A 72089-nucleotide genomic window follows, 5' to 3' on the forward strand; every position below is an offset into this window, starting at 1 on the left:
CTCGACGAGTTGGGTCAGCTTTGACTGTTGACTTCCTTTGACTTTAGGATTTTAGTCAAGCTGTGGATTTTGGAGGCTATGGAGGGGTGGAGTCTAGACCATCAGTTCGAGTGTGGGATATATTGCTTTACTCTGTGACCTGAGTCTTCTCACTATACTTACCTGAGTGGTAATATTGTGTGACCGGGGGTCTTATTTGAGTTATCGAACGGAGGTTCCTATGTGTTTATATTGAGTTATGTGATATTATGCATTTTGTCTTTGTGATATATGCTATATTATTCTGTGCCTTACTGAGTTAGGACCGGAGGGTCCAAACCGAGTTGTGATACCGGAGGGTCTTCACTGAGACACATGACCGGAGGGTCCACACCGAGCTGTGAGACTGGTGGGTCCTCACTGAGACACATGACTGGAGGGTCCATGTCAAGTTATATCCATGATAGGCTTATTATTTGTGTATGTGGTATTTTGGGGAACTCACTAACATTCTTGCTTACCGTGTTGTGTGATATGTGTTTCAGGTACCTCTCAGAATTGCGGGAAGGCATCGACTTGATTGTACACACCAATTAGAGGTTATGTTTTTGAGGATTTTGGGATCCTATAAAATAATTGTTGACTTATGTTTTGACAACTTATGTGATATTGGGTATTATGTGATTTTAAAAATGAAAATTTGTTTGAAAATTTAAAGCGTTACATTTGTAGGTTGAGATGGAACTTCGGGATCTTTCGTAGTGGTGTGTTCCTGTTCCATTTCTTTCGTAGCGTCGTTAATGATTTTTTTCAATTCGTCTTCCTTGTTGTCTGCTGCTTTGGACTCTGAGGAGATTGATTTTTCTGGTTCGTCAAATAAATTCAAGAACTCCTCGTAGAGATTGGAGAGTGGGATGGTAGCATGATTCGTTTTAAGAAAGATTTCCTTTGATGGACCGTCATTCTTCTGAAACTTCTTTAAGTAATTGTCATCAAAAGTGACATAGTACGTTTCTTCTATCCTTTTGGATCTTTTGTTGAGAACCCTATATACTTTAGAAGTTAAAGAATACCCCAGGAAGATACCTTCGTCAGCCTTCACATCAAATTTTTTCGTTGCTCCTTTGAGTTGAAGATAAAGCACCCGAAACCAAAAACATGGAAAAACTTCACATTAGGTTTTCTTTTATTTATGATTTCATATGGAGTGACAGAGAATCGCTTATTGAGGATGGATCGGTTTTGAGTAAAGCAAGCAGTTCCTATCGCATCTGGCCAGAAGTAAAGTGGCAGATCAGCGAATGAAAGCATGGTTCTTGCAGCTTCGCACAATGAACGGTTTTTTCTTTTGACTACACCGTTATGTAGAGGAGTTAAGGAGCCAAAGAATTGTGAGTTACTCCTTTCGCAATCAAGAATTCTTCTAACGTTTGGTTTTTGAATTCAAGATCGTTGTCACTACGAACGTTACGAACCAGCTTTCGCAGTTGAAGCTCTATCTACTTTATGAAGTCCTTAAGCTTAGGAGTTGCTTCTGATTTCTATTTAAGAAAATATACCCAAGTAAATCTGGAAAAATCATCTACAATAATGAGAATGTATCTGTTACCACCAATTCTTTCTATTGCAGAAGGACCACAAAGGTCTATATGCAAGAGTTCAAGTGGTTTAATGACTTTTGTGTTTACAATCATTGGAGGACTCTTTCTGCTCTATTTTCCCATTTCGCAAGTTGCACAAAGATGTTCTTTGTCAAATTTTAGGAGTGGTAACCCTCGCACATGATCTCCAAGAACGAGCTTGTTGATATCTTTGAAATTGAGATGTGAGAGTCTCCTGTTCCACAGCCAGCTATCATCAGTGGAAGCTTACACTAGTAAACAAATTTTTGGCTTCCCTTTGATGGGATTCAGATTCAACGGATACATTTCACCTTTGCGTTCTGATTTCAAGAGCACAATCTTGGACTTCTTTTCAATTATTTCTAATCCTTCTTCGTCAAATGAAACTTTCAGTCCAATTCCCACCACCAACTACGAAACACTAATGAGATTGTGTTGTAGTCCTTCTACGTACGCGACCTTGCGAATTGAAAACTCTCTGTTGGTTATCATCCCATAACCTTTGATTTCTCCAAGGGAATTGTTGTCGTATTTCACTCTTCCTCCATCCTTTAATGCTTTGAACTCTCGCAATTCTCCCTTCCTACATCTCATGTGATGCGAGCAGCCACTGTCGATGTACCATTCAGAGTCAAACTGCTCGTCACGAATCACCTGCGAAAGTTAAGAAAATTTAGGAACCTAAAGTTGTTTGGGTCCTTATGAGTTTTTCACAAGAAAATTAATAGCAGGATCAACCAAATAAGTTCGTTTTATTAAAGTTATTTTATCTTGCTTTGTGATTTGAAAAAAAGTAATAGCAGGATCAACCACCTTTTTCTCAACTATCTTAGGATTAGTTTCAGATCTTTTGAAAGGAACTTTAGGCTGCGAAACTATCTTTCCTTTGCCTTTAACATCTTGCGATGTCTTGGCTGAATGCGAAACATTCTTGTTAAAGTTAGAGTTGGATTTCTGCACAGATTTCGCATGATTTGGAAAGTATGGTTTTGACAAACTTTTTGATTCTAGACCTGTGGAGACTTATTATGATGAAAACTATTAGGGGGTGTTTGGTAAAGGGAAATAAAAGCAGAGAAAAGGAATCAATTCCTATTCTCTTGTTTGGTTAATAAAAAAATCAGGGAATTGAGAAATATACCAATTCCTTTTTCCATTAAAACAATTCCCTCTTAAAAATATAGAAAATGAGAGAAAAGACAATACGACCTGGGTCGAGAATTAGAAAAGAAAAAGCGGAGAAATCAAATCTCATCCTATTCGATCCTCCTTACTTACATCTGATTAGATTTTTTTTCAACGATTTCATCCTAGCATAATGGATTTCATGCATTCGGCCCACGTTCTTGCCCTACTATTTTCCCTTCCACGTATTGCATTTCACACAACTAACGACTTCACTGGGTTGCTCCTTCTTGTCGATTTTGTCGCCACAACCTTTCAGTTCAAGGTATGCTTGCACGATTCTTGTTAATCGTACTATGGAATATGTTTTGTGAAATTTATTTTTTAGTTCTTGTTCAAGAATTCCTTTTCTGAATTTTGTATGTATAACATTTTTGTATATGTTTGAATCTTGTTATGTTGAATCTAAACTTGGTGTTTGAATCTATTAATTTAGTGTTGATTGATGATCGATGGTCATTTGTTACTGGTTTCTGATTTAGTTTTATCATTGTATGTACAGGGGCTGTTAGGGATGTTGTCTAATCTTTCAGCATTGTTTTGTTTTTCTCTAACTTTGAACCATCAAACAATACTCATATGAGCTCAGAATGAGGCTAATTTTTTATTTCAAATTGTACTACTCTTTATTGTCTATATTCGAGAATAAAAAAATAGCTTATTTGGTTAAGTTTTGGCAGTGTTATTCATCCATAAACAGGGGTTGTTAAGAATGTTGTCTAATCTTTCAGCATTGTTAGTTTTTTTCTCTAACTTTGAACCATCAAACAATACTCATATGAGCTCAGAATGAGACGATTTTTTTTTCAAATTGTACTACTCTTTGTTGTCTACATTAAAGAATAAAAAAATAGCTTATTTGGTTAAGTTTTGGTTGTGTTATTCAGCCATAAACAGGGGTTGTTAGGGATGTTGTCTAATCTTTCAGCATTGTTTAGTTTTTTTCTCTAACTTTGAACCATCAAACAATACTCGTATGAGCTAAGAATGAGACAAATTTTTTTTCAAATTGTATTACTCTTTATTGTCTACATTTTAGAATATAAAAATAGCTTGTTTGGTTAAGTTTTGGTTGTTTTATTCAGCCATAAACAGGGGCTGTTAGGGATGCAATCTAATCTTTCAACATTGTTTAGTTTTTTTCTATAACTGTTAACCATCAAGCAATACTCATATGAGCTCAAAATGAGGCAATTTTTTTTTCAAATTGTACTACTATTTGTTTTCTACATTTTAGAATATAAAAGTAGCTTATTTTCGTAAGTTTTGGTTGTGTTATTCAGCTATAAACAGGGGTTGTTATGGATGTCTAATCTTTCAGCATTGTTTAGTTTTTTTCTCTAAATTTGAACCATCAAACAATACTCATACGAGCTCGGAATGATGCAATTTTTTTTCAAACTGTACTCCTCTGTCTTGTCTACATTTTAGAATAAAAAAACAACTTAATTGGTTAAATTTTAGTTGAGTTATACACCCACAAACATGGGTTGTTATGACTGTTGTATGATATTTCAGCACTTTTTTTAAATTTTGTCCAACTTTGAACCATCATAAAAGCTTCATACAAGCTCAGAATGATGCGATTTTTTTTCAAACTATACTCCTCTATGTTTTCTACATTTTAGAATCAAAAAACAACTTAATTGGTTAAGTTTTGGTTGAGTTATACAGCCCCAAACTTAACCAATTAAGTTGAATTACTATTTCAAACATCTATTATGTAAATTTTTTTGTAGACATGGCAGGGAGAAACAAACACACATGGACTACTGAAGAGGATTCAAAGTTAATTGAAGCATTGTTGGAGTTAGATGTATCCGAAAAATATGGTGGTGCCGACAATGGATTCAAACCCGGTTATTTGAAGGTAGTGCAACAATTACTAGATGTAAGTCTTCCTAACTCGGGTTTGAAAGCAGAGCCTCATATTAAATCGAGGATGAAGACATGGAAAAAACATTTCAACATCGTGCACGAGATGTTATATGGAACAAACACGAGTGGATTCGGCTGGGATACGGATAAATGGTGTGTTACTGTCGATGCTGAAGTTTGGGATGAGTACATAAAGGTACTATAATGATTATGTGTCACAACTAGCATTGTAGCTAGGAAATTTTATTCCCGTGTAATCATTCAACTATTGTAAAACATATACTCTAAGAAAATATCACCACATGCTTATTTAAATTCACCTTTTATGTTCAACAAAAGATCTGAAAACCCTAAGGATCCTGATTTGAGTCCATATTGGACTAGGATTTTCTTATTGGGCCTAATGGACCAATGAGCATCCAATTCAATTATTTTGGACATGGAAACCATATATGGATTCTAAATGGACCCAATTCACAAATATATATATATATATATATATATATATATATATATAGAGAGAGAGAGAGAGAAAGAGAGAGAGAGAGAGAATTTTGGACCATTTAGGCCTAGAATGGTTCATTCTAACCCTAATGGGCCTTATTGGGCCATAGCTAATCCAATTAACCTTAGTGAGCCATAAACCCATCCTTTTATTCTATTGGGCCGTAAAAGTTTCCAAGGGCCTTATGGGCCAAAAATTTTATGTTTAGGCTCCAAAGATCCTAACTAAAGTTAATGGTCTCAACTATTCCATTCCTACCCTCTTGGCCAAAAAATCTTGGCCCAACATCAATTAAAAAAAGGGAAATGTGATGATAGTTGACTTAGGATGTGCCACCTCCATATTGTTCAACATGTAACAATGTTAGATCCCCCATACTTCCATGCAAGTCACCTCACCAACTCTCTCCCTCTCCTCTTGACATTTTGGTCGAGAACCAAAAACACACATACACACACTCTTTCAAACACTTCCTCAATCACTCTCAAGCATCATTCTCCTCCTTCCTCCAAGATCTCGAAATTTTGCTAGAGTTATAAGGATCTTCATCAAGTCATTCCAATCTTTGGTAAGTTATTGTCAAACACAAGTATCTTCTTTCATCTTAACATGAACAACTCCTTCTTACATGGTTTTATTCCATGATCACACCTTAGAAGCTTCATAAACTCAAGATCCATAACCAAGGGTGTGCTAAGACCAAAAATCTCTTCCACTTCTTCTTCAAAAACCAAAACATCTAGCAAAGGTGAGTTCATACCCCCTTGTTTTTGGTTTTCATATGATTTTTAGGGGAGAATGCAAGTAAAATGTGTAGATCTATGTGTTATATGCATGTCTTGTGTGATTTTTTAGTTTATTTGGTAAAAATGTGTTAGATCTTAGCAAATCTCGAAATTTTAAGTAATATTGAGCAAATATCTATGAACTATGACATTATATACATCACATTATCAATCCAAAAGTCATTACATGTTTAAGATACAAAAGATTTCAACAAAAACCTTGTTAAAGGTCAAAAATTGTCAAGAAAACAAAAGATAAGGACTAAAAGGGGCAATTATGTTTTTATTGGGACCAAACAGGTCCTACTTGTATAAAAAAGGGATTTTTATGATAAACATATTTTCCAAAGGGCCAAAAATGTAAATTTTAGCTTAATGGGCCTAATTTTTGGGCCTCACGGTTTTGGGCCCAAGATTGCGAAAAAAATGAGGTTTTTGGGGATTAAAAATGTAAATTGGAAAAAGTTTGAATCATAAATGTAAATAAACCAAATTTTGGGGTAAAAATAACATTTATTCCCATATTGGACAAAAAATGTAACTTTTATCAAAAATTGGGCCGAAAGTGACAACTTTTACAAACAAGAGGCTGAAAATGAAATTTTCTGCAAAACTAGGCCATAAATGTCAATATATAAAATTTTCGATTAAATTTGTGAATTTCTAAACATTTGGGACAAAATTGCAAATTTTTATAAATTATGGACTAAAGTGTCATTTTTACAAGACTTTGGGCCTTAATTAAAAATTGGAGGATTATTGGCCAAAAATGTCATTTTTACAAAAAGAAGGCTTTTATCATCAATCTAGTAAACCTCGAGCTAAAACAAACGACGGAACAAAACAAATGAACGAAATACGTCAATAACTATTTATTTGGCCTAATATTCACGTTACTTGGCCATTGGGCCTTATGGGCTCATTTAAGTGTATATTGAGCCCAATGTTTTCTGTGACGTGTTTATTGGGCCTTGCAACCCATTTACATGTTAATTTGGGCTTGAGTATGGGTTACATGTTTGTGGGCCTTTGTGGCCCTTTTACATGCCTATTGGGCCCAAATTACCCTCTTACATGTTATTGGGCCCTTGTGGTCTATTTACATGTTAATTGGGCTTGGAATAGAAATTCACATGCTAGTAGATCGTAACTATACCTTTGCGTAATCATTAAACTTCGTATACTTATATATGTACCTTTCGAATACGAAAACATACCACATATATGTAAACATTAAACATAGTACAAAAGGGGTTGAGAATCTAGTGAGACATGTCGGTTGGCACCTCTGAGTGTACAATCGTAGCTTGTAGTTATAATCAGAGTTTCCTGGAGGGAAAGCGGGAGTTTGTGTATAGATCTATACGGGGTGACCCCCCCCCCCCCACCTTTGTTGTTCGCTACAGCTAGACTAGGCCAGTCTAGGGCGACAAAATCTTGAGCAATACCGACATTTGAAAAATGCCAAGACGGGCAACCTAGTCCTTATCATGCATGGTTATAACGGCTCATATAGGGATTCAATACCAAATTTAACCTTTCGAAGATAAACTCTTCGACCAAGTCAATGCAAAACGACTTATTTAACGATACAAGAATCTAGACGTTGTTATGAAACAGAAAATATCAGATTTTCTCGGGAAATTATTCATATACATTTATCACTTATTCATAATACAATGAATCTAAACTACACTCAAACAACTTATAACTATGAAATTCACACATGCATTTATACTTGATTTTCACATCATTTTCAGACAATTTACAGAAAATATCAGATTTTCTGGGTTTTTACGAAAGATACAAAGACTTTTATGCAACCATACTTATGAACTCACCAACATTATATATGTTGACCGTTTTCAAAAATAACTTGTATTCTCAGGAAATCATTAAGCAGGAAGGATTTGCAAGAATGTATGGATTTATTTTGTGTAACCTCACTTATCGCACTTTGATAAACTTGAAACTATGTAACTTATAACAATGTACTTGATGTGAATAATTCTAGTTGTTATATGTAATGTTGGTGATGAATGTGTTATGTTTCATGTATATTCATTGTGATGATAATTCAATTGTTAGTCACATGAGCTCCCGGACGTTTTCGCCGTCTGGTTCGAGGGTGTGACATTATGTTTGCAGTATTTTTAGCATCACTAAAACATATTGTAAATGAATAGTAACCAATTAATTTTGTGCCAGTCTTGTAGAGTCATAAAGGTGTTGCATGTTTTCGCGATAAACCATTTCCCCAATTTGATAACCTACGTAAAATCTTTGGGAAGGATAGAGCTACTGGTCATGGAGCTACTGATCTTGGTGAAGATGTGACTAAAGAGACACAAAGAAACTGACCTGTTGATGTGGAAGGGTTGGAAGAGATTGTTAAAGAGATGCAACAAACTGCTCGTGTCAATAGTAAATGCAAAAGGACTCCAACAGATGACACAGAAAGCTCTTATAAGGAAGCAACGAAAGAAATGAAAGAGACTTTCAAGGAGGTTGGTGAAAAACTTAATGAAACAATATACAATATAGGAAGACAAGAAAATAAGGAAGCATGTGATACGATAGATAAAGTTATCGAAGATATACATCGCATGTCAAATATCAATGTCAAACATCAAATTAAGGCGATTGACATGTTTAGTAAAGATCAATTTCGTGCTTGAGCGTTTTTTAAGATGACTGAAGAAGAAAAGATTTGTTACATGGAAATGATTGGGGATGACTCAATATCATGATTAGGTTATTTTAAGTTTTTTTTTAGTTTTTACGAATATTGAAGTTGAATCTTTGCACATTTTGTATTAGACATAGTTATGTTTTTTTTAGTTTTTAGGAATATTGAAATATACTTTTTGCATATATCCTACATTGGACATAGTTTTTGAATAGTATGATTTGCATAGTTCTTTAAAAAGATATTTGTAAGTTATTCTTTTATATTAGAAATATGTTTTCCAATACAAGATGTATAAAAAATAATATTAACTAATTAGAAAATAAATTATTTAGTAACAATTAATATTAAAATAAAAATAATAAAAACATAAAAGATGCGTATTTTGACTAACCAAGATGTACACCATAATGCATTTTTATAAAAAAAAATGTTGTTTGAAAATGAATAAACAAGGTAAAAAACTCATTTTCATTTCATTGATTAATACAACCAAACATGAGAAATGATTCTAAAACACATTTTCTAGTGGATTCTCGATTCTACCAAACTAGAGAGTCAATTCTCTTTCTTTGCATTTCCATTATGTGCAGCAATTCCATTTCTCTCTACCAAACGCGCCCTTAGGGTTCGCATGTGAAGAGACTTTCTAATTTGGATTAGACTTTTCTTTATGAACAAAGTTGGGATTCTTAGACTGCCATAACTGCTTTCTTTCCTTGAGATTCTTTTTTAATCTGGCATTCCTTTGGCGTTTTTGAGCTACGAATTGCTCAAATGATTTGTGAGAACTAACCCTAGGTCTTGACTTTCTGATTTGAGATTCGGTCCGAACAGATGATGTTTCACTTGGAACGTTCTTAGTCCCACTAGGACTACCCTTTTTCGTAGCTTGAATTGACTTTGTTTACGGGTTCTGCTACATATCGGCTCTTCGTTTTCCACGAGGTCATTTCAGATAGACCTTTGGTTTCGTCTACATTGTCGTTTAGAGCAGACTAGAAGAACTCATCACATCCATCTTTGTTATCATCTTCAACCATGGAAGTTAAGTCAACTGTTTCATTTTTGTTCAGTCTTTTAGTTGTAAAAACTTGGTTAGGAACAATTTGGGCTTTAGGGAAAATAGTTGCTTTCGCTTTTGAAACTTTAGATTTGTTTATGGAAACAGGTGTGAACTCAACTGAATTTTCAGAAAGTACTATATTAGGTGAAGGTTCATTTTTAATAAACTCAGAGCAGTCAACCTCATCCTCCACAAAGATTTCACTCATATCACTTTCATCGTCGAATTCAGAAACATTTTCAACATAGAGTTTATTTTCTGAATTTAACTTGGTGCTTAATGAGTCAAACTTCTGTACAGTTTCAGATTGAATTTGCTCTTTATCTTTTTCATCCAAAAGTTGTTTAAGCATGTTTTTGTGGACTTTGGACTTTATGAAAGATTCAATTTTGTCCAGTCCTACCCTTTAAGCATCTGAAGTTTCGTCTGATGAGATGATGGATTCGCACCTGTAACATTCAGCGTCTATTTCATCCTCTTTCGGCTCAAGAAAGGGCATAATCATCTTATGAATTTTCTTTCCAATCTCACAATTCAAATGAAACTAAGTAATGTGAAATTAAAGTCTTTTTGCAATCAAACAGAAAATGTTATGCTGTTTTAAAAGACCCAAATTATCCCTCTACAAATAAATAGACTCATCCCTAGACTTAGATAAATTATACTCCAATTTTTCTATCCACATGCGTCTCTCTTCACTCTTTGACGAAACCCTACCGATTTGATCGGTTAAATTAGAATTTGTTAAGCGAGTTTGTTTTAAACTTTCACTGAAACTTGAAAATGTGTATTTTAGATCGTTTAATTTAGTTTCATATCTAGATAGAGGTATATTCAACGATTCGAGAATGGAGTTTACCTTATTGATCACCTGCTCACCTTCGCTTATCTACTCAGCAACCGGTTACGCAGCGAAACAGCTATCGGGCCGCGTCCACTATCCGTTGCATAGCCTCTCGTCTCCGACACCTCGCTTGTAACCATCAAACATCTACCACTAAACTATGAACCTTCATCCTTCGCCACGAAACTCCTTCCATGAGAAGGTCTGCGAACCTCTTCGTCTTCAGAGTCAGTCGACCAGACCTCGACTTTGCCAAACTCAACTTCAACTTCATTTTCCAACACAATCACAGCAGGCATGGTGTTATCAGCATTCGTCTTCTTTTTTACTACCTTTAACTTTCAAAGACAATAAGCTTCATCATCTTCTCCTTCCTTCTTCTCGTTCAACCTTCTTAGCATGCACTCCTTAGCCAGATGGTTTTTCCCATGACAGTAGTCACAATTATAGCCATAGTCCTACATGAGCTTCTTATCCTTCTTCGCTTCTTCTTTCTGAGAGTTATTCGCACTCTCCTCTTTACCTTTTCAGAGCTATAACAGCCCTGCCAGTTTCTATTCTTGTTTCGACTGAAGTTCTTCTTTGCGAATCTCTTTGGATTAGATACCATAAAAGCGAACTCCTCCTTAGAAAGTTCATAATTTGAGAGATCAGACCCCAAACCATCATCATCTACAGACTTTTTTCCCTTCGCAACAAGGGCCAGTAATCCCATTCCAGAAATTAACTTCCCTCTTTCGTCACATCAGCTTCATGTGACTTCAGTATTCCAACCAGCTTTGCCAATGAGTAGTTCTTGAACTGTTCATGTGCTTTTATAGTTGAAACAACAACCTTCCATTTAGATCTCAGCTAGTTCATGAATGTGACTTTTTGCTCGATAAGTTCACGTCCAATCTTGTGCTTCGTCGTCCTACTGAGAAGATGATTCTAGCAATTGAAAGTTTGATCCAGGATTTCTTCTGACTTCTGTACAAAAGCTCCAACCTCTGAAAGTAGTAGAGTCTGAGTGGAATGCTCTAGATCAGCATCATTTGAGTACAGTTCTTTAAGCCTATCCCAAATGGCTTTTGTTGTGTCATATGAACTAACCAAACAAAAATTGTCTGGTGGCAAGGTAAACCTAATGATCCTCATTGCTTTAATGTTGCTTATCAGCCTATCCTTCTCATCGTGTGACACATCTTTTATGTCAAGAAGAGTTGGTTGTAGTCTCACAGAGTTTTGATTTCTCTTCTCGTTCCTGTATGAGTAAACGTCTGGACAGTAATTGGTTCCCATATCAAATAACCATGGTCTTCAAGCCCAAGTACGTAGTCTTCAAAATGCAACACCCACACTTCATAATCGTTGGGAAAAAGGATGGGAATTATAGTTGTAGATCCAATGTTGCTTGAAAGATTTATTGAGTTAACATGAGAATCGTCCGTCATGTTTAGAGATTGACAAAACCTGTATGAATCAGATGTGTAAACTAAATGGTTTTTGGGTAATATAAAGATCAAAGATCAGCGTCGATAACAACTATGACGGCTGAACCAGATCCAATAATAACGGAAACCCTAAAAACTATGTCAATAGAAGAGATGCGTATAGATTACACAGTCTCCTGCTCTTATACCAATTGAAGAGATATGAACTCTAAAGATCGATTAGATTCAAACAAGTATATGCAATCAAAGACAAAATATAGATCAAGAATATGTCGAATGATTATAAATCACAGCCTCAGAAGAGGTCGATAAAAAACAGATACTATAGAGGTGTGTAGGGTTTATAATGACACGATTTACAAATACACGATGCATGCATGCACCTTAAATAGTAAAACCCTAATTAATAAACACGGGTGAACAGGCCCAACCCAGATATACAAAAGACTAAATACAAAGGCCCAAAAGACGCAACACTTAATACTTAACAAGGGTTTTATGGATTATGGAACTCGACAAGTTGATGGAGCAACTCGGCGAGTTGAGCCAACCAGGATGTTGACTTTGACTTTGACCATTGACCAAAGTTGACCCTTAAAAGGGTTATTAGTATGAAAAGGTAATTAAAGGATATAATTATGTGTGGGAGTTTGTGTGACAACCCGAAATTTCTATCTTGTACAAACCATTCACTTCAATCTAAGTCAGACTCGTGTTGCTATCTTTTAGCACTGTTTGGGGTCTATTTTGAGTATTCTAAGAATAGTGCATCAAAGGAATCAGTATTTGGATGTGTCAGATTAAGTTCTAAACTATCTAGCAAACCGGAAACCTCCTCAAAAGGAGTTTAGGGTCAGGACCTTGAGTTTACGGTCAAGGTGGCCGAAAAACTCCATGCTATATATTCAAACCTTAGTCATTTTCAATCACTTTTACCATTTCAAGCCAAAGAACTCATTCTCTCTCAAGTATCGTCCGACTTTTCTCTCAAATCTTCAAGATTGTAAGTATTTCTTCCCTTGATTGGTGGATATCCTTCTATATCTAGTGATTATACATGATTTCATCCATGAAATCTCTTCATTTTGATAGATCTTCAAGTGTTCTTCATTTCACCAAGAACACATACTAGTGTTCTTGGATCCTAATCCCCCTTACAAGCTTCTAATAAGTAAGTACACTACCCTTAGCTTGTTATATGCTTGAATCACTTGTTAAACACCTAGAAAACATCAAGAAACTCAAGAACAAAATGTTTTTACGGTCTAGTGAATCTTCATATACCGTAAACCCTTTTGAAGGGTGTTCTTATAGCTTTTACCCTTCCTAAGGCTAAGCATGGTCCTTAGAATCTGATGCCTTTGAATTAAGCCCTTGAAAACCATCATTTGTGAAAGATTTGGTGAGTTTGCGTTTGGATCTCCTTAGGCCATGAACTCCATGACCGTAAGGTCATTAGACCATGAACCCAATAACCGTAAACTCCAAGGACCGTGAACACTTGGACCGTGAACTCCCTAGGTCATGCCATTTGGACCGTAAACTCTATAGGGTGGCCATATACCCTAGTTATGCAATCATATGTGATTGTATCCCTTCAATATAAGAGTTTTCTAGTCTATTAGGGTGTTATCCCTTATAATTAGTTGTTTATACACTAATCAAATACACATACATGTCATTATATGTTTGTTAGGATCTTTTTGTGCTCAAGGTTTCACCTGACACTCTACATCCTATTTCCAAACATACTTTCATATCACTCACTACAGGTGAGTTCATACCCCTTAATCTATCTTTTAAATGATTTTAAATGCTTTTATGGGGGGAATACAAGTTGAAACATTTTAGTTATTATATCAATCACATGTGATTAATAACTATCAAACAAATGGATTTGCTATACGTTTAGCTGTTTTATCAATAAACTACTTCAAAATGTTTATCAAACTCTTTTATGTGTTAAAAATCTTTATCAAACTTGTTCTTACATGACAAACCTTTTCCTTTAAACTCTTTTAAACTTATATATTGTCAAAATCGTGTCTAATGCATATATAGTATATAAGTAAGGTTGGAAGGACTTAGGACTGATAACACACTTTATTTCCTTTTCCTTGTTTGGTTGTGGACTTAGAGTACCCTGTTGTTTTTCCGAGTGTTGTTTAATCCTTAGTTATATATTATGTATATATGTATAGACATAAAAGGTTTTATCTCAGTTCAATACACTCCGTTATACAAACAACTCTACTAGTAAACTATAATAGGTATAGTTTAGGAAGTCACTAATCATTACTTATAGTACAATGAAACATACAAAGAGTCAGTTCATACATGAGTCAATACATACTATTACGAGAAACTAAGAGAACATACTATTATGAGAAACTAAGAGAACATACTATTATGAGAAACAATACATACTATACACTATACAAGAGAACATACTATGATGAGAAACAAAGAGAACATATTACATACTAGACAGAGAGAACATACATTACACTAGTACATACAATACATATACAAGAATACTATAACATAAATGTGAGCCACGGTTTCGGGGCATGGCATCACCTGTCATGGCTCATTTTGTATCCAGAGTCTCCTAGAAGGAGAGCGTGAATTTGTGTATAGATCTATAATGGATTGACTATCCTACACCTTGTTGTTCGCTATAGTGGGACTTGCAAGTCTACGGGTGCCAAATGTCATTTTGAAAGGTCAAGCCTTGAAATATGATAATGTTTAAAACAGACTCAGCGTCAGCGTGTGTCTCAGCGTCAGCGAATCAGCAGTTCAGTTTATAATAGTTTAGTGTATTCAATACGTTGTAATAAATCTTGTATTTATCCTGTTTCCTTAGTTATCTTGATTTATTAGCTGGCGTATCCCTGATTTGTAGGGATCGTCTAGAATAGCAGTATATATTATTCTGTATAGGTTTGTGAATTATGACGCTTTCACAAACCCTAATTGTCGCTTTGTGCACACGATAATTTCTTTGTGAGATTATCTTTCTTAGTGAAAGTTTTTCTTTGTGAATTTCTCTTGTTCTTATTTATAGTCATTGTTTGATATTTCGATTGATCTAAAGACCTTTTCAATTGGTATCAGAGCAGGTTTCTTTTATCAAACAAATGGCTTCATCTTCTTCTTCATCAAACTCGTCAAATCATCCTTCTGCTAAAATCCCTCCTTTCGATGAAACTAACTTTGCTATGTGGAAAATAAAGGCCCTATATGCCTTGGAATCTGTTGATGAAGACATGCTGGACATCGTTGAAAAAGGTCCTTATGTTCCGATGTATCAGCCTCTTAAAAACAATGTTCCTGATGACACTATGAAGAAAACTCCAAAAGGAAACTGGACGGCAGACGACAAGAGAAAACATGGTTTGGATGTTCATGCTCGTGCCGCTATTAGCTACTCATTGCCATACAACATCTTTGGGCTGGTTCAAAATTGCATCTCAGCAAAAGAGATGATGGATACGCTGACTGTATCTTTTGAAGGAACTGAAGAAGTCAAGGCTACTCAAATAAATGATCTTAACCGAAGGTATGAACATTTTTTTGCTAAGAAAGGTGAAACCTTGACTCAAACCTTTAATAGATTCAATACTCTTGTTAACGATCTTCGGAGACTAGATCAGTTGAAGCATAGAACTGTTCTAGTGCAAAAGTTTTTGGATTCTCTAGGTGCAGGTTGGGAGAATCATGTTGATGTGCTGAAAAACAGCGAGAAGATCAACTCTATGGACTTACAAAGTCTCTATGGAAATCTTCGATACTATGAAGAATCCAAGCTTCAAAGGAAGGAACTAATGAAGGATTCTCAGCGTGAATCTTCTGTAGCTTTGTTCTCCAACAAAAAGCTTGTGGCAGACTCAGACACTGAAAGTGATTCAGACACTGATTCATCTAAATCTGACACTGATGATATTGAAAAGGTTGTAGCTAGTGCAGCCTTGATTGTGAAGACCTTTGAAAAATCAGGTCGAAACTTCTCAAAGTTTCAAAAGAAGATTGGTGGAAAGTTCTCAAAAGGGTCAGGAGCTGATAAAAGGCATGGTGCTGATAAGAAAGAGAAGGCTCAGTGCTTTAACTGTGGGAGCACTGATCATTTTGCAAAGGATTGTAAACAAAAGAAACAAGGCACAGATGAATACTGGAAGCAGAAGTACAACAAGCTGATTGAGAAGCTGAAAGCTGAAAATTTGGAACATAAAGTGCTTGTAGCTGAAGAAGAAAAATGGAAAACTGATGAAGAGTCATCAGATGATGAAGTCAAGTGTCTCATGGTTAAAATAGAGGACCCGGATATTCCCGATAAAGACAAAAGTACTTTTGACACTGATATGTTTGATGCTGAAAATTCCAGGAAGCACAACATTGACTCTTCTTCAATGTACCAGGTTAAAAACTTTGTTTCCTATTCAATGAATGAAAAAATCAAAATGTTTGAGTATTTGGGTGTCATTAATTCTAAGAAGAATCAAACCATAAGAAATTTGCAAAATCCAATTGATCTTCTTGAAACTGATATATCCATAAAAAATAGCATTATTGAGTCCACTCAGGAAAATCTTAGAATTACCAGTTTGTCAAATTCATCCTTGTCTGCTGAAATTGACAATGTTAAAAATCTTTTGATTAAAGAACAAACTGTGCTCCACACTTGGGCAAAATCTCATAAGAATGCCAATTATATTATCTCAGCTCAAATTCCTCATTCTTGTGAAAAAAATTCTTGGGGGTAATTTTGCAGAAGCTGAAAAGGTTTTTAAATCACAAGAAAAGGAATCTGAGGTCTATTCCATGAAAGAGATGAAAAATAATTTCAAAAATAAGTTTGTCAGTAACTCTTTTATTAATCAAAGTTTAATTGATGAATATTGTACTATTAATTCTGATGGTATCACTGAATGTAATGTTGAAATTACTGGAATTGATCCTACCTCTTATCCTACACATCTTGTTAGACCATCCCCTCTGACTGAGAATATTATTGCTTTCCCTATCTCTAATGGAGTGTTTCATGTTGTTCATGAACAACTCAAGCACCTCCCTGATTGCAATCCATCTGTGAATGAGTCAAAATCAGATACTGATATTTCATCCTCTAACACTGATCAAATTCATTCTGACACTGAACTCAGTCGTGACTCAGTGATAAACAAAAGGACTCAAAGCTCTATTGGTGAAGCTTACATATCAAAATGTATTAAATCAAAAAATTTGCTCACCAAGAAGAACTTTGGAACTAGAGTTTGTTACAGATGTGGTGACTCCTCTCACAAGATCAGTGAATGTTCTTTTGATAAATCATCCTCAAGAGCTGAAAATATTAAAGTTAGGAATGAAAAATGGACTCTTAAGTCAAACTCTTTAAATTGTCTTCCTAAGGAATGTTATAATTTATTATCAAATAACTTTGTGAATGACTCATCTTCGAATGGGTCAGTGTGTTCTAACTAGTTTCTCAGCACTGCAGGGTCAAGAGCATCTCTGGTACTTAGACAATGGTTGCTCAAGGCATATGACAGGATCAAAGTCTCTCCTGGAAGATTATGTTAAGAAAACTGGTCCTGCAGTCACTTATGGAGACAATGGAAAGGGGTTCACTAAGGGATATGGAAACATCAAATGCAATAACGTGATTTTCCAAAATGTTTCATATGTTAAGGGTCTCAAACACAACCTTATTTCTATCAGTCAATTGTGTGATGCTGACTATGAAGTTCACTTTTCAAAGAAAGAAGACAGAGTTGTAAACACTGACAAGAACATCGTACTCTCAGCAAGTAGAAAAGATGATATATATGTTCTTGACATGTTCTCAAGTGACAAGGCACTGATGCACTGTTTCTTTACAAAATCTCAGACGAATCTTAGCTGGATTTGGCACAAAAGGTTTTCTCATCTGAACTTCAAGAATCTATCTAAGATTTCCAATCAAGAACTAGTTAGAGGGCTCCCAAAATTCAGCGTTGTGAAAGACAAGATGTGTTCAGCGTGTGAACAAGGAAAACAAACCAAGTCCTCTTTCAAACCAAAGTCATGTTCCAGATATCAGTCCCTCTTCATCTACTCCACATGGACCTGTTTGGACCTATTCCTGTTCGTTCTCTAGGTGGAAATAAGTATACTCTAGTGGTTGTTGATGAGTTCACTCGATTTACATGGGTAATTTTCTTGAAGAAGAAAAGTCAGGCTGCACAGGAAATCATCTCGCTGATTCGTAAAAATGAGACACTCACAGGTCTTAAAGTTAAGCAACTAAGAAGTGATCATGGCACTGAGTTCCGAAACTCAACTCTTGAAGAATTTTGTGATCATAAAGGAATTGGACAAAACTTCTCAGCTCCTCGCACTCCTCAGCAAAATGGTGTTGCTAAACGAAGAAATAGAACACTGATTGAGGCAGGAAGGACCTTGATGATCCATGCTGGTCTTCCTATGTCGTTTTGGGCTGAAGCTGTCAATACAGCATGTTTTACTCAGAATCGATCTCTAATTCACAGGATTCACAAGAAGACTCCATATGAAATGCTTAAAGATCGAAAACCATATGTATCCTTTTTTCATGTGTTCGGATGTCTTTGCTATATTCTAAATCAGCGTGACCCAAGATCCAAGTTTGAACCTAAGGCTGATAAAGGTATTTTTGTTGGGTACTCATCTATTTCAAAGGCTTTTCATATTTTTCATGTGAACAGGCAATGTGTTGAAGAATCCATTCATGTGAAGTTTGATGAGGAATCATACACTGATGAAAAAGTCACTCATTCTCCTTCTATCTTTCAAGAGCTTCTCTCTTGTCCATTCGATGAATCACCTTGTGCTGAGGAGAAGTCTGATTCTTCTGATCCTATCATTTCAGTTCCATGTCCCTTGAGTCAGGATACTACAGCCACATCAGCAGATAACTCATTAGATGCTGATGAAACCCTTGAAGCTGAAGACTCTCCTGAAACTGATTATGTGTCAGTGTCTATCTCTCCGGAATCAGCATCAGTCATTGAACATCGAGATCATCCTGTTAATCGAATTATAGGGAATATTCATGATGGCGTCCGAACCAGATCTAGTGTACTTAATAACTTTTGCATGTATGTTAACTTTGTTTCAATGATCTTACCTGATAAAGTACACACAGCTCTTCAAGATGCTGATTGGATCAAAGCCATGCAAGAAGAACTGAATGAGTTTAAAAGGCACAATGTTTGGACTCTTGTCCCAAGACCATCTGGGAAGTCTATCACTGGAACTCGCTGGGTCTATCGTAACAAGGTTGATAAAGATGGAATCATCACTCGCAACAAGGCAAGGCTTGTAGCTCAAGGGTTTACTCAGATTGAATCTATTGACTACGGGGAAACTTTTGCCCCAGTTGCTCGCATTGAAGCTATCAGGCTGTTTCTCGCATACACATCCTACATGAACTTCATTGTCTATCAGATGGATGTGAAAACAGCATTCCTTCATGGTGTGTTAGAAGAAGAAGTGTTCCTAAATCAGCCCCCAGGATTTGTGGACAAAGATCATCCTGATTATGTGTACCGGTTAGATAAAGTTGTTTATGGACTGAAGCAAGCTCCCAGGGCTTGGTATGAGACGCTGACATCGTATCTGCTTGAAAATGGATACAGACGAGGAGCAATCGACAACACTCTCTTCATCAAAAACAAAGGCTCAGATATGGTTCTTGTTCAAATTTACGTCGATGACATTATTTTTGGCTCTCCAAATGAGACACTGAGCAAGGAATTTGCGGAAATCATGTCTCAAAGGTTCGAAATGAGCATGATGGGAAAGATGACCTTTTTCTTAGGTCTTGAGGTTCAACAACAAAAGACAGGTATTTCCATTTGTCAAAGTAAATATATTTCTGACCTGCTTGTTAAGTATTCTCTCAGTGACTGCAAACCAGCCTCTACCCCAGTATCTAAGACTGATAAGCTACACGCTGATCCAACTGGAACATATGTCAATCACTCTCTGTATCGAGGAATGATTGGATCCCTCTTATATCTCACAGCAAGTCATCCTGATATCATATTTAGAACCATTCTCTGTGCTCGATTCCAAGCTAATCCCAAAGAATCTCATCTCATGGCTGTCAAACGTATTTTTCGATACTTAAAGGGAACTCAAAACCTTGCACTGTGGTATCCTCGCGACTCAGCATTTGAACTTTATGGATACACTAACTCAGATTATGCAGGATGCAATTTAGACAAAAAGAGTACATCTGGTGGATGTCACTTCCTTGGCAACCGTCTCATCAGCTGGTCTAGCAAGAAGCAAACATCAGTTGCCATCTCAACTGTAGAAGCTGAGTATGTTGCCGCTGGGAGATGCTGTGCTCAGCTCTTATGGATTCAAAATCAGCTTCTCGACTATGGGTTCAAGTTCTCAAAGACTCCCATCTATTGTGACAACACCAGTGCCATTCAGATCACACAAAATCCTGTTCAGCACTCAAAGACAAAGCATATCGAGATCGGACATCACTTCATCAGAGATAATGTTGAAAAAGGAAAAGTTGTTCTTGAACATGTCAAGACTTCGGAGCAACTTGCTGATATCTTCACAAAGGCACTGGATTCTCAATCAACTGCTTACATTATTGGAGAGCTGGGAATGATTTCCTTGTAATTAATTTTGATGTTTAATTGTACTAATGTTTGATTTTGTCTTACAAGCTGATGTACATACTGATGATATTTGCTACTGAGCACTTTGGTTTGATTTCTTATCCCTATCTCTTCCTCAAATCTTCTAAATAAAAGTTGAATGATTCACTGTATTAAACCATACACTGATAACGACTTGAAACTCTTTGCCGATGGTTAGATCAAAACACCAAGATCTATCACACGCAACTACCCCTTCTTACCAATCTTACACTGACTTTGTGATTCAGTGTGCCAAAACACACACTGATGAGAATCTAAAATCTTTGCCGATGGTTAGATCAAAACACCAAGATCTATCACACGCAACTACCCCTTCTTACCAATCTTACATTGATTCTGTGATTCAGTGTGCAAAAACACACGCTGATGAGATTCTAAAAATCTTTGCCGATGGTTAGACCAAAACACCAAGGTTTATCACACGCAACAATCCTCTCTTTACCCTCCTCTTATTCAGTGTCTAATGATTCAGTAAGATACACCACTCACTGATGAAGTCACAAAAACTCCATGCCGATGGTTAGATAATGTAACTAGTATCTATCACACGCACCACTCTCCTTGCTAGCCCTGAATAAGCAAGTTGTACCTTGAATTGACGGAGAAATATCTTCAGCATGTAACTTTTGTGTCACTGAGCTCAGCGCTTCCGCAAACACTGATTGACGTTTCATATTCAGTCAACGGCTCTTTTATCCAACGGCTATATTCTACTCTGACAGGTTGTTACGATGCGCCGTTATCCTTAATGACGATAATCTAGCAGATCAGAAGATGATCATTACCTTTTACAAAACCCCTTTTATTCCATATTTAAACCTCTTTTTCCCTTGGTTTAATTTTTCCTTCCCAAAAACCTTGAACTTCTCTCAAAAACCCTAGAATTCTCAAATACTCTCCAATGGCGGCATCTCTGTTCACATACTCCTCAACTTCTCGAAGGGTCATTCCTGCCCCAAACTCTCCTCCTCTTCCCATTCACATCAAGGCCACCAATGTAGTCTTCAACCCCGACATTCCAGAAGTTCATCGAGGTCTTGGACTCGATGATTTCGTAAATTTCTTGGCTTCTTGTCGCCTTCGATATGCAATCAGCGATGTACCATCCGAGTTCTTCCCAGAACAAGTATGTGAGTTCTACTACACTGCAACCGTTAATGAAGAAAACAATGCCATCACCGGAACCATTGGCCATGGAAGACACTCTGTCTTCATCACCGCAGAACTTCTCAGTGCTGCTTTAAGGTTACCAATCTTCGAACCCTTCTCTGAACCTCCATCTATTGAAAGATGTAAACGCATGTTTGATCAACTGGGCTATGATCACTCAAAGGCTGGTACTCGATCAGCTCTTATTTTGCGTCAGTGCATGACCCCAGGCTGGAAGTTTTTCACTGGATCTCTATGCAAGTGTGTGGGTCACAAATCTCGTAGTGGTGACCAACTGAGCAATTATGAGCAACAAGTTGTCTGCTCCCTTCTTCTCAACAAAAGACTGGATTATGGGGCACTTTTCTTTGATCAGCTTGTTCAGCTTCTACGTGCAAATGTACGTGCTGATCATGTTCCCTTTCCACGCTGGATTGCCCTGGTATTCGACAAGTTCTTCGCTGCTGACTACTTTTCTCACTCTGGAAATCCAATCCAATGTCCTCGAATGTCAGTTCGTATGTATCAGGATGATCCTTTAGATACCGACATTGGAATCTCCGATCGGATGAGAGAATGGATTGCTAACCCATACACTGTGCCTTCTCTCACCGCTGACACTGATGAAGGAGGTGCTGATGGTCATCATATGGATCATGTTGATCAAGAGGTGGAGCATCCTGATGGCGATCATTTCTCCCCTCAACTGTCTCATCACATCATCTCGGACTCTGGTAAAGCCTCCTCAGCACCACAGGATTCGATGCCTCAGGGGGAGCATCCATCTCAGGGGGAGCATCAGTCTCAGGGGGAGCATCCATCACCAACAGCTCACCATTTCTCTCCTAGGATGCCTCCTATCTCTCCAATTGTCCCAGGTACCTCAATGGTTCAAATTCCCGCTTCAGCATTTTCTGAACTGCTGTCACTGACTCGGGACATGAGTCAGCGTCTGCTTCGCATTGAGGCTGATGTTCAACAAATCAAGGAGGTTCTCCTACTTACTCCTCCCGCTGGTCCCAACCTTGATGATGCTCAAAAAGGGGGAGATACTGATGAAGATGCTGATGCTGATGGTGAACCTCATGCTGATGGTGATCCAAATGAGAATGACACTGAACCTGCTGCTGACAACACTATCTTTCAGCATGAATCTCCCAATCCGGTTCCCGTTCGTGAATCTGATTCTGTGGGGCATAATAGTCCAGCAGCTACTGAAATGTTGTTTGAAGATAGTGAGCATGATGAAGAGCATGATGAACCTGATGACGAATGTCAAATTCTTGACATGAACTTCATTGATCCTCTCATTCCAGTTCAGCAAGAAAGCTCAGATGACCTTGAAGAATCTCATCCGATACTAGCTGATGATATTGCTGATCCCATCATTCCGGTCCAAGGAGAGGATTCGGACGTTGCCAGTGAAGAATCTCATCCGTTGTCTCGAAAGCGGAAGGCAGTAGATACTGACTTGGATCATTCTCAAACTGATAATTCTTCGTCTATGAAGAAACCTAAGTCCATTGTCAGTATTTCAAACCTTGCCACTGAATGGAACATGTCCCCTGATCAAGTCAAGCAAATTCTTGATGAAGCCAATCGAGCTCAGCTTCTAAAGAACATTGCTCAAGCTGATGAATCCCTTATTCAGCACAAACTTCAGGCCAAGGGATCGTTTGAAGCTCAGATGCAGAAGTTCCTGGAATTTCAGTCCAAAGCTCAGTCTTCTCAACCTCCTACTGGCTCTAGTAAGCCTAAGGCTGACAGTATTCTTGACCGGATTGATCGAAAGAGATTTGAAGATGTTTTCAATCGGCGAATGTGTGGTGACAAGATCATCAAGGTCAAAGCTTCCAAACCTCGAAACGAAAAAATCCTTTCGTTGTTGATTACTCGTCAAGGTCCTCAGCATTCATATACTGAGGTTGTCAAAAGAGATGAGCTGATCAGATATGGGTTTTCGGAATGGATGGAACTGCTTGATCTAGCATCCAAGCAAACCTCATCTCACTCTTCCGAACTGACTTGTGCTCTTCATCTACTGATCAAGAAGGTTCAGCGTTTGGATCTTGTTCCCAAAGAACGACCTCAGCATCAAGGACAAAGGTCGTCAGTTCCTAGATCTCAAAGAACCAAGTTTCATGTTGATGGTGAAGAAGTACTGGTTTTAGACTTCGGTGTTGATGTGATTAATAATTCTCTTCCTCTCGGTGTTGATCCGGTTCAGCATCAATTCATCTCAGCTCCTGAACACGGAATGTTCTACCTTGATAAAAACAGGAGAATGTGTTTTCAGCGCACTACTGAGATTCCAAAAGCTCCAACCACTCACCTTGTTGGCTTAAAGCAAATGTGCATGAGTCATCAAGATCTATCAGGAGAATTTCACATTCTTATCGCAATGGAGCTGCTGAACAGAAGACAGGAGTTGCTGGACAGTCCTTACTGGCCAGTTAAAATTGAAGCTGAAGCTGAGTATGAAGAATTCCTTTCCAGAGGTGTCTTAATTTAGTTTGTTTTGAACATCATCATATTGGGGGAGATTGAAAGGTCAAGCCTTGAAATATGATAATGTTTAAAACAGACTCAGCGTCAGCGTATGTCTCAGCGTCAGCGAATCAGCAGTTCAGTTTATAATAGTTTAGTGTATTCAGTACGTTGTAACAAATCTTGTATTTATCATGTTTCCTTAGTTATCTTGATTTATTAGCTGGCGTATCCCTGATTTGTAGGGATCGTCTAGAATAGCAGTATATATTATTCTGTATAGGTTTGTGAATTATGACGCTTTCACAAACCCTAATTGTCGCTTTGTGCACACGATAATTTCTTTGTGAGATTATCTTTCTTAGTGAAAGTTTTTCTTTGTGAATTTCTCTTGTTCTTATTTATAGTCATGTTTGATATTTCGATTGATCTAAAGACCTTTTCACATTTCTTTCGACGTCTTTCATTGTCGTGTTATTAGTCGATAGTATGGTGTAAACATATCACATTTTACCTTAAATAACAATTGGTTTAAGGTAGTTGGTACAACAATAGTTACTATAATACAACACTACAGTACTTTATTATTTCTCCATTGCATTCACAATGTGATCTTATCACATAAACGGTAATGTAAAACTATATTTTTGGTTAATGATAGTCACACTTAGGAAAACACACACTCTTACAAGAAACAAACATACATAATATTTGATGCCTTGGTAGAAGGCTACGTTTAGTAGAAAATATAGGATTTTCTAGGAGATACAAACATTTACTACAAACACCTACAAACTTATACATCAAACACTTACAAACATTTTCATACAAACAAATGACACTAAAATGCTTATGAACTCACCAGCTTTAAAGCTGATAAACTCTTTCAAAATAACTTGTATTCTCAGGTCATCAGTAGACAGGTACCGATGCCAGGTTTTAAGAAGATGGAGCTCGTTCAAGACTCATCTCTTATTTTGATTTACATTTTTGGTGTCTTATAAACTTCACAGAACACACTCGTATTAAATTATATTATTAATGCAATGGATGATGTTGCTGCTTGTTTACTACTATGATTTGTTGTGATACTATACATGACGTCCTCTGCCCCAGAACGTTTCCGTCGTTCCGGTTTTAGGGTGTGACAGTTTGAGAGGAGTTGATCCAGGAGTCGAGGACATTTCAGCTACTTCACGACATTGAGGTGAGTTACCTTCCAGCAGGAGTGGGTCGAAGGCACCAATGTCGGCCCATTAGTATTAATTATAGTTGAGATGATTGTCTTTGTGATAATTATCTGTTATGCCACTATCTGTTATGTTTTATGTGCTAGTATGTTATGTTATTATATGGTAGTGGTAGGGGTGAAATAGTCCCTAGTTACCGGTTGAAAGATACCGAAGGGGAGGCCAGCACCCATATATGCTAGGCATCTACCGGTTGAAAGATATCGAAGGGGAAGCCATCACCCATATATGCTAGGCAGTTACCGATTGAAAGATATTGAAGGGGAGGCCAACACCCATATATGATAGGCAGTTACCGGTTGAAAGATACCGAAGGGGAGGCCAGCACCCAGATATGCTAGGCATTATGTGTTTATATGGTATGAGGCATGATAGGGGAACTCACTAAGCTTTGTGCTTACAGTTTTCAGTTTTTGTTTCAGGTCCTTCTTCTTCGAAGGGAAAGGAGTCGGCACTATAACAGTGCATCACACACATACACACACATTTTCTGCATATAAGATCCATGTGATTTGTACTCTGACATTATTACTATTTTATGACATGTTTTTAGATGTGTGATCTATGGTTTTTATGAAATAAGATAACTTGATGATGTTTACTATAAATTGTTTATGAATGATTAAATCAAAAATGAATCTTTGGTATTAAATTTTGAGATGTTACAAATAAACTCCATGATTGAATGATAATGGTATATAAGTTTGTGGGGATACCGTGAGAGCATTATATAACTCTTTTCAAATTTATTTATACATAGAAAGAAATTTAGTACAAAAGTTTAGAAACAATTATGCATAACTTCTTCTATAAAGCGAAGTGACTTGATGATTTTACTCGTGAGTTGTTAAGCCGAAAATGGTGTACAACCCACTACAACCAATTCAAAATGTGATTACAAACCTTGTCTCTGGGCTTGCTAGTAATATTGATCCGACTTTAAGTTCAAAAAACTATATTTCTTAAAAACCAATTTTTTATTGGTTTAATCTCTTTGGTTCAATTGAATTTTTCACTAAAATTGATGTTTTTTCCGTTTAACTGCAGCCGCCATTTTAAAATTCGTAAATTGGTAACCTCATTGGTTTCTCGTTGGTCAGGATTTTCAAGGTATATGACCCAACCCGCAGCAAGTATTGCAAAATTTTCATTTTTATCGATTTACTTTTGGTTAGGAAAATAAGTAATTTTTTTTATTCTAGATTTGTCACTATGTATAATACGACACTATTAACACATGCAAGTCAAACAAGAAAACGTGTTTCCCATGACAAATCACAAATGGGTGAATAACACATAAAACATGTTCCCATGTCTTTAATCAAATTTAATTTCGTTAACTAAAAATGTATGGAGGCCTGGAGGGACATATTAAATCATATAGCAAGTGATGGTCTAAATGGTAAAAAGCATTCCACTGCTAGGGGCCCTCCTTGAGCCAACTATGTTTTTCATAACGCCGTAAATGTTCGAATTTTATGAGCGATATTTGTTGTAAATAGTGTTTAAAGAATTTATAAAAAAATAACACATGTTAAAAAAATGCAAATGTATTTTTAAAAGAAGTTGTAAACTTAATAAAATTGTAATGGGAAAGGTTGTAAAAAGCATTTGTATCAAATTTGTAAAACAAAGAGAAAATTGGATTAAAATTATAATAAATGAAAGTTGGGAGAAATTATAAAAAGAAAATTGTACCAAATTTGTGAAAGTATTTCAATTATGGGAAAAAAGTGTAAAAAACAAAAGCTGAAAGGGGAGAGGGGTATGCCCCAAAAAAAAAAAGAATTTATGAGATTGAAGAGGAATTAGAACCCGAGGCTCTGGCTAAGAGAGAGCTAACCAGCAGGAGACAATTTTTGGAGTATATTTTAGTACAAATATTTTTTAAAAATTGCCCACAACTATATATATATATATATATATATATATATATATATATATATATATATATATATATATATATATATATATATATATATATATAGCAAGTATTAGATGCAAAGGTTTCACGCTATAACGATTGGACTCAAACAAGAATGTGAAATAAAGTTAAATCTAACCTTCTAAAATTATCTAATATGTGTAGCATGTAACCTAGCATATTCATTTAATAGTTAACTTATATTAATGAAGGTTTCTAAAAGCATGAAACAAGCAACATTCAAACATCAAGTTAGCTAATCTAGTGCCTTGCCTAATTTGGCAATCCTATCCTTCCAATTCTGCAACCCATACTAGCATGCAATTCTAAAGGCTCATGCGATAGGCATACAAATGCATCTTTCATAGCATTCTACAATGCATTTCTGAGCAGATCATTAGCCTTAATTTAGCATGCTATATAAATATACGCATACTAAAGCACATAAACATGCATGGGTAATTCGGGACATATTTACTTAAGTTTGGCTAATTGCATGCATCGCACCCCATTTTCTTTTTTAAACCCTCTTTTTGAAAATTTATCATTTCCTCAGTTTGAGTCCATACACACTCGAGAGGGGTCCAAATCCCATGATCGGCTCAACAAATTTGGGGCTCTAAGTGAACCAAAAATCGGGGGCCCTTTGAATAAAAAATTAGATAACCGAACAAACAAGAAACTGAAATCTGAAAAGTTTATAAGCTATTTTTTGGTTTGTCAAAAAATAGACAACTAATTTAATATTTAATTTATAAAAGCAAATATATCTTAAAAAAATAAGATATATAAAACGAAAACCCTCATAACGTGAGGCGCGTCATGGCGTGACGCGTGGTTTCGCCGTTACGAAAACTCTCATAACGTTGGTGTTAGGCGTGGCGTGTGGCAAGGCGCGGTATGGTGCGCCACGGCGTGTTATGGCGCGTGTTTTTTCGTTTGAGACACAGTTTTTTGCTATTTGTTATGTCTTTTCTAATCGGAGATACAAGTATTGTGGTTTTTGTTAACTTTTTGTTATTAGTTATTGATCTAATATTTCTAAAAAGTAGTTAGATTTAATATAAATTTATATTTATGTGGTAATATAATTTTAAATTAATATAAAATCGCCGCCTTACATCACGCCTTGAAAAACGCCATGGCTCGTTAAGCTTGAGGTTTGGCCTTGCCGCCACGCCACGCCTCACGCCATTTAGAACCTTGATCATCACCCACCGTTGTGTTGGTTCAAAAGTTGTCATGCACTACATATTGTTGGCTACAAACTACAAAGTTATCAATATGAGGTCGGTTGCAAAGATACAATATATCCAAGTTTTGTTAATTCAAGGGAAATCTACCTGAAAATACTGATGGAACATGGAACTTGGAAGAAATAGTTTATTACCGTTTATGGAGTTTGGGGAATGCATGCTCCAATGGAGACGGAAGAAACCTGAAACCATATGCAGTGGAGAAGGAAGAAACTGTAAGTGTATGTAGTTGTGCGGCACAACTTATGTTGTGAATCAGAACTCAGAACTCAGAAGTCAGAAGTCAGAAGAAGAAGATTGAGCAGATCAGCAGAGCAGGCGATGAGGGATTGAGGGCGCAAACACAGAAATCGTATGCAGCGGAACTATGGAAGAAGAAACGTCGTTTTTTTAGCCTTTTAGAGCCTTAGCCGATTATGGATATAATACATGGACTCCTTGGTTTGTGGGGCCCTCTTGATGTGGGGGCCCTAAGCCCTAACTTTGATTTACTATGCATTAAGCCAGCCCTGCCAAATCCTCAAACCAAAGCTCTGATACCAACTTGTAACGTCCCAAATTTCTAAGTAAAATTTTTTGAAGGTTTGTATTGATCGAATACACTCAAGTCTGAATGAAAAAGAACAAATACACTAGGCAAAGATTAAACAGTACAACTAAAGAACACGAGTAATCACAAAGATGCTTTCACTAAGAAACAATGTTCTCACCAAGAAAATGAGGTCACAAAGACGGCCACCAAGACATACGTTAGGGTTTCACCCTAATGTTGATTATATACGATTACAATAACTGATATCCCACTAATTAAGGGATGTATACCTATCTAAGTAAAGGTATGATCCTAATCATTAAGATTACAGATCATATATCTGTTCTATATATATATATATACAACATACAACTGCCTAATATACATAAGTTATTTAGATTATGAAGTTCACACTGATGCCGATAAGATCCAGTGCTAGCGTTAGCACTGGTAGTCAGCGTGTAGTGTTTGACTCATCAGATCATAAGGTGTGACCTTACATTCTCCTCCTATCTGATGATGTCAAAACTAATTTTCAACAAGCTCTTTAGCATTTGCTCCCCCTAAATATGAGAACTTCCTTTCTTGAATCTGATGGCATTGTCTATTCTTCACTCTGAGAATTTTACCCAAACACATATGAAAGTATATCGAGGACAATATATGAAAGATCATATGTCGAAAATACCCCCCCCCCCCCAAGCAAATGAAGAGTAATGGTATCTTTATGACTCAAATTTGTTTTGGACCTTTTTAGTCCCCAAGAATGGATCTTTTTGACTCAAATTCGTTTATAAGCCTAGGGTTGCCACCTTTGATGCTAATGGTGTCCCTATATCAATAAAGTTTCGATCTTTGAGGTCTTAATGGGTTCATGCAAGAGTTAGGACCACATTTATGGAAGTTGATTGCTATTTCTTGAGATTTGGAATCATGGGGACATGCAAAGTCACCAAGTCCGTGACTTTATGACTCTAGAGGTCCTATATAGCTTGGATATGTGATTAGATAGCATGGCTAAGGATTAAGTGCTTAATGGCCCTTTTTGAAAGCTGGAAGCAAATGCCATGCGTAGGTCCTGGGAACGCGTTGCGTTCCCACTAGGGCTTGCGATTTGAACCAAGGAGCAACGCCCAACGTTCCACATGGGAACGCCTTGCGTTTGATGCGACTGTGGGCCTTTTTGGGCCATTTCCTTGGACTAGTTGATTATGGTCCTTAGTGGATTATTCTTTTGGGATGATAATGGAACTTATTGTATATTGGATTTAAGGGAAGGCCCATTTAGGAAGTTGGGCCCAATCCAGAAAATTGGGCCATAAGTGGGCCATTAGTGGGCTTGATGGATTTGGGCCTTCATGTTATGGATTTGGGCTAGGTCATGGGTCCATTTAGATCAGGAGTAAAATAGACATTTTACCCTAATAAGAATTGTTTGGATTTTGACTAAGTGTTATTTGGTAATGATAGCCGAGGAGTCGTGGGAGCAGTCGATAGAGATTCCTTACCGAGAGATTCAGCAGCCAGCTTTGTGAGGTGAGTTTTCCTCCAGTAGGAACGGGTCGAAGGCACCAACGTCGGCCCGTTTATATATGTTAGAATATGTCGAACGTAGGTCTGATGTCGGGGTTAGCTCGATGTAGGTTGTATGTTTCCGGACTTCAGTTCGATGTCGGGGAAATCCTGAGGAATGTTTATATGTTTGATGTCTTTGTGATTCTGGCATGTGTTTGTTTATATGTTATGGGCTTCAGTCTGATGTCGAGGCAAGCCCGATGAATTTTTAGCTTATATGTTATGTGTTTATGTTATATGTATGTTTGATACTTATATGTATACCGGACATCGGTCCGATGCGAGATTTCGGTCTGATGTCGGGCGGGTCCCGATGCCGGATTCGTCCGATGTCGGGCAGGTCCCGATGCCGGATTTGTCTGATGTCGGGCGGGGTCCGATGTAGTGGGCAAGACCCAATGTATGCTATTATAGTGATTATGTGTATGGTATGTGGTAGTTTGAAGAGACTCACTAAGCTTCGTGCTTATAATTTTCCTTTTTGGTTTTAGGTACTTCCGCTAATAAGGGAAGAACTCGGGATGACTGCATAACACACACCACAACTTTTAGTCTTGGAGGATTCACCCTGATGTTTTGACATATGATTCTGATACATTGACAAATGTTATGATATTTTTGAGATGCACGATTTATGTCTTTTTGATATTTATGGTTTTATTAATGAATTAAAATGAAAATTTTGGACTGTATTTTCGAGATGTTTCAAAATCCTTTAGAAATTCTTCAGAAGTAGAGCATGACCCGTGCTTGGGCAGTGAAGTTTTTTAAACCCTCACAAAAAGTTCATAAATCCTCTGGTTAAGTTTCATAAGTGGAGCATGGCCCATGTCTGGTCTTTTTTAGCGTTTCGACTCCAGATATGTTCCGGTTATATCCAAAGGCTTTCAAACTACCACTCAATTTCAAATTACCTTAGAAATAGACACCAAAACATGAACAATACAAGAAATCTTACGAAATACATTAGTTGTCCATTATTTAAATGAATGTGAACATTTAAGCATAAAATATGATGCAAAATACGAATAAAAATTAATATAAAAGATACATAAAATGACATCTAACACTCATAGATAACTATTAAAAAAAGAATAACAATATTATACAGACATGGGTGAGACGATAGTAATTGAAAATCATATTTTTTACAAGTTCAAATTAAATAAAGGAAAAAAAAAACATCCTAGAAAAACACAACACATTGGTTCGTTCTTCCAACTCCACGAACGGACGCAAAGGGAAAAAATGTGGACCAATCACCGGCTCCCAAACTAAAACCGTCAACTTCCGGCAGCCTCCTCTTTGCCCTGCCTACGACAATTCCAGCCGCTGACATACGACAATCCTTAAATAATAAACTACATGCTCTCGAGCCGCTCCATACCATACCGATCTAGGTCCCATTTCCATTTTTTGATTTTGTCGGCACAAAGTTTATAATTTATTGCATCTCTATGATTGCTATGAAAAATTTCACTATTACCCTTGTTGAGTTTCAGTTAGCTACCCTTAAGTATAGAAAATGTCGCATTCCATGTCCTCCAAATCAAGATATCAATATGGCTATTTGCATTACTTTAATTCCCATAAGGAGTTATTCTGATATTCTCGATGACGTGTGGTTATTAAGTTGGTTTGGTTAATGACAAAACCTTGTAAACGACAAATGTGACAAACCTAAACAAGCTATGCCATATAATAGTTTTATATCGATCCATAAAATATATAATTGTAGGATTATGACTTGGGTTGATAATTATGTAGTTCCGTATTGACATCTAATTTTCGAAACAAATATATGAAGTTCTAAAAATATATTATGAAAAAATATATAAAAACAAAGAAAAAAAATGAAGTTGTAATAATGGATTTTGAAAAAAAAAAAAAAAAAAAAAAAATGAAGTTGTAATAATGGATTTTGAAAGAAAAAAAAAAAAAAAAAACATGAAAATAAAGTAAAACAAGTTAAGTTGTAAAAATAGATTATGAAAAACAAAATGACAAAAAACGCAATAAAATCAAAGTTATAAAAGTGAATTATGAAAAATAACATGTAAAAAATTAAAGTTATAAAAATGAATTGTTGGAAAAAAAAAACATATAAAACCGAATGAACACAATTTCAAAAGTTAGTAACTGATTACGACTAAAAAAGTTGACCTAAAATAGCCAAAAAAATAATAATAATAATAATAAAAATTCAATGACTTTGGATAGAAAAAAAAAAATGGAAACTTGTTATTGTCAAAGACAAAGACCATTTTAGCAAAAAAAATTAAAAGATAAGTGACAAAAGTTAAATGACAAAATACAACATAAACCCATAAAAAAACCCCAATAAATCATGTGAACAGTTTTTTGGTTTTTTTTTTTTTTTTTCTTTTTGTAGAATATAAGAAAATCATTCAATTAGTTATCATATATCCAAAAGGACTTTCAAATTTCATTAAAGACAAAATAAATTGTTGTGTAATTAATGGTACACATGTATTTGCAATAACTCAATTAGATATTAAAAAAATCCAAAAGAGCTTAACAAAACATCCTTATGACTACAGCCTTCTTATAAAAGATAAAACTCCAAAAAATAATAATAATAATAATAATAATAAATCGTGCATAGAAACCACTAATTGGTATTTGGTTGCACCATTCTTGCATATATAACTTTTTCAAGTATGAAAATTGTTATTATTTGTTTAAATAATTTATTATATAAAAACCATTATAGTTTGTTCTTTTTTTCCTTCGAACAATCATTATATAGTTTTTTCGTTTCTTAATAAAACCATCTAAATGGGTAACATAACATTTCCACAGGTTATTTGTTTAAAGTCGAAGGTAGGTACAACAGTCGGTTGGATGTCTGGACTTCAAAAATGTATTATATGGTTGAAGAACTTCATATCATATGAAACAAAATAGCCATTTTCTTCATTGTGCCAACGTTCATATCGCGAATACTCCGGTGTGAATGTCGAAACACATTCAGATGAGGATACCCTTTATCAATACTTCTAACTATTACATAGATTCTACTAAAATTCAACAAAACACAATCTTATTTATAAAAAAAGAAAAAAAAAACCCTTCCAAAAGCATAATAGAGAAAGAACTAAATAGCAACCTAATGATATGAAAAAAAAATTAAGAACTAAATAGCGTCTGTACACAAAGAAAGGTGGATCCGTGGATTAAACTAAAGGATCAAACCTTGTACTTGTGAAGTCTTAGGTGGAGAAGGAGGCTGCTGAGTTGGCGCCACGTCATCTTTCTCCTTTGTTTGCTGTCCAACTTCGGATGCTGATTTGGCCACTTTACTAAAAGCGTCTGTCACCCATGAAGCAGCAGCTGCATACGCTGACTTAGCCTTTTCAGAAACCTGAAGCTTCTGGTCAACCTCTTTGACTTTTTCATTGACCATGGAGGTTCCTGTGGTCACCTTCTCACTGAATCCTATCTTCTGATCAAATGATTTGGCTTTGGAAACAGCATCTTTTCCCAGAATAAAACCCTTTGAAAGCATGCTGCTGATTACATCTTCAGCTTTGCTCATAACAGATTCCTCACCTTCTGTAACGCCACGTGCCTGTAAAATGGAAAATTATTTATTTCTGATTACAAATAATGCATGGAAATAATTATGTATAAAAAAAAAATGGATTTCTTACTGCTGATGTGGCGTCTGGTGGGAGATGGTAGTCTGGTGCTAGGGTTACAGTGACAGTCATGTCGACTATTGTTGCTCCCTAATGCAAAACCTTATTAGCTCAACATAATTGAAACTTTTTAATTATTTGATGAATCATGAACGTTTTTATGTTTTATGATAAATAAATGTGGCATTATGTTATATGAAGTCAAATAAAAAGACAATCTTGCTTACTGAAAGGAGAACAGCAGTATCTGCTCCTTGTGAATCTGTGAAGGTGACAAATGCGTTTTGGGAGAAATCATCATCGCTGCAAAGTAAAACATTATAATAGGTGTTAAAATCAAATAAAGGAAAAAACTGAAGGTGGAAATTACCTTGATGTCCTTGCATACCAACCTTTGCACCTCAACATATACAATATCTCCAGAAAAGGAAAAAAACTCCCTTACATCTCGTGCAGAAGCCTTCAAAGAAAGATTGCCAACTTTAACAGTTTTCACCTGCACAAATATCAACCAAAAGTTATGAAATGCATGCTTTTACATTAATGAAAAAGTGACAATTGACACTCTTGGTTGTAAATGCATACACCATCCACTCATAAACAAGAAATTCACAGAGAAAAATCAGCATTGATCACAAAGAGTACTTTTTAACAAAAACAGTTGTCTTAAGGTACTCTACTCAAACTCAAACACACAAGCTAACATCAGTTAAAATTGCGCATTGTAAAATGTAAATGTAACATATCTTTGTAATTTATTAATTGATGGAGACATCTCAACAAATCCCTCTTGGGGGATATTTTCATAATCTAAGACCAGTGTTGGGCAATGATGAAATCGAGACTTGTATACCAATAATAACTGAAAACTTCTGAAATATGCATAGTTTTATTATGTAGAAAAGAACTCAGCTAACAATATATGAATAGCGATCTAGGTTAAGAAATGATCTTTGTATAATCGTATCCAGAAAACGTTTTCTAAATCTTTTTTATAGACAAAGAACAAAATAAACACCAAAGTGAAAACTTTTTGAAAGATGCAAAGTGTTCTACTCTGCTAAATCCAAATTAGAACCGCTCAGCAATATTGACTCAATCAACTAATCTGTCGTGTTTCACATGCTTTTAGAGAAGCTTGTTTAGCTGATACAGATCCATATAAATTAAAAAAGTCACAAATCATAAAAATAAATCAGAATATCCGATAGTGAAAGCAACAAATCAACAAAGACGTTGTACTATTAACACTTACCGACATTGCGAAAGCTCAATAAGAAATCCAGATATCAAAGAGGAAAAACTCGGTAAAAACAACCGATTCGCCGGAGGAACACCGATTTACACGAAATGGTAGCCGAAAACCTAGCGATTCAGACAGCGTACGACTGTGTTAAGAAAACGTATTGAATTTTGAAATGGTAAAGGGAAAGGGAAAGGGGGCTGTGGGTTTATTTCGTCATTTCATATAAATACAAAATAAATAAATAAATAAATAAAAAATAAAGGTGCAAATAATATTGCAAGAGGTACTGATTGTTGATGCATGAGTAGATTGTACGATCGTGGAGTGCAAGTTTCGCGTTTGGACTAGGATTCTTGGATGGGCCCGATTTCACCGGCCCCTGTCGACTTGTCCATTTATGATTTATACTAGTACATTTTTTCTTGCTTCTATATGTGTGCCAATGTTGTTGGATAATATTTGTTTATTGTGGGGTTTACTTGTTTGGGTATAATATTATTTTGTATGATTTTTTTTTTGTTTGTTTTCAACGAGTCAGTTTTATTAATAGCGCTGATCATTATTAGTCGTTAGGCTATTTTGATGGTATTAAAAAAATTGAATTTTTATAAGGTTGGGTTTCTTGATTCCATATTGGTGGGGGAGAAATGGTAGGTGGGTGCTTCATTCGTCTTCAGCCTTCCAAGACTTTGGCAGAGGTTAAGGGATGGACGAAGCAACACACGCGTCTAGTAGAGCTGTGGACGTGCGATTTAGGCGCACTTTGCACTTTGCATATGGGTTGGACCGACTCGGTCAACATTGACTTCGTGGATTGATTCCATGAATATTCTAGAACTCTCTATAAATCGGATAAACACCACGAAATCATGATAGGGTTGTCGTTCGATTTTTGTGTCACTAGGGCTTTTCGAGTAAGTATAAATAATGGCTCTCAAGATCATTTGATTCGTCTACTTCTCCCCGATGATCATCATGTTGGTTTTAATTTATGTTACACATTTTATTTAGTATGAATACATGATAGTTGCTTCTACCAATTTCTTACAATCAAATCTCGCTGCAAATGATCAATTTGATTTCTAGGTGAAACTTAGCAACAATAATAACAGTGCAACTAGTCGACGTTTAATTCTTAATATTATTTGACAGCTTTTTGGTTTCTGTTATAATGAATGGATATTTGTCACAGATATTATATGTCCACTCGTTAGTTTTTGGTATTACTAAATAATTGAGTATTAATTCGTAATACTAAATACTATCATTTAATTATAAAATACAATATTGAAATTAATCAAAATCGATAATTGGTGTGTCACACGTATATTATATAATGTAAGTAATTATTGACATCTAGTAATTCAATAAAGGGAAAATGACTTATATGGGTAATTATGTTTCAAAATCGTTCAAAAAATATCATTCAAGTTTGGCGTGTCCAAAAAACACCATCCAAGTAAAGCATTTGTACAAAAAACACCAACGAAGTACATTCTTTGTTCAAATTTGACCTTTGGTAACCGGCAATTACCGGTAAAAATAAGTAAAGGAAAAAAAAACAATATGAAAATGACTCAAAGAGGTAACTATATTTCGAAATCGTTCAAAAAACACCATCCAAGATTGGTATGTTCAAAAAACACAGTCCAAGTAAACTTTTTGTACAAAAAACACCAACAAACTATATGATTTCTTCAAATATTACCCACCGGTAACTGGTTCTTACAAATTAAATGATAACTTGGCTTAACTATTATGACATGACATAATAATAATTGACAAAACAATAAATGATATATTCCTCCTTTAAAAACCGATTTAGGGTTCCTTCATGAACGAATGACTTATTCTTCTCCTATGATTGCTCGTCTTCTTCTAAGGTGATGATCTCGAACTCAAGTCCAAAACCCTAATTCTTAACTTAAGGCAAAAAGGGATCCTTTACCCCTGCCTCAATGAACCTAACCTCCCCTAAGGCCCAAATCCATAAAAAGCCCAAAAAGGCATCCAACCCCAACTACAAGGCATCTAAGGCCTAATATGGCCCAAGAACCTCCAACATGGCCTTAAGCCCAAAAAATGACCTGCTACAATCAAGTGGCCCCGAGGCCTAACTTATATAAGTCTGTGCATAGTCCCATCATATGTTAAAGCCTCTGCGATCCGGATGTCGAGCCAGTACGTCCGGCGTACTCCTAGCGTATGCCCAACGTACTCGGCTAGGGTCAAGAACCGCCAATCTTCCGAAGGTCATAACTTTTTCATTTTAAGTGTGATTTCGTTATTCTTTATATATACGAGAGCTAATTTAGGCATCAGACAACCATACCGAGGGTTATAGCCTTCAGATTGCAATTCTTAGTGTTACCTTATTGTTAAATTAGATTTTGTCATTACAAGGTCCAACCGAGGGTAGGGACCAAGTGTTCGGTTTGTGTTTGAGCCCAAGGGCATATCATTAAGTATTAGTTCGAGCCTTTATGAAGTTTGGGTTTATGTTAGAAAAGTTTTATGGCAAGGGATAGTTGATAGTATTGTAGAGCTTATCATAAAGAGCGAAATTGGACTTAGAATGAAGAAGTTATGGCCTTCAGAAGATTGGCAGTTCTTGAGCCTAGCCGAGTACGATGGGCGTACGTAGGAGTACGATGGGCGTACTTGCATTAAATCCAGATTGCAGAGGCTTCAGCATATGTTGGGCGTAAGAATGGACTTGTTTAAGTTAGGCATCGGGCCGACCTGATTGTAGCAGATCATTTTTTGGGCTTAAGACCATGTTGGGGGTTCTTGGTCCATATTAGGCCTTAGATGCCTTGTAGTTGGGCTTGGATGCCTTTTTGGGCCTTTATGGATTTGGGCCTTAGAGGGAGGAGACCCATTGAGGCAGGGGTAAAGGAGCCCTTTTTGCCTTAAGTTAAGAGTTAGAGTTTTGGACCTGAGTTCGAGATCATCACTTTAGAAGAAGAAGAGCAGTCATAGGAGAAGAAGAAGTCATTCGTTCATGAAGAAACCCTAAATTGATTTTTAAAGAGGAATATATTATTTATTGTTTTGTCAATCATTATTATGTCATGTCATAATAGTTAAGCCAAGTTATCATTTAACCTGTAAGAACCAATTACCGGTGGGTAATATTTGAACAAAACGTATAGTTTGTTGGTGTTTTTGGTAAAAAAAAAAAGTTTACTTGGATGGTGTTTTTTAAACATACCAAACTTGGATGGTGTTTTTTGAACGATTTTGTAACATAGTTACTTTTTTGAGTCATTTCCTATTGTTTTTTTTTCCTTTACTTATTTTTACCGGTAATTACCGGTTACCAAATGTCAAATTTGAACAAAGAATGTAATTCGTTGGTGTTTTTTGGACACACCAAACTTGAATGGTATTTTTTGAACGATTTTGAAACATAGTTACCCATATAAGTCATTTTCCCAACTTTTTAAAACTCTCAAAACCTCACCTGTTCATGTATAATCTATTTATTGAAGGGAAAATTATTTATTGAAGGGAAAATGACTTATATGGGTAACTATGTTTTAAAATCGTTCAAAAAATACCATTCAAGTTTGGTGTGTTCAAAAAACACCATCCAAGTAAAACATTTGTACAAAAAAACACCAACGAAGTACATTCTTTGTTCAAATTTGACATTTGATAATCGGCAATTACCGGTAAAAAATAAGTAAAGGAAAAAAACAACAAGAAAATGACTCAAAGAGGTAACTATGTTTCAAAATCGTTCAAAAAACACCATCCAAGTTTGGTATGTTCAAAAAACATCATCCAAGTAAACTTTTTGTACAAAAAAAACACCAACAAACTATATGTTTTGTTCAAATATTACCCACCGGTAATTGGTTCTTACAGATTAAATAATAACTTGGCTTAACTATTATGACATGATATAATAATGATCGACAAAACAATAAATGATATATTCCTCCTTTAAAAACCAATTTAGGGTTTCTTCATGAACGAATGACTTATTCTTCTCCCATGCATGATTGCTCGTCTTCTTCTTAAGTGATGATCTCGAACTCAAGTCCAAAACCCTAACTCTTAACTTAAGGCAAAAAGGGCTCATTTACCCCTTCCTCAATGGACCTCCCTCACCTAAGGCCCAAATCCATAAAAGCCCAAAAAGGCATCCAACCCCAACTACAAGGCATCTAAGGCCTAATACGGCCCAAGAACACCCCAATATTGCCTTAAGCCCAAAAAATGACATGCTACAATAAGGTGGGCCCGAGGCCTAACTTAAACAAGTTTGTGCATAGTCTCATCATATGTTGAAGCCTCTGCGATCCGAATGTCGAGCCAGTACGCCCGACGTACTCAAGGCGTACGCCCAACATACTCAGCTATGGTCAAGAACCGCCAATATTCTGAAGGCCCTACCTTATTCATTCTAAGTGTGATTTCGTCATTGTTTATATCTACGGGAGCTAATTTAGGCATCAGACAACCATACCGAGGGTTATGGCCTTCAGACTGCACTTCTTAGTGTTACCTTAATGTTAAATTAGATTTCGTCATTCCAAGGTACAACCAAGGGTAGGGACCGAGTGTTCGGTTTATGTTTGAGCCCAAGAGCATATTAATAAGTATCAGTTCGAGCCTTTATGAAGTTTGGTTTTATGTTAGAAAAGTTTTATGGCATGGGAGAGTTGATAGTATTGTAGAGCTTCTCATTTCCTTCACGTGGATATAAAGAACGAAATTGGACTTCGAATGAAAAAGTTATGGCCTTCGGAAGATTGGCGGTTCTTGAGCCTAGCCGAGTACGATGGGCGTATGTAGGAGTATGTCGGGCGTACTTGCATAAAATCCAGATCGCAGAGGCTTCAACATCTGTTGGGCGTATGAATGGACTTGTTTAAGTTAGGCATCGGTCCCACCTGATTGTAGCAGGTCATTTTTTGGGCTTAAGGCAATATTGGGGTGTTCTTGGGCCATATTAGGCCTTAGATGCCTTGTAGTTGGGGTTGGATGCCTTTTTGGGCTTTTATGGATTTGGGCCTTAGGTGAGGGAGGTCCATTGAGGAAGGGGTAAATGAGCCCTTTTTGCCTTAAGTTAAGAGTTAGGGTTTTGGACTTGAGTTCGAGATCATCACTTAAGAAGAAGACGAACAATCATGCATGGGAGAAGAATAAGTCATTCGTTCATGAAGAAACCCTAAATTGGTTTTTAAAGGAGGAATATATCATTTATTGTTTTGTCGATCATTATTATGTCATGTCATAATAGTTAAGCCAAGTTATTATTTAATTTGTAAGAACCAATTACCGGTGGGTAATATTTGAACAAAACATATAGTTTGTTGGTGTTTTTTTGTACAAAAAGTTTACTTGGATGATGTTTTTTGAACATACCAAACTTGGATGGTGTTTTTTAAACGATTTTGAAACATAGTTATCTCTTTGAGTCATTATTTATTGTTTTTTTTCCTTTACTTATTTTTTACTAGTAATTGTCGGTTACCAAAGGTCAAATTTGAACAAAGAATGTACTTTGTTGGTGTTTTTTGTACAAATGTTTTACTTGGATGGTGTTTTTTGGACACACCAAACTTAAATGGTATTTTTTGAACGATTTTGAAACATAGTTACCCATATAAGTCATTTTCCCTAAAAAGTTTTATCTTTTTTTTTTTTTTAAATTTAGAATTATAAAATAGACTTTGTTTAGGAATACAAGCTTAAAACTTTTATTTTAACAAAAATCTTAAAATTAAAGGTTATTTTAAATAGTTTTTGAAATTTTTTAGAGCATTTCCAATGAGAGTAGTATAGAGGTTATATGAGGACCAGGTGAACTGGAGGGATATATGATTTAATGTATATGGCCATTGAACGATCAGATGGATCCTTATTATTTTTTCTTTCTTATGCAATAAATATATAAAGAATTTGATAAAATAATGTCATGAGGTGGAATGGTATGACGGTTGTATTCACTAGAGAGGGTTAAAGAAAAAGTTGCATAAAAGTAGAATGATGGGTGAAGTGACATGATGGTTGTATGTAGGCCTGTCGAAAAAACCCGAAACTCGTTCTACCCACACGACCCGTTTCGAATTCGGGTAGAATGGGTAACGGGTGTGAACATTCGGGTAATAGGTTAACCCGATAACAATATAGGTCGGGTTTTAGGTATGAATATTTATTTTCGGGTATACCCGAATACCCGAATTCGTTTTTTAAATAATACCAAATATATAATGCAATCACGTACGCACACTTCAAATAAAACAAAACCCTTCATTTTCTTCTTATGAACGACGGCTCGACAGTCGACGCAAACTTGCAAAGGGAATACGACGTTGAAACTGAAGTCCTGAACCGTCATCACAATTGTCAGTTTCTCACTATCGCACAAAACGGAATTAAAAAAGTACATAACATATTATAATGGTTTGTATTGTTATTATGTATGTACTTGTTAATTGTATGGAGTATTTTCCGACCCGATTCTTTATTAAACCAACCAACATGTAAAAAAAATTATCAATAAGTGTCATTTAAGAAATTTTCGGGTATACCCGATAATTACCCGACCCGAGCTCAAACCCGAATACCCGAAACCCGAAAACCCGAATTACAATATAGGTCGGGTATCGGGTATTATTTTCTTAAGGAAATACCCGTTCTACCCGAAACCCGAAAATTTTACCCGTTCGACACCCCTAGTTGTATGTATTTGAGATGTTTTTATGAGCTTTTAATTTTTATGTTTTATGTCATATTACATATTTCAAAAGCTTACAAATATTTTTCGTGAATACCTCCACTCAAATAAAACACAAAACTTTCAACTTCTAGCTTTTAGTAATCAATTATTATTATTATTATTATTATTATTATTATTATTATTATTATTGTTGTTGTTGTTGTTGTCGTCGAACATACCTTATGCATGTTGTGTGTCTGCTTACAAAATACCTACACGAATAGTCCATGTGGTTTGGTAATTTACACGTTTGGTCTCTAAATTTTTTTTTTAACTCGGACGGTCCCTATAATTTGGTTTTGTTGTGTCTTTGGTCCCTTCCATACATAAAAAGCCTATTTTACCCTTATTATTATTTTTTGATTTAATTTCTAACTTTTATTATTCATAATTAATATATATATATATATATATATATATATATATATATATATATATATATATATATATATATATATGAAACTTAGGAATAGTAAACTTGATATTTTTTTGGCAGAAATGGTCCCTGCACTTTGCTTCTCATTCTTTACCTATTTTGACATTTTTGGTCATTGCAATCAATATTTTTACACTTTTTAGGAACCTTTTAATATTTAAAGTTTGGCCACAAAAATTTAACGGTTTGACAACTTTGATCCCTTTTCTAAAAATTTGCTAATTCCTACCCCTTTAATTCTTTAACCATTTTGAAACTTCTGATCCTTGCAATAAAAAATTTTACATTTTTTCATAAAAACATGAAAAAAAAAAATGGTTCGGGGCAAACTCTTGGCTTTTCATCCTTGCACTTTCTACGTCTATCATATTTATCGATTCGGAAACAATATTGAAAGCTTCTGCCCCCGCGTAGCGAGGGTAACATTTCTAGTTATAAAAGATAAAAATGTATTTGACTATGAGAGATATCATTCTTAAATCTTCACACACTATCTCTTCGATTGTTCGTCACATTCTCGCCGAAGGTTACTTCACTAAAATCCATAGTCGTAGTTCATCACCAAAAGAAATGACAAGATTTCATCACTAAAACAAGTTTGCTGCCCTTCACCAAAACCTCTCACCGAAGCTCATCGATCTCGTCAGAAACTGTAGATTGTCCAGATCTTTCATCGCCTCTCATTCTTCTTGTAACGTCCCAAAATTCAAGACTAAAAATTCCTTTTAATAAAATATTACTTAAAGTAAAATCATCATTTCAAGACATAAACAGAGTATTAGTTTTCAAAACACATGTTCATTATCAGAGTAAAACATTCCCAGGCTGACTAATCTATGGTGTGTGCCATGCGATCATCCCGAGCTCCATCATCCGCTACCGGAAGTACCTGAAACCAAAACTGAAAACCGTAAGCACGAAGCTTAGTGAGTTCCCCAGATACCACATACCATACAAACCATTCATAGCCAAGTACCATACATAACCGACTTATCCATAATCAAGTAAGGTGTTATGTGCCAAACATAGTCTTGCCATTATGCCACGGGCCGCACGTGGTCTTCCTGGTCAAGCCTGGGCCGCTCCCTGGGTCTTACAGACAAGTGCCAAGGGCCACCCCTGGTCTTATAGACATGTGCCAAGGGCCACCCCCTGGTCTTTTATGCAAGTATCACAAAGACAACCGTACATACTACTCTACTTAACTAAACAACGTACAGTGTGCCAGAAGCCACCTCCTGGTCTTTCATATATAATAGCATACAATGCGCCAGGAGCCACCTCTTGGTCTTTCTTACATATTTCCTAGGGCTAACCCCCGGGTCTTCCTATCATCCATAATAACATACTGTGTGCCAGGAGCCGCCACCTGGTCTTTCATGCATATTCTAAATGGGTCGGCATTGCTGCCTTAGACCCATACAAACAGTGAGGAGACTCACCTCGCACTGCTAGACTCTGCTGATAATCCTCTGGCTGCCGACCGACAACTCTCTGAACCCCTGCTCCACTCGCTCCCCGAGCTACCAATGTCAAAGCAACACTGAGTCTAACTGACCCCCGAAAGACAACCAAGTCAACTCTGGTCAAAGTCAAAGTTCTGGTCAAAGTCAACCTTCCAGGTCAACCCTACTTGCCGAGTCACCCTATTGACTCGCCGAGTTCATATGTTCAGAGTCCTCCTCTTAGCGACTCGACTCGCCGAGTCTATCGATTACCGAGTCCTGACCTGTCCAATTCACCGAGTCTCCATTCGACTCACTATTTCGAGTCTCAACTCGAAGGGTTTGGGGTTTCGCGACCTGACTCGCCGAGTCCAAGACAATCTTCATCCAACTCGCCGAGTTCATGCCCAACTTCATCCGACTCGACGAGCTGTTCATCCCACTCGTCGAGTTCCTCCTCATCTTCAAGCTACTCGCTGAGTCCACTCAAAGGACTCGCCGAGTCCATCCGGTCCTTCATACATGCAGAGGACTTTTGAGTCATGCAGGGACTCAAATCTGTAGATCTACCCTTCCCAAGCCTATTCCTCACGTAAAGTTGCAAACTTTACGTGTAGAGAAGGAGATCTAAGCAAAATACACCATAAACTAGGGTTTAAGGCCAAGGGGCTTCCACATTGACTCAAGGGCTGATACTTTATGCTTCTCTAGTCCATAACACACTTGGATCTTAAGTAGCAACTCCATATCCGGCTTCTAACTCAAATGGGTGACAAACCATGGCTTAAAAGCCCCAAATATCACAACCATGGAAGATCTAAAGGAGAGAGATGACTTATTACCTCCAATATCTTATAAAGGCTCCACAAACTCCAGATCTGAAGCCAATCCTTGAAGCTTCACTGATTCCCCTCTTTCTTCTTCCTTCAATTAACCCAAAAATGGCTTGGAAGCTTGAATGCACAACAATGGAGGCTTAGGGTTCGCTTTTTGAATGAGGGAGGCTCTAAGGAACCTTAATGGAGAGAATAAGGAGCTTAAATAGCGCCCAAAGTCCCGGATTTAGGGTTTTCATCGCACAGACCAGACTCGCCGAGTCCACTTGGCCGGCTCGCCGAGTTGGTCACTTACACCTCGAACCGGATCCCGCTCGGACTCGCCGAGTCGCCCCTAAAAACTAGGATTTTCTTTCATTTCTTGGCCTTCAAAACTTTGGGTGTTACACTTCTCTTCTCGCCAACGACAATTTTATTTTCCAAATCTGCCATGTTTTCTCCGGCTAGCAAACTCTACCACACCTAGAGAACTTGGTTTTTCTTTTGCCATCAAACCCTAGCAAAACCGATCTTTCAAGACAAGTGTGGACTGTGCAGTTGGTGTCAATGGCAAGACTGTGCAAATGACTCAATTTGGGATTTATGCTTACCATGTATGATTTTAGATAATTTTTTTTACCGATTCATCAAGCTAAGGGTTTGATTTTGGTGTAGGTCAAATGTTTGTTTTAATTAAATGTCTTAGTAACATAAATATTTTTTGTGGTTTCCTTGTTCATCAATTGAGGTTCATCATATTTAATTTGAGGGATTGTATTTCCGAAGTTCATTTTGATTTGATTGTGTTTCTAACGATTTAATTTGAGAGATTGTATTTCTCTGTCTCAGGAGGTTCATTCTGATTTAATTTCAAGGAATGTATTTTTAGTTTCCTTGTTCATAAACCATCTTTTATAGGATTTTTGGTTTGATTGTGTTTCTATTGATTGTATTTTAAATGTATTTGGTTTGACTGTATTTGTTGCTAGAAAGATGTTGGAGTACCCTAACATGAATGGAGTTGTCGGAAAGATGTCAGAGTAAAGGAATTGTTGGAAAGGAAGAAGAAGAAGGCGAGGGGTGAGTTGGTGGAGTGGTAAAGAGATGGTGGGGCCTATTTGTAACACCCGAAATCAGAAAGGTCAAGAAAGGAAAGGAAAAACCCTAAGTTGAAGAGGGTTGACTCGTCGAGTCCAGGGAGGAACTCGGCGAGTCGGAGCGGGATCCGGGTGTAAGGCAAGTGACCGACTCGGCGAGTCGGCAAGTGGACTCGGCAAGTCAGGTCTGGGTTTGGAAACCCTAATTTCGGGACTTGGTACCCTATTTAAGCATCTTATTCTCTTCCCTAGGGCTCAGTTGCGGCCCTATAGTCTAGAACCAGAAACCCTAGGCCTCCATTGTTGCTCATTCAAGCTTTCTTGCCATTTTGGGTGATTTGAAGGAAGAAGGAAGAAGGCACACATTGGGGATTCAAGAATTGGCAGTAGATCCAGAGTTTGTGAGGTCTTCCAGAGCATTTGAAGGTAATGAGTCGTTACCTTCCCTCTTTTGCATATAGATCAACCTTTATCATGGGAATTGGGGCTTTTAGGACAAGTTCATGAACCATTTCGAGTTAGAAGCCCAGATCTGAAGTTGCTACTTCAGATCTATGTGTATCTTGGCCTAGAGAATCATAAAGCATCAATCTATGGATTGATTGTTGAGCCCCTTTGTCCCAAACCCTAGTTTATAGTGATTTGAGCCTAGATCTCGTTAGCTATACGTAAAGTTTGCCACTTTACGTAAGGAATAGGCTTTAGAAGAGTGGATCTACAGTTTGGAGCCCATGCATGACTCAAAAGTCCTCTGCATGTATGTAGATCTGAATGGACTCGGCGAGTCCTTCGAGTGGACTCGGCGAGTAGCTTGAAGATGAGGAGGAACTCGACGAGTGGGATGAACAGCTCGTCGAGTCGGATGAAGTTAGGCATGAACTCGGCGAGTTGGAAGAACAACTCGACGAGTTGGTTGAAGATTGCCTTGGACTCGGCGAGTCTATTAGTGGACTCGGCGAGTCAGGTCGCGAAACCCCAAACCCTTCGAGTTGAGACTCGAATCAGTGAGTCGGGTGGAGACTCAGCGAGTTAGGCAGGTCAGGACTCGGAAATAGTTGGACTCGGCGAGTCATGGACTGACTCGGCGAGTTGAGTCGCGGATAGAAAGACCCTGAGCATATGAACTCGGCGAGTCAGTAAGAGGACTCGGCGAGTAGGGTTAACCTGGAAGGTTGACTTTGACCAGGACTTTGACTTTGACCAGAGTTGACCTTGTTGACTTTTAAAGGACTGTCAGACTAAGTGTCATATTGATGTTGGTAGCTCGGAGAGCTAGAGGAGCAGCAGCTCAGGGGATTGACGAGTAGCAGCCAGAGGATTATCAGCACAGCTCAGCAGTTCAAGTGAGTTTCCTTCTAGTAGGAACGGGTCTAAGGCCACAATGCCGGCCCGTTTAGCTAGCAGTAGTATCCGGATTTTGATCCGATGCAGTAGTTAGCATGTTTGATGCCTTCGTGGCTCAGACAGGATTTATGTGTGTTCATGCTAGTAGATATGTTTATGCTATGTTCAGTCAGCTTCGGACTTCGGTCCGATGTAGGGGACAGAGATCCCAGTCAGCTTTGGACTTCGGTCCGATGTAGTAGTTAGTATGTTTAATGCCTTCGTGGCTCAGACAGGATTTATGTGTTTATGCTAGTTGATATGTTTATGCTATGTTCAGTCAGCTTCGGACTTCGGTCCGATGTAGGGGACGAAGGTCCCAGTCATCTTCGGACTTCGGTCCGATGTAGGGGACAGAGGTCCCAGTCAGCTTCGGACTTCGGTCCGATGTAGGGGACAGAGGTCCCAGTCAGCTTCGGAATTCGGTCCGATGTAGGGGACAAGGTCCCAGTCAGCTTCGGAATTCGGTTCGATGTAGGGGACAAGGTCCCAGTCAGCTTCAGACTTTGGTCCGATGTAGGGGGCAAGGCCCCAGTTAGTCCGGACTTCGGTCCGATGCAGTGGGCAAGGCCCAGTATGTGCTTTATATGTTATTGTGTGGTATGTGGTAGATTGGGGGAGCTCACTAAGCTTCGTGCTTACGGTTTTCAATTTTGGTTTCAGGTACTCGGTTTTCAAAAGAGGAGCTCGGGAAGATTGCAGTGCACACACCATAGTCAGCTAGCCTGGGGATGTTTGACTCTGATAATGAAATGATGTTTTGAATTAATACTCTAAAAATTATGTTATGACTTATGATACAGTTTTGTAAATTTGGTTTTAGTAATGTTTTAAAAGAAATTTTTTAGTCGTGATTTTGGGTCGTGACACTATTGGATTTAATAATTATAGAAGATGTAAGTTAAAAAAAAAAGAAATTAACAAGGGTAAAATAGTCTGTTTATGTTTGAGAGGGACCAAAGACACAATAAAGCCAAATTATAGGAACCTGTTCAAGTTAAAAAAATAAGATAGCGAGACTAAACGTGCAAATTATCACCAACCACATGGACTATTCATATAATTTACTCTTTTCTTAAATGATTCTTTATGACTAAATTAGATGCGAGGAAAACACAACTAAAGTCATATGGTATACACAACACACCACCCATGAGATGTGAATGTGGCTACCTATTCCTGAAGTGAACACCCCGCAAATGATGTTGATGTGGAGTGCCTCCCCATGGCCACCCCCACCCCCCTTTACGACAGATTTATCTCTTGTTTCTTCTTTTATTGCTTCTTCTTCACACCCATCACTCAAGTGATCACTATACCCTTTTTCTTTGGAGCTGATCGATCGGTGTGATGATGGTGATGCAGTGTATTAGATGATATTTGTCAAGTGTGAAAACCACACGAACAAAGCATTATGGTATGTGAAAGTGAAAGATTTTCTTCTCTCGTTGCAAGAAAATGACTCAATTTTAATTTTTTTAAGGTTTAAAAATTATAACCTAACACCTATAAGTAATGCGACCACAATACGTGCCTATACAAAATTTCATAGAGAAGGTATATGATTCAAAGTCACACGATTCAAAATAATACTAATATTCCATAAGTGACCACCGATGCAACTTGGGACGGATTTATATAGACGCTATACTTTGTAACTTTTATATGATTTCGTAAAGGGAAAACTGCAATAAAGTCCCTACATATTGACCTCATAATCGATTTAGTCCCTATATATATTTTTTTATTCAATTAAGTCCCAAATACCGGTAATCGTATTCAATCACTTTTGGCCCAAATTTTAAATTTTGTTACAAATTTGGTCCATACTTTACCCTTTTTACCCAAATTTTAGAATTTTATTATGAATTCATCCTAACTTTAGTTTTTTTACAACTTCTTTTCTAAAAGAATTGTTTGAAATATGTTTTATCTTTATAACATCATATTTATAAAAAAAAACTTATTTTCACATAAAAATCTTATATTTTATACATAAAAACTTTCTTCAAAAAGTTTTTTGTATATGAAATATTTAGTTATAAAAATAGGTATTTATTAAGTATATAAATATATAGAAATCCGTTTTTATAAAAAAAATGTATACAAAAACATATTTTACAAAAAAATGTATACAAACACCTATTTTATCTATATTTTTTTTTATAAAATCGTGTTTGTTTATATATTTTTTTATAAAAACGTGTTTGAATATTTTTTTATATAATACGTGTTTGTATACATTTTATAAAATGTATACAAACACGATTTTATAAAATATATACAAACACGTATTATATAAAACTTATTCAAACACGTTTTTATAAAATGTATACGAACACGTATTATATAAAAAATTATTCAAACACGTTTTTATAAAAAAATATAAACAAACACGATTTTATAAAAAAAATATAGATACACACCTATTTGTGTGCATTTTTATATATATATATATATATATATATATATATATATATATATATATATATATAAAGGTGATAGGTGTTTGTATACATTTTTTTTATAAAAACGAATTTATATATATTTATATACTAAATGAATACATATTTTTATAACTAGATATTTCATATACAAAAAACTTTTTAAGAAAAGTTTTTATATAGAAAATATAAGATTTTTATGTGAAAATACATTTTTTTTGTATAAATATGATTTTATAAAGAAAAAACATATTAGAAACAATTTTTTTGAGAAAAAAGTTGTAAAAAAAAACTAAAATTAGGATGAATTCATAATAAAATTCTAAAATTTGGGCAAAAAAGGTAAAGTTTGGACCAAATTTGTAAAAAAAATTTAAAATCTGGGCCAAAAGTGTAAAATTTGGACCAAATTTGTAATAAATTTTAAAATCTGGGCCAAAAATGTAATTTTTGAAAGTTGAATGAACTGTTGACCGGGTCAAAGGGTTAAATTGAATACGATTACCGGTATTTAAGAGTTAATTGAATAAAAAAAATATATAGTGACTAAATCGATTATAATATCAATATATATAGAGAATTTATTGTAGTTTTCCTTTGGTAAAACCAAATAGATAGCGATTAAACGCATGTAAATTTAAATGTGATGCCATTCATTTAAATGTGATGCCATTCGAAGCTTCCAATAAACAAAATAAATACTTGATAACTCTTGGCTACGCACCGCCGACGTGTCCCTTTCGGTCTGACTTTCACGCGCCGGCGTCAAATACATACAACCACGTATCCCCCCTTCGATATCAATATATCATTGCTTTTGCGGCAATTCTCCCCCAAATTGCGCTAAATAATTCTTCATCAACCCTCACGTCACGCCGATTGCCAAACCCGCTTACAATCTTCACCCTTTCGATCGAGACAGACCACCCTGCTCGATCGTTAGGGTTTTTCATCTCAATCGAATAATTCTTTGTCGTAGGATTCGCATCAAATCTCCAAGTTTAGGGTTTATTCGAGGGATACACAAGTTATTAGGTATAAGGTAAGATGAGCTTTCAAGATCTTGAAGCCGGTCGCCAATTCAATTCAAGACGAGGGGCATACGCAAATGGCGTCAGGAAACAAGATCCGACCCAAGCTATTGCTTCCGGAATTTTCCAGATCAACACCGCCGTCTCCTCGTTCCAGCGGCTAGTCAACACCCTTGGTACCCCTAAAGATACCCCCGAACTTCGAGAAAAACTGTACGTCTTATTCTATAATTTTTCTTCGATTATAGTCTTTTTAGGGTTGTCGATTGCAATTTGATCTAAAACCCTTAGTTTTTTTTGTATAATTGTTCTCAGCCACCGACAATTAGGTTTGAATTGGTACAATTTGTTCATCCACTGAATGAGTAATCAGAGAATTATAGGTGCTGTTGACATACAATTGAATTGCAAATCGAGCTTACAAATTATGCGAAACATGTTTATAGAACACAAAGAGTAGTTATTTAAATACCCTATAAAAACATGTTATTAACAGATTAACGAACCGAAGCATACAATTTCAATTTCTACTAGGATCAGTTAATAACTGAAACAATGTTCCAATCATCTTTTTGCTAAAACTATTGAAATCATTAATTGCTGTCAAAAGATTAGATAAATTACGTGATGAATATTGACAATGAGTTTACTCAAACAATAGGCACAAAACAAGACTACATATTGGGCAATTGGTGAAGGATACTTCAGAGAAACTCAAACAAGCTAGTGAAACAGATCATCGTGCTGAAGTTAGTGTAAGTAATTGATACCTTCTCAATTCTCATACACAAACACATCAAAAAAAAAATTACATTCCTTTCACGCCACGGTGATTGATTTTTATTTTTGTTTGCATGCAGACTAGCAAAAAGATTACAGATGCTAAACTTGCAAAAGATTTTCAAGCAGTTCTAAAAGAATTCCAAAAAGCTCAACGCCTCTCAGCTGAAAGAGAGACAGCTTACACTCCTTTTGTTCCTCAAGCTGTTCTTCCTTCAAGGTAAATGTCCAATTCACATAAATTGAACTACAAATTAACTTTGAGAATTAACAGATTATTATGATTTTATTTGCAGTTATGCAGCCAGTGAAATGGATATAAACTCAGACAAAAACCCTGAACAACGTGCACTTCTTGTGGAATCTAGAAGGTGAGGTGTTGTTGTTCTTCCGTTTTTACCCTTTAAGGCCACGTCATCATTAATTTTATGAGTTTTTTCTTGTGTTGTGTAGACAGGAGGTATTGTTATTGGACAATGAGATTGCTTTTAATGAGGCAATAATTGAGGAAAGAGAACAGGGGATTCAAGAAATACAGAATCAAATTGGGGAAGTAAATGAGATTTTTAAAGATCTTGCTGTTTTGGTTCATGAACAAGGAGCCATGATTGGTAAGTAGAGCATGAGTTTCTCTTTTTCTCACTTGTTTTTTGGACTAACATGCACATGGGCCCGGACAATGACATGGCATAAAAACCTGCCATGTCATTGTAATTCAAATTACAATCTCCTAATAAGGAATACCTTCAAAGTACAATGTTGTAATGAAAAAAACAACAACAAAAGTGCAATGCTATAATTAAGGAAAGTAAATTACATGATGTTTGGTTTTTTTCAGATGATATTGGGTCAAATATTGAGAATTCTCATGCTGCAACTGCACAAGCAAGAATCCAGCTTTCAAAAGCATCCAAAACTCAAAAAGCAAATTCTTCAATGGTAAATTGTTAATATATATATATATATATATATATATATATATATATATATATATATATATATATATTTTGGTTAAGTAATGTTATTTGTTATTGTGTTGATGAGGGTTTTAATTTTAAATATTTTTTTTGGTGTGTGTGTGCAGACTTGCTTGCTTTTGGTGATAGTGGGAATTGTTCTTCTGATTCTGATTACGATACTTGCATTTTGAGCCTAAAAGATTGTACAAGGATTGATTGTGTGATTACAATAAATATATAACCTACTTGAAAATTATATTTGTTTGCAGGGATTCTTTCTGTAAAATTGACAATATCATTGGTTCATCTTCCTTGTTTTTCACCATTGCAACAATTTCCATAAATTATGGTCACAAAGCTTTATCACCTTTTTTTTACCATAAAAGTTGCAACAATTAATTATACATTTCTTTATTAAAGCGTTCTTCCAAATTCCTATGATGTACAACAAAGGATTTAATAATTTAAATCCAATTTTATTCAAATGATATATAGCTTTATTAAGCATGGATTTTTGGCTTTACATGTTAAGTCAAGTTGTCCACATATGATAGCTGCTGATTGATTCAACTTCTAACATACATATTATTGTATACCCACCTCTTACCTGATCCAATAATAAACATATCAGCCCCAAAATAAAACATTGTGGATTTTTGATGTATATCTAATTAAAATAGACCAAGTAGTTGAACACGTTGTATAATATGTATACAGTTATTCATGTAGTAATGTATTGTATCTTACAAACATAATACAATTAATTATACATGGCAAGTTTTACATGAGGGCTAATATACGGCTGTTGTATTGGGCCGGCGACGAGGGCGGCGCCTCCGATGAAACTTTTGCCGGTTTTTTAGCCTCCCACTATTCTTAAACAAATCCTGTTCGGAAGAAATTAACAAGCACTCCGGAAATGGAGAAGGGTACCTTAACCGGTCATAGCAGTAACTGTAGTACATATACTTTTCCCGGAACCACTTCTTGGCTTGCCGCTGCCGGGGAGTAATGGTCGCGAACTCCGACGATTCCAGTTCATCAAGGGCGTCAAGGCAGTTGGTGGAGGTGGCGTCCGTGGGGTCCACCGGACAACCTTGGAGGACCAGATCCCGGAACTCGGCGGCAAAGGGTTCGAATCGGTAGTCCACTTTATTCCGGCCACCGTTAGTGGCCCATGAAGAGGCGTCCCATACGGTGGCGTATGATGACATCGGCTTTGATGGATAGTCGCCTCCCATATTGTCGTCTCGTAGAACTTCTCTTATTGGGATTTCGTCAACGTAAAATCTGAAGAAAAACAAAATCCTCAGAAATTCATCAAACAAATCAACAAGAGTCAACAAATTAATTAATGGAAGTACATGATCTTGTTTCGTGCCCAAAGAATGCTGTAGCGATGAAACTCTTTGCTTGGATCAAACCACAACCGGTATCTCTCTTCACGACCACGGGTTGTGCTACCATTACCGTAGATGTTTGTCTGAAACCTCCATGGCTTCCCTCTTACGTTTCCCAAAAACTCCAAATCCAACTCATCATGAGTCTTGGTGAACATATCTACATTAGATGTCTGCACCAGAATATTCGATTCTCATCTGATCATCAAATTTGAGCAATAGATTAAACTGAGTTGTTCTTCTACTAAAACTCTGTTCTAACGTTTTTTTTTTTTACCGAATTTTGCCCTAATTTTCTCAAATCAGATCACAAAATGTTGATGAGGAAAAGTAAAACGAAATCGAAATCGAAATCAGGCGATGATGAATTACATACATAAAAGGCGACGACGATTCCCGCGGTGTACCTCGTTGGCAATTTGATTTTCGCACTGAAGAATCCATAATTGTAATAATCGGTCGATATAATACCAGAACCTGCATTCATTCATCCATAAAATGTAATCAATCCATCAAATATTCATAAACAAAGGGCATTATCTCTCTTTCAATTCTGAACCTGACATACCAGATTGACGATTGAGGATGAGACGGACGCTCTGATCGTCGTCAGATCGATCGATATTGAAGTCGCTGAAGAGAGTTGCGTAGCCTTGATCGAAGGTTATGGTGTTCAGGTCAAAAGCCATTGCCATATTTATAGGATTATATCCGCTAGAAATATGGTTAACACATAAGATAAACAATAGGAGGTGGTGGAGGGAGGAGGACGACGTCAACGAGGTTGTTGTTTTTGTCTCCGATGACGGAGAAGAACATTGTCTCCGGCGACGATGGCGATTAACACGGCGATATCTATGATCCATATTTTATCTGGATTTTAGCATACAAATCTATATGCATGCATGCATGATGCATCCTCATACGGAGCGTGAAAAGGAAAAAAGAAAGACCGGGAATTCAACGAGGATGGACTTTTTTTTTTTTTTTTTTTTGATGTTGTTGGTAGTAGTAGTGGCAACGGTCTACAAAGACCAAACTGCCCTTCAAATAAATCAAAATATTTTACTTTTTTTTTTCAATATATTTTTTTTTTCCAAATTTGCTAAATAAACTAAGTTTTTAACAAAAATAACAAAGTGTTTGGGTTTTTGCAAAATCATTATTTTCTCCAAAACACGGTATTCTAGACTTTACTACAGTTCATATCCATAAGTCAGCATTTAATTTTTTTTTTCAAAATAAACTTTATAAATAGTTGTATATATTTTCTGAAAGTTGTCTCACACCACCTACCTAACAATATATGAAATTAAATTACCAAACGCATTTCTACCATTTTACTCTTCAGATACCACTTTATTATCATACAAAAACCACCTAACTATTTATGAATTCTCACATACCACTCAAATTCGTTAGAATGCCCATATATATATATATATATATATATATATATATATATATATATATATATATATATATATATATATTAACATAATTCACACCAAAAGCCATTAATAACATATTTCAAAGCAAAAATCATTAAAATCCATTTTTTGAAAATGAATTTCGATTGGTTGAAATTCATTCTCACTGTTAAGCAAGGCCGGTCCAAACATATATGAGGCCCGGGGCGAAAAGAAAAAAAGTCCCTCAAAGACAAATATAATAAAGATTAAAAAAGAATATCATTTATTCTTCACTGTAGACATCTTCAATTAGCAATAACAAACAAGCCAAATTGTTTATCTTTTGAGCTAATTTGAGTTTAAACCAACTTTAGACCTTAAAAATCATTTAGGTAATATATATATATATATATATATATATATATATATATATATATATATATATATATATATATATATATATATATATATATAGCCCATAAATTATGGGCTCCTTAGAGATGTGGGTCCTGGGCGATCGCCCGGGTTGCCCACCGTCTGGACCGGCCCTGTTGCTAAGTGTCTTTCAACCTCCAAGATAAGGTCTCAAGGCACCTCTGAATTTATTAGGAAGATAGTAGAGACCAAAGAAGCATAATGCAAATAAATGAAAGCCCAATCGAAGTGAGTTAGGCGCTAAATGCAAGATAAACTACGATCCATCAAAGACAAGATTAAGTGGATAGTGGACACAATAAATAAATGCAAAGTGCTGAGCATTGGGTAAAAAAAGTTACACGGGCTTGTATCCTTGTTTGATAACTCATCCGTGGATTTTATCAAATACACTCTTTATATATTCCAACCAAACCAAGTTGTTCATTTTAATCATAGAAACAGTCGTAACTAAAACTCATAATCGGACTCCGAAGCTGAGAAATAATCACCAAAACAGAATAGATAATACGACGAAAAAGTCCTCCCAAAGGTGAATTCGTACTCGTCGATCTCATAAAACATTTCCTCTACTTTGTGGGATTGTAATTCTTTTCATAACATATAACACATAAGCAAATGGTCACATTCCACGCTAATAGGAACATCGAGACACTTACAAAAGCACAACTGCCGGGAAAGTGGCTCGTATAACGGTTTCTGTTGTAACTTACCAGAATATCGACACCAATGCCATGCGTTTATGACATAGTAAGAGGGGTCTTGAACGAATGTTCCTGCCTAATATCGAGCTAACCCAAGTTAATTATGTTGTTTGGGACATCATTTCAAAGTATATTCCAAACAATTTTCTTCGCAATACCGAAAATGTTCTTCGCATCCCAGACTCTTCTTCGTATTCAAGAATATGGCATACCATTCCAAAATGGTCAAAGGCCGGCTAAAGTCAACGACGAGAACCCTATACTAGTTTTCTAAGTTATTAGAGGGTCACTAATGAAAAATAAATAGCTTTATAAGGTTTTGGATACGAAATAACATTCCACTATGTTTTTTAAGTTGTTAGTTCCTAAAAAACACTAGTAAATGAAACAAGGACCAAGCCATAAAGTGCAACATTGTCAAGATCGAGTACCATTTTTTATTTCACCAATAAGTATGAGATTTTACACTTAGTCCGAGATGTAGTATCTTAATAGGTCAGGCTGAACTCGAGTCTCAAATTTCCCATTCCAGGTTTGTTGGTTATTTTGCCAGTTTACAAAAAATTGCATGGTATTTTGATTAAGTGTACTTAAAATTATGGTTAGCTTAATCAATATTTCTAGATAAAATAAATGAATTAATAATGAGGTTAGTTTGAATAAAATGTTGCATGCATAAACATGGTATTTTATGGACTTAATTGTTTGCATCTAAGTAACTAAAAAACGAACCAAAACAAAAACGTTTTTCTCAGTCTGATTTGATTCTGTGTACCATATACCTACATACTTATCTGAATTAAACTGAACTACCGGAAGAATTAAATAAGAAGTTAGATTTAATATGTTATTTCCATACTAAAAATTCCATGGAAGAACCGAATAAGTTAGAAAATATAGAAATTAGGCTACTTGATGTCCATATTACTTTCATAGCATAATAGAATGAAAAGTAAGGAAATATGAAAATTGGTATCCATTTCTTAAAACTGTAATTTTATATACATACTAATATCATCAATTTTTTGTAGATGAATTTTCAATTGGATAACAATCATCTATGTAAGACGATTGTATTTCGTTAGAACTTAAACATTTCATATTCACAAAAAGGTGTACAATAGCAACATATCTAGAAAAATCTCTAAAAAAAACTCAATTTTGCATAAGTAGAAGGTTTTCAAGGTTATTTTTTTTCCTTTTCTTTTTCTAGTAAGTAATTAACCCTCTTCCCAATCAATTCCATCATCATCATCATCATCATCATCCCCTGAAGGCTCTGTTGCTTCCACATTTAAGTCAACTTTGAAAGTCTCATCTGCAAAAAAAGTCAAACAACAATGGCTTCTTAGGGGAAACTCAATTTGATCTAATGTTGTTAAGACTTTAGTAGATAAATTACAATTACAAATGTAATATGATTTTATAACTTATACCTGCAGTTGGAGTCTCTTCCCATTCCACATCACCTTCCACGTCATCATCACGTTGGCGTTTTCTTGAATTCAAGGCCTCCACGTCAGCAGAGTTATTATTATTCTTTGATAAATATTGTTCTTTTTTCATGCCTTGTTCGTGTTCTTTTTGCCTCTCAAGTAAAGCAGCATAATACGCTTTGAAATATTCATCCTACATCAACCACCACAATAATTTTAAATCCCAACACCATAAATTTTACAAACACCCCCTCAAACAAAAGGGTTCTTGTCACAAAAGCCCTTATATTTTCACCCTCTTTCTGAAAAAGCCATCCCAATGTCTTTTCTTGAAAAGTTCCTAGTTTAATTTGACTATTTATACAAATTGTAAAAAAAAAAAAAAAAAAAAAACCTGAAGATTCTTGACATCATCCTGTTGACTAGTCAACTTGTTGTCATCTTTGAAATCGATAGCAGCAGCTGCAGAAGAAGTTCCTCCTTCCATTTTTGATTCTTGTTGGTTTACACCTCCACGCTGTTCATTTGTAAGATTCATCCCTTGTTTAATCATCCATGGTGGCAACACTTTCATAGCTTCATCTTCATCCTCACATTTTATCTCCCCTTTTTCTTCCTCACCACAAAACGCCACTTCAACCTAATAATAAGTAATAAATAACAAAACTGTAATTCCAAGTATTCATCAAGGGCAAAATCGTCATAACGAAAAAAAAGAAGAAGCAGAAACCTTTGTCTCTCCAAGAAACGGCATACGTGTTCCTCCCTGTCCATGTCCATTTGTAGTAGGATCATTGGCATTAGATGCACGTGCAACAGCACGTGCTCTAGCTTTCCATGTTTCAAGAGTTCCATAATCAGGGGCTTCAAGGTCTTTTAATCTTCCAAGCTGATCTATTAATGGCGTCAATTCCATCTCCAATTTTTGAAGCAAATCTCTCAATTTCTCACGCCTTCGTCTTCTTGCATTATCATCACCATCTCCCAAATCTTGTTCGGAAGCTAATTTGTCACTTTCTGCTACTAATTCAGTGTTGCAAATTTCACAATGAAAAGAGTCGTCTTCAAAACAGATCAATTGAATGGCATCCAACGCGTTATATCTGAAAAGGGTGAGAATCTTTTTCAGTTTTGACTGGTCAAACATCGTTAAAGATAAGAAAAAAAGAAAAAAGATGGAACCTTTTTCCACATTTTGGGCATACGTATTCTTGGACTGTGTTCTTGTTGTCTAATTCATCTTTCAACTTTTTCTTCATCCTGTGCAATCTATACCTCACCACATCATGTATCTACAACAAATAATAATAATTACTATTAATGAAAATTAAAAGAAAAGGTTAAAAAGAAAATGTAAATTAATTATTAACCTGTGCATAGTCCAGACAGCAATAAGAGTGAGTGTGATATTTAACCTTTTCATCTCCTTCTCTTCCAGGGTGACTATCAGCAGCAGCAGCACTATAGGCTTTTGCACCTTTGGCAGTCTGTAATTTTTTTTTTTTAATATATACATTTAATGAAACAGATTATTGTATATACATATGTATATATATAATAATGCAAATATATTAGTATATAAAAGTATGAATCTAACCTCTTTCATGTGAACCCTGCTTACAAGTTTTTCTTCTTCAAAGAACTGTAAAGTTCGGCGAAGTTGTTTTAAATGCAACTTTAAATCTTTTGCTAAATCTTCTTCGTGTACCCATTGGCGTCTAAAGTAACACAAGATAAATGCACCATGGTAGGAGCATATATAAAAAAATATAAACCCTAGTTTTCCAGCCTACTTCATCAATTGTTTGTTCTTTTCATGGACAAACTAAGGTCCTGTTTAGGGATAACACTGAAACAGATAAATGATATCTGTTTGGAGTAGGTGCTGTATATAAGAAGCTGTTTCTTTCTTCGACTGAATATAATGTGATCATGGATACAATTTAGAAGAAATGGATGGACCAATAGAGGTAATTCATGATTTACAATTGTAACAAATTTCCCAAACAGTTAATCAAAGCAAAAGACGTGGAATATATTATAGAATACTGCATGATCGTGATATTGATATAATGGCAACGAAATTACAACCGAATTACCTCGTAAGAGCGTCAAGAACAACAACAGCAATTCCCCTATTATCGGTCCTCCCTGATTTGGGTTGATGTTGATTATCTCCTTTTGCCGTAATATCATCGTAAAATGCCCTCGCAACCAACTTCACCAATCTAAATCAATCATAATGATAAATTAATCAAACCCAAATTCATGAAAACGTAAAGAAATTGCACAACTTAACGCTCGGTTAAACTTCTTACGAAGATAAGTAAGGGTAAGGGATTTACTTGTTAAATGGCTCGATGATCATGTTTTAATAATCCAACTACAAAGTGTCTCGAATAATCGACCATGGAAATACCTGCCAAGATATTACAAGGTTTATACTTTATCCCCTTTCAAACGGACCAAATGGGCCAAAAATTGAGTTGGGTTTTTAAGTGAAAGCCTTTATCACCCACTTTTCTAAAACAAATTTTACAAATTTTATAAATTTAAAATTTTACAAATTTTATCACTGAACATCATGGACCCACTTGAGTTTTACAACAAGTAATAATAGAGTTTGAAAAAGGGGTGCGGTTTTACGGTCGAGACTCGAACTGTATCGGGTCGGGTCATGTACTGTAAAAAAACTGGACCAACCAGTTTAACCTAATAAAACCGATCAGACACAACCGATTAAATTTTTTAAAAAATTGACTGAAATATAACTGAAAAACTGTACCAATTAATGAAAAACTAATTGATTATTAGTGCAATGATACCTTATTGTTTGATAAAAACTATATATCATATTTAACCCTATATATTTGAGAGCACATAAGATGTAATGACCCCTAGTAACTTATTTTTTTTCCTTTTAAAATGTTTTTTAACACATAAAAAAACTTAAAAGTAGGTTCTTTACTTTTTTTAAGGTAGTTTCCAATTGTTGTGCTATATTGTCACACCCCAAAACCGGAACGGCGGAAACGTTCGGGGGTGGATGACGTCATGTACAGTATCACAACAAAGCATAATAGTAAACAAGCAACAACATCATCCATTGCATTAATAATATAATTTAATACAAGTGTGTTCTGTGAAGTTTATAATACACTAAAAATGTAAATCAAAATAAGAGATGAGTCTTGAACGAGCTCCATCTTCTCAAAACCTGGCGTCGGTACATTTCTACTGATGACCCGAGAATACAAGTTATTTTGAAAGAGTTGATCATCTTTAAAGCTGGTGAGTTCATAAGCATTTTAGTGACATTGTTTGTATGAAAATGTTTGTAAGTGTTTGATGTATAGGTTTGTAAATGTTTGTATCTCCTAGAAAATCCTATATTCTCTACTAAACGTAGCCTTCTACCAAGGCATCAAATGTTCTGTATGTTTGTTTCTTGTAAAAGTGTGCATTTTCCCAAGTGTAACTGTCATTAACCAAAAATATAGTCTTTACATTACCGTTTATGTGAGAAGATCACAATGTGAATGCAATGGAAAATAATAAAGTACTGTACTGTTGTATTATGGTAACTACTACTGTATTAACTACCTTAAACCGGTTGTTAATTAAGGTATAATGTGATATGATTGCACCATACTATCGACTAAAAACACAACGATGAAGGACGTCGGAAGAAATGACATTTGGCACCCGTAGACTTGCAAGTCCCACTTTAGCGAACAACAAAGTGTAGGATAGTCAATCCAATATAGATCTATACAAAAATTCACGCTCTCCCTCCAGGAGACTCTGGATACAAAACGAGCCATGACAGTGATGTCATGCCCCAAAACCGTGGCTCACATTTATGTTATAGTATTCTTGTATATGTATTGTATGTACTAGTGTAGTGTATGTTCTCTCTGTCTAGTATGTAGTATGTTCTCCTTGTTTCTCATCATAGTATGTTCTCTTGTATAGTGTATAGTATGTGTTGTTTCTCATAATATTATGTTCTCTTAGTTTCTCATAATAGTATGTTCTCTTAGTTTCTCATAATAGTATGTATTGACTCATGTATGAACTGACTCCTTGTATGTTTCATTGTACTAGAAATAGTGAATAATGACTTCCTAAACTATACCTATTATAGTTACTAGTAAAGTTGTTTGTATAACTGAGTGTATTGAACTGAGACAAAAGCTTTTATGTCTTATACATATATACATAATATATACTAAGGATCAAACGATACTCGGACAAACAATAGGGTACTCTAAGTCCACAACCAAACAAGGAACAAGAAATAAAGTGAGTTATCAGTCCTAAGTCCTTCCAACCTTACTTATATAACTATATATGCATTAGACACGGTTTTGACAATATATAAGTTTAAAAGAGTTTAAAGAAAAGGTTTGGCATGTAAGAACAAGTTTGATAAAGAGTTTAACATGCAAAAGAGTTTGATAAACATTTTGAAGTAGTTTGTTTGATAAAACAACTAAAAGTATAGCAAATCCATTTGTTTGATAGTTATTAATCACATGTGATTGATATAATAACTATAATGTTTCAACTTGTAGTCCCCCTCCCATAAAAGCATTTAAAATCATTTAAAAGGTAGATTAAGGGGTATGAACTCACCTGTAGTGAGTGACACGGAAGTATGTTTGGAAAAAGAATGTAGAGTGTCAGGTGAAACCTTGAGCACACAAAGATCCTAATAAACATATAATGACATGTATGTGTATTTGATTAGTGTATAAACAACTAATTATAAGGGATAAAACCCTAATAGGCTAGGAAACTCTTAAATTAAAGGGATACAATCACATATGATTGCACACTTAGGGTGTATGGCCACCTTAAAGAGTTTACGGTCCAAATGACATGACCAAGTGAGTTTGTGGTCTAATGGTTTACGGTCCAATGGGTTCACGGTCCCATGTGTTTACGGTCCTATGACCTTACGGTCATAAGGTTTAAGGTCTAGTGGGTTTACCACCGTAAACTCACATCCTTTTGTGCATAGGATGATTTCCAAGCATTTCGAAGGGTTCTAAGTTCCATTCTAGGCTTTAGGAGGGTTTAAGGTCTATAATGCACCTTTCATTAGGGTTTACGTTCTAAGGAGATACACTTAGACCTTAAACACCTTTGTTCTTGGATAAAGTGACGATTTCAAGTCCATAACAAGAATCCTAACTAGATACAAGTATAGGAGGAAGGTACTCACGATTTGGAGGCAAAGGAGTGTGTTTTCGGTCCAAAACACTAAGGTGTTCTTGAGAATTCTTGAAGATATAGATTAAAAGATGAAATCCATGGAAGAATCAAGAGTGAATCATAGATATAGGAAGGATTAACACCTAAAGGAAGGAATCACTTACTTGTTTGAAGATTTGGAAGCAAAAACTTTATGATTTTTGAGAGGGAAATCAGCTCCTATGCTTGAAAAGGGAAAAGAATGATCGAAATGATCATCCACCATATATATAGGGATGGGTTTACGGTCACCTTGACCGTAAACTCAAGGTATCGACCGTAAACTCCTTTTTGAGGAGGTTTATAGTTGCTAGGTAGTTTAGAACTTAAACTGAAACTTCCAAATACTGATTCCTTTGATGCACTGGAGTTAGAACACTCACAATAGATCCTAACCAGTGATAACTGGAAGCAAAATGAGTCTAACACTGATAAATTTGAATGTTTAAACAAGCTAGAAGTTTCGGGTTGTCACATCATCCCCCCGTTAGAGAGGATTTCGTCTCGAAATTAGAGTTTAAGCAACTAAGTTATTACAAACAAATAAGCGAAAAGATGAGGATATTTCAATTTCATTTGATCCTTGCGCTCCCAAGTGAATTCAGGTCCTCGCTTGGCGTTCCAACGAACCTTCACTATCGGGATACGACTTTGCTTCGTTTGCTTGTCCTCTCGGTCCATGATCTCTATAGGTTCTTCCACGAAGTTGAGGCTCTCGTTGATCTCGATTTCGTCGAGTGGGATTACAAGAGTCTCGTCAGACAGACACTTTTTCAAGTTCAAGACGTGGAAAGTAGAATGTACGTTATTAAGTTCGTGAGGTAGGTTGAGTTTGTAAGCTACAGGGCGGATTCTAGCGAGAATCTCGAAAGGCCCTATGTATCTTGGATTGAGCTTTCCACAGTTTCCGAAGCGTATCAAACCCTTCCAGGGTGAGACTTTCAAAAGGACGCGGTCTCCCACCTGAAATTCCAAAGGTTTCATTCTCTTGTTAGCGTAGCTTTTCTGTCGGTCTCTAGAAGCTTTCAATTATTTACGAATATGAACGATCTTCTTCGTCGTTTCCCGAATGATTTCTGAACCGGTGAGAGTGCTGTTAGGAATTCGTCCTTTAGCTAACTGAGTGTCACCCACCTCAGCCTAGCACAGAGGGGATCTGCACCTTCGGTCATAGAGGGCCTCAAATTGAGCAGCCTTGATGCTCGTGTGATAACTATTGCTGTAGGAAAAATCGACAAGGGGTAAATGAGTATCACATGCTTCCCAAAGTCGATGTCACAGGCTCGCAACATATCTTCCAAGGTTTGGATAGTTCTCTCACTTTGTCTGTCGGTCTGTGGATGGTAGGCTGTACTCATGTCCAGCCTGGTTCCTAAGGAACTTTGTAGCGACTGCCAGAATCTCGAAGTGAATCTACTATCTGTAACGCCCGCATTTCCAGGCTAGGCATTTTCGTTGATGTAATAGTCTAGGTTAACCTTTGTAACCCGTTTTGAAATAATAGAAGTATATTATTTGAGTATTATGTGTTTTGTGCTTAATTGCTTAATTATGTGATTTGATTAATTAAGAATAAAATGAGTGTCAAAATTTAAGTGTAAAATAAACTTGATATCTTTGGATAATGTCGTAGTAGTTGAAATGAGGTTTCCGAATATATAAAGAACGCCCAAATCTGACTTCGTATGAGGAAGTTATGATTTTCTGAAGTTTCGACTTAGCGGTATGCAGCCCGAAATACTCGCTTTGAGATCGAGCGGTTTTTAGTCGAATCAATCTAAACGAGAATCGAAGATCTCGTTATTGGTATCGAAGCGATGAAAAGTTAGGCGAGAACTGACGTCAAACGAAGAAGTTATGAATTTATAACGAAGTTTTTCTGTCCTGGCCTACTAAAAATAATTAATAAAAATAAAGTCAAAATTAGCCGACGGAGTCTAAACAAAAGTTGTAGAGCGTAGTCTCACCTACGCGTGGATATAAAGAACGTCGAAAACGGAGTTCGTATGAAGAAGATATGAATTTCCGAAGTTTATTAAATAATTAATATTTAAATTTAATCTTTAATTCGGATGTATATCCGAAGGAGTCACCGATTTGATCCGAAGTACGCCCAGCGTACCGCGAAGCATGACGCACCTCGCACTCGAGTTCTTCGGATGACGCATCGCATGACGATTCGGACGCGTACCCCCCGCGTACTGCTGTACGCCCACCGTACTCTGAGGCTCCAGCCTCCTATAAATAGGATGCGAGGGCAGCCGGATCATTTGCTCTTTTTCTCTCTTCTCTCTCCCGTTTTGCATCGTTTTGCGTGCCAGAAGTACCCCAAAGCCCCGGTATCATTCCCGAGTCCCGAAGCAAGATCCGAAGCCCCGAGAATCCCGAAGAGCGTGATTCCCGAGCCGAAGCTCTGCCCACGAGAAGTTCGATTTTTGTGAAGATCTTCTAGATTTGCGGAGAGATACTATTTCTATAAGCCGTAGTGCTGTCTGATCATCTTCTGATCAAGTGAGTGTATACTACCTTTCATAAACACGATAATAAGTATTAAGTATATTGTTGTTTATATGCGTGAGTGTGTGGTTACTTTCTTCTAACGCATAATTATGAAGTATATTATATAAAATACGTGCTATGTGTATATATTTTGTTGTTATATGTGTGAATGTGTATTCACTCTCTTCTATCTCATGGATCGGATTTGTTTTCTATGAAATACGTGTTATGTGTGTGTGCCTCATCTGTTATGTGGAATATGTATTGATTAAAGCATGCTATACAGGTTTTTAAACTATGTATAAAAATGTATATTTTTATCTACTAATATATTGGGTAGAACATGGGTAGATAGTTGGTGTGTAATAAACAGATGAGAGGCCTCGTTGTTTTTTTGATTCAGTCATCTAGCGGAGTTTAGATGACGACCACAGACTTTTCTAGACAGTCCTGTGGAACATTAGCAGGTTCGCCACCTGTAGGTGTTAATGAAATTGGGTGTTCATTCGCTGTACTCCATCCCCCTCATGGTTGCCTGATTTGACTTATATTGCTGAGGAACCCCCGAAGCATGTGTTGTCGCCCCGATGAAATATTCTTAGACTAGGTCCCTTATGTCAGTTGTCTTAGGGATGTAAAGTGAGAATAACGAGAATGGGTAACTGGGTTATTGTTGGTTGGTAGAATTAAATATAATTATTTATTGTGGGTTGAAAACCCTATATGCTCACCAGGCTCCCAAGCCTTACCCACTCAGTTTTATTTGTATTACAGGAAGTGGCGCAAGGGCATAAGATGGATGAACCATCAAGTTGTTTTGTTTACAAGTCTGTATATGTATATATTTGTTGAATGACTTGTAATGTTATCGTTTATGCTTTATGGTCTGTATCGGAACATGACATCCCGAGTTTTGATTATATAATGAAAATACATTTCTTTTATTAAATGCTTTGTTAAATATTATTTTATCATACTTTGTTTTTGGGAACAAATTCCGCAACTCTTTCAAATCAAAAGGAATTACTCTGAAATTATTTTAAAAGCATAAATGAAAATCGGTCTTTTCTGGCCGAGATTTTGGGGATGTCACAGTTGGTATCAGAGCATTAGTTTAAGCGAACTAGGAATTTGTAGGATTTCTAGACTTAAACTTAGAATGCTAAGTGGAATTTTGAGATGTGTGTCTGTTATGTTTTTGACACAAGCACTAGTTTATTTTAGGAAAGTTGCCTAAAATGCTTTTATGTGCTATATGTTATATGTTGCCATATATGATATTATTTGTTCGTATCTATGGTCTGTTGCCGACCGGATCTAGAAACTTTATGTGTGTAGGATTCTAAGCTTACGCCTACGATATTAGAACTAGCATGTAAACGTTTCGGAGTGATAAGGATGATTTGAATATCTATCGTGAATGAGGATCTAATTTCACCTTATTCGGTGTATAGATCAAAAATGGTGAGAACAAGAAGTGGAGTTGGAAATGCTGATGAAAACAGGAATCAACCGCCAGTGATTGAGCAAATACCTGTCGTAGCAGCAGCACATGAGCCAATAACCATGGCTGGTGTGCAAATGATGATTCAAACAATGTTGGATCGTCAAATGGAGGAGACTAGGCGGTTGCTTCAACAAAATCGTGAAGAACTATCAATTCGTGTGGAAGAGCCCGAATTAAATGAAGGGCACTCGGGAGGTGGAAACTTTAGTGAGTCTGTTGGTCAAGCCAACCCACCGATAGTTAGGCAAAACAACCATGATGGAAGGAATGATGGAATGGGATGCAAGTACAAGGACTTTTGTAACACCCCGTTCTTTAAGTGTGTAAGTATGAGTCCCTGAGAATTAAGAGGAAGGTTAATTCTGGTCCTTTTGCGAGAAATGAGTTTCATCCGAGAAGGTTTCGGGCTGGTGTATGTGTTAGAAGCATTGGGCTTCTCGTCACCCCGTATAAATGTAAAGTTATTTGGGAGCGGGTTTAGATTAGAGGAGTTGCGGTGTTTCGAAAATGATTATAGATTATGGCTCTTTGTGGAGTAAGTGGGAAAAGGTCCCATGCATGCATGGAATGCATGTTTGTATTTTGGAGTTTAGCTGGGTACGCCCAGCGTAAGCTGGACGTACGCCCAGCGTAAGCTGGACGTACGCCCAGCGTAGTGGTATGATGTACGCGGGATGGCCGGGTGAGTACGCCCAGCGTACTAGAGGTACGCCCATCGTACTCTCAGAAACTCCAAACCCTAATTTTGGGTCAGCCACTATATAAGGAACATGTTGGTTCACTCCTTAGCCTCCTTATGTTCATCCTTAACCTCAGAAAACCCTAGATCTCGTATTCCCTCCATTATTTGGGTGTGTTTGACCTTGGAAAGCTTATTTTGGCAAAAGAAAGGCTTGAAGGAGAAAAGAGAAGTTGTCAAGGAAGAAGAGGGACGATTGGAGCTTGTAGATCTGAAGAGATACCATCCTTTGGAGCTTGTTTGAGGTATAAATCTTCTTGCTTGACCTTCATATTGTATAGATCTATGTGTTTTGAAGCTTTGCTATCATTCTTGTCCCAAAAGTCCTCACCTTGTTGCATATTTCGAATTGGTCAAGATTATCTGTCCTTTCAGACCTTTGGGGAGGTCTTGAGTGAGAAAAATGAGGTCCCAAGGGCTGTAGTTGTTCCATGTGAGAGATATATAGGTCTTAATGGATTAAGACCTTGGATTAAGAGCTTAAGGACGTCCCAAGTGATAAAGTCTGAGACTTTATGAGTTCTAATCATATTTGGCCTATGGATCTGAAGTTTGGGCTTAAGAGCTTAAGCCATTAAGTCATTATGTGGATTTGTTGAGCATTAGGGTTACACCCCGCGTAGCCTTAGAGTACGCCCCGCGTAGCGGGCCAGTGCCCCGATTTCCTTTGCGTGTCAATGTTTTACGCCCTGCGTACCAAGGAGGGTACGCCCAGCGTACTCCTCCAGTTGGACTTTCCTTTTTGGGCTTTGAGTTTGGGCCGTTGGTGGACAGTTGGTTGTTGGGCCAAGTCTGGGAATTTATGGACAGAGTGTTTTGGGCCCAATTATTGTGATGGACTTTGGTTCTAGGCCCATTTGGTGAAGTGGGCCCAATTTGGTAAATTGGGCCAATGTTGGACTTTGTATGAGTTTTGGACTTTGGTCTTGGCCCGATAAGGGGAAGTATGTTTGACCTAATGCTTATGCTTGTTATGTTGGTTAGTTCGGGATTTGCGGTGAGTTGGTGGTTCGAGAGTCTGCTCCTTCAGTTCAGAGTTTCGGCAGTGCGAGGTGAGTTATCCTCACTATATCAACAGGCTCTAAGGCACCAAGGCCGACCCTTATCGGATTGAGATCCGGGTAGTTGTTGTTATGTTGTTACTGTGTTATGTTTTCATCCTGAGAGCTAGGATGGTATATGTTAGAGACCTGATTGAGATTGGTATCCTGAGAGATAGGGAGATGCTATGCTAGTGACCTGTTAGGTCGGTATCCTAGTTAGGATGATGATATGTTATGTGATCTGTTTGATCTGCTTGTTGACTATGAATTTCTATATGATTGTATGTATATGTGCACATGGTTGTTTGGACTGGAGTTGGGTTGAGGCGGGTCCTGCTTTGTGCTGTAGGCCAAGATACCCAGGGCGGACCGGTTGTTCCGAAGGCCCAGCGAGCGGTCCGGATAGGCTGTAGGCCCCAAGAGGGCGGACCAGACTGCCGAGGCTCGGAGAGTGGACCAGACAGACTGAAGGCCCGGTGTGGGCGGACCAGTCATACTGTAGACTCAGAGAGTGGACCAGGTGGATTGAAGGCCCGATGCGGGCGGACCAATCACACAGTAGACCCGAAGTGCATGGATGTTCTATGCTCAAATATGTTGTGGCATGTTATGCGTGTATGGTATATGTGGTTGGTATTTTGGGGATATCTCACTAAGCTTTCGGGCTTACAGTTGTGGTTTTATGTTTTTCAGGTTCTTTAGGAGACCGTGGCAAGGTGAAGGCGTGATCGTACCGCTCCTCATGTTTTTGGTCGCGATGTGATTCTGGGAATACTTGAAATAATTTGTATTGAAAACCTTTTTGTAATGATTTTAATGGAACCGGATTGTTTTGAAAAATTTAAATTGGTTGGAATTTTTCGGTCGTTACAACTTTCTAACTTGCAAACCATCGACCTTCAATGGAAAGGAGGATCCGATTGGAGTTATGGATTGGATATCCGAAATGGAGTTAGCCTTCATGACTTGTGGCTGCAGAGGCAAGTTGCAAACTATCTATGCAGTGCGTCAATTCCGAGGTGGATCCGTTCGTTGGTGGAACACTCTAGGGAAGACTTTAAGCCCTAATGAGCCACTGCCATTGTCATGGGTAGAGTTCTTGGTGCAGTTCAAGCGCAAGTTCTGCTCGGCTCAAAATTTGTTGGAGTTGGAGAATAAGTTTTTGGCATTGACGAAAGGCAGCATGTCAGTTGATGAATACACCAATAGCTTCACCGATAAGATGGAGTTTGCCTTGCGTATCGTCCCAGACGAGTTGACAAAGGTGGACCGGTATGCGAAGGGACTCCCATGGGAGTACGAGGTGCCAGTACGTCAGGCACATACTCTAGAGGCAGCTATCTGGGTTGCCAAGTCTGTTGAGAACATGATTAAGGGGAGAACCACCGACAAGGTTGAGGTTGGTGAGAAGAGAAAGTTTGAGGGAACATCTGGTTCCGGTAAGAAAAGCAAATTTTCGAAATCTGATTCGAAAAAGTTTGGTGGAGGAAAAGTAGGCGAAGCGAAGTGGTGTGATAAGTGTAAGAAAAAGCACTTTGGGAAATGTAGTGAGGATGTAACCTGCTACAAGTGCGGAAAAATTGGGCATTTTGCCAATGAGTGTCCGAACAACAAAAGGATGTGTTTTGGTTGTAATGAAGAGGGGCACATTTTGAAGGACTGTCCGAAGAAGAAGGAGGCAGCTAAGCCCAACATTCCACCAAAGCCGAAGGCGAGAGCCTTCCAAATGACACTTGAGGCTGCGAAAGATGAAGATGATGTCGCTTCAGGTACCTTTCTTGTAAACGAATTACCTGCTCAAATTTTGTTTGATTCTGGAGCCAACTACTCCTTTATTTTGCATGAGTTTGGTAGGAAACTAGCTTTGCCTATTGATAGACTAGATAATGCTTTATTAGTCGAAGTTGCTAGTGGCAAGTTTGTACCTGTTATCCATCGTATGAAAAACATCTTAATCGACCTTAATGGGAATAAGTTTCACGAGGAATTATTGCCTATCGAACTTAATGGTTTCGACATCGTGTTGGGAATGGATTGGCTTAGCGCCAATGATGCCGAAATTTTATGCAAGAAGAAGATAGTTAAAGTAAACCCGCCTGGGAAAGATTCATTTATGGTGTACGGGGACAAACGTCGAGTAAATTCTGGAATCATTTCCCTAATGAAAGCCATAAAGTGTTTGACCAAAGAATGTACATCATATTTAGCATTCGTGATTGATGCTAAGAAGGAAAAGAAGGTGATGCAGAGTATTCCAGTGGTGTGTGATTATCCGGAAGTATTTCCCGAAGATCTTCCTGGATTACCACCTGATAGACAAGTGGAGTTCAGAATAGACTTGTTACCAGGAACCACACCAATAGCAAAAGCACCTTATCGATTAGCACCGACGGAGATGAAGGAGCTGATGATGCAACTTCAGGAGTTATTGGACAAAGGTTTCATTAGACCTAGTTCGTCGCCCTGGGGAGCTCCGGTGTTATTCGTGAAGAAGAAAGATGGAAGTATGAGAATGTGCATTGATTACAGAGAGCTGAACAAGGCAACAATAAAGAATAGATATCCGTTGCCAAGGATTGATGACCTATTTGATCAATTGCAAGGTTCGAGCTATTTCTCGAAGATCGATCTAAGGTCAGGATATCATCAACTAAAAGTAAGAGAGCAAGATATCGAGAAGACTGCATTCAGAACTAGATATGGAAACTACGAGTTCTTGGTTATGTCGTTTGGACTAACCAATGCTCCGGCAAC

The 72089-nt window shown here is 36.7% G+C and overlaps 4 protein-coding genes and 1 pseudogene across 7 annotated transcripts; 2 read left to right on the forward strand and 3 right to left on the reverse strand.

Annotated features, from left to right (window-relative positions):
* Window positions 1-4527: 4527 nt before the first annotated feature.
* Window positions 4528-8632, forward strand: LOC145058114 (uncharacterized; annotated as a pseudogene).
* Window positions 8633-33857: 25225 nt separating this feature from the next.
* LOC145058765 (binding partner of ACD11 1-like) lies at window positions 33858-35943 on the reverse strand. 2 transcript variants are annotated; one of them, XM_079006667.1, is made up of 5 exons: window positions 35785-35943; window positions 34922-35025; window positions 34757-34832; window positions 34542-34619; window positions 33858-34459 (listed from the first exon to the last, which is right to left on the reverse strand). In XM_079006667.1, exons 1-5 carry the CDS (start codon window positions 35788-35790, stop codon window positions 34070-34072), a joined length of 654 nt encoding a protein of 217 aa, XP_078862793.1. In that variant the 5' UTR covers window positions 35791-35943; the 3' UTR covers window positions 33858-34069. The 2 variants fall into 2 exon arrangements, with proteins under 2 accessions (XP_078862793.1, XP_078862794.1); XM_079006668.1 differs by having other exon boundaries at window positions 34900-35025; window positions 35785-35922.
* A 14989-nt stretch (window positions 35944-50932) lies between these two features.
* Window positions 50933-53223, forward strand: LOC145057461 (syntaxin-22-like). Its single transcript, XM_079005305.1, has 7 exons — window positions 50933-51375; window positions 51824-51917; window positions 52023-52162; window positions 52239-52313; window positions 52396-52553; window positions 52781-52881; window positions 53027-53223. Exons 1-7 carry the CDS (start codon window positions 51179-51181, stop codon window positions 53090-53092), a joined length of 831 nt encoding a protein of 276 aa, XP_078861431.1. The 5' UTR covers window positions 50933-51178; the 3' UTR covers window positions 53093-53223.
* A 192-nt stretch (window positions 53224-53415) lies between these two features.
* LOC145057462 (putative xyloglucan endotransglucosylase/hydrolase protein 30) lies at window positions 53416-55260 on the reverse strand. The gene is made up of 4 exons (XM_079005306.1): window positions 54870-55260; window positions 54678-54778; window positions 54266-54474; window positions 53416-54191 (listed from the first exon to the last, which is right to left on the reverse strand). The coding sequence occupies exons 1-4, from the start codon at window positions 55165-55167 to the stop codon at window positions 53693-53695; spliced, it is 1107 nt and encodes a 368-aa protein (XP_078861432.1). The 5' UTR covers window positions 55168-55260; the 3' UTR covers window positions 53416-53692.
* A 2553-nt stretch (window positions 55261-57813) lies between these two features.
* On the reverse strand, window positions 57814-60743 carry LOC145058769 (uncharacterized). 3 transcript variants are annotated; one of them, XM_079006672.1, is made up of 9 exons: window positions 60634-60743; window positions 60388-60516; window positions 59886-60006; window positions 59704-59775; window positions 59471-59580; window positions 59019-59391; window positions 58683-58928; window positions 58289-58481; window positions 57814-58170 (listed from the first exon to the last, which is right to left on the reverse strand). In XM_079006672.1, the coding sequence occupies exons 1-9, from the start codon at window positions 60654-60656 to the stop codon at window positions 58073-58075; spliced, it is 1365 nt and encodes a 454-aa protein (XP_078862798.1). In that variant the 5' UTR covers window positions 60657-60743; the 3' UTR covers window positions 57814-58072. The 3 variants fall into 3 exon arrangements, with proteins under 3 accessions (XP_078862798.1, XP_078862797.1, XP_078862799.1); XM_079006671.1 differs by having other exon boundaries at window positions 59659-59775; XM_079006673.1 differs by lacking the exon at window positions 60634-60743 and having other exon boundaries at window positions 59659-59775; window positions 59886-59930.
* Window positions 60744-72089: the final 11346 nt, after the last annotated feature.

This window comes from Lactuca serriola, chromosome 6, assembly GCF_051521515.1.
Source record: "Lactuca serriola cultivar US96UC23 chromosome 6, Lser_US96UC23_V15, whole genome shotgun sequence".
Lineage (NCBI taxonomy): Eukaryota > Viridiplantae > Streptophyta > Magnoliopsida > Asterales > Asteraceae > Lactuca > Lactuca serriola.

Coding starts and splice junctions, on each gene's coding strand:
- LOC145058765 (XM_079006667.1), bottom strand. Junction 34,833..34,921: donor GTATATGTTGAGGTGCAAAG/GTTGGTATGCAA, acceptor TTTACTTTGCAG/CGATGATGATTTCTCCCAAA. Junction 34,460..34,541: donor CACCAGACGCCACATCAGCA/GTAAGAAATCCA, acceptor TCCATTTTACAG/GCACGTGGCGTTACAGAAGG.
- LOC145057461 (XM_079005305.1), top strand. CDS start 51,179: ATGAGCTTTCAAGATCTTGAAGCCGGTCGCCAATTCAATTCAAGACGA. Junction 52,163..52,238: donor CAAGCTGTTCTTCCTTCAAG/GTAAATGTCCAA, acceptor TTTTATTTGCAG/TTATGCAGCCAGTGAAATGG. Junction 52,882..53,026: donor AAAAAGCAAATTCTTCAATG/GTAAATTGTTAA, acceptor GTGTGTGTGCAG/ACTTGCTTGCTTTTGGTGAT.
- LOC145057462 (XM_079005306.1), bottom strand. CDS start 55,167: ATGGATCATAGATATCGCCGTGTTAATCGCCATCGTCGCCGGAGACAA. Junction 54,475..54,677: donor GAATCGTCGTCGCCTTTTAT/GTATGTAATTCA, acceptor ATTCTGGTGCAG/ACATCTAATGTAGATATGTT. Junction 54,192..54,265: donor TGGGCACGAAACAAGATCAT/GTACTTCCATTA, acceptor GTTTTTCTTCAG/ATTTTACGTTGACGAAATCC.
- LOC145058769 (XM_079006671.1), bottom strand. CDS start 60,656: ATGATCATCGAGCCATTTAACAA. Junction 59,392..59,470: donor TGCCCAAAATGTGGAAAAAG/GTTCCATCTTTT, acceptor CACCCTTTTCAG/ATATAACGCGTTGGATGCCA. Junction 58,171..58,288: donor GGAAGAGACTCCAACTGCAG/GTATAAGTTATA, acceptor CTTTTTTTGCAG/ATGAGACTTTCAAAGTTGAC.